This window comes from Onychostoma macrolepis, chromosome 04 (genome assembly GCF_012432095.1).
Source record: "Onychostoma macrolepis isolate SWU-2019 chromosome 04, ASM1243209v1, whole genome shotgun sequence".
Classification (NCBI taxonomy): domain Eukaryota; kingdom Metazoa; phylum Chordata; class Actinopteri; order Cypriniformes; family Cyprinidae; genus Onychostoma; species Onychostoma macrolepis.
In genome coordinates this window covers 7,040,052-7,112,140 of record NC_081158.1, presented here as the reverse complement: position 1 = coordinate 7,112,140, position 72,089 = coordinate 7,040,052, and the positions used below count along the sequence as shown (strand labels likewise).

Genomic DNA, 72,089 nt, shown 5'->3' with positions numbered 1-72,089 from the left:
AACCCGAAATACTGCCAAACTGCAGAAGTTGTGTTCTTTTTCGAGACCAGGTCACTTGGTGCGCGACTCGCCATCTTTCCCCCTCTCTCTCTTTCTCCTCCACGCTGTCACGTGAAGACAATCAAGCATACGCATTTTTAGGCATTAAATAAATTATATTTAATATATATCCTCGTCTCCTATATAAGTGCATTGTTTTTTATGACGGTATTGAAACTGATACCGTTGCTATTTTTAGATCCCGCGGTATACCATATTACCGTATTACCGCCCAAGCCTAGTGTATATATATGTGCATGTGTGCGTATGTGTATGCATATATATATATATATATATAGTACAAACTTAACTTCCTGTAAAGCTGCTTTGCAACGATTGTATCGTAAAAAGTGCTATACAAATAAACTTGAATTGAATTGAATTAATTTTAATAGGTTTAGCACAGGTATAATGATGCAAAATGACAAACAACGATAATGGAAAGGTATTTTTAAGCTGAACAGCAGTCGGAATAGAAACAAAATCAAAGCAAGTCAAAGTATTTTGGAAGTTTAACTGACAACACATTTGCCAAATTTGATTGTTTCATTTTCAGAAATCATGAGATTAATTATGATTATTTTATTGAGCCCTATTTTTCATGCATCCATCTATTCACTCTCCAAACCAAATCCTCTCTAGGGTCTTGGGGGCTGAAGCCTATCCCAGCATCTTGGACCACAAATCCATCCAATTAATGGTATTTAAGCAATATAGTAACAATTATACAGTAACTGTCAAGATTTTGGAAACATTACAGTGTTTTTGGGAAAAAAAATAGTAATATTGCAAAATATAATTACACGTTAAAAAGAACTGTTGTCTATTTTAATATATTGTAAATTGTAATTTATTCCAGTGATCAAAGCTGAATTTTCAGCATCATTACTCCAGTCTTCAGTGTCACATGATCCCTCAGAAATCATTCTAATATTCTGATTTGCTGCTCAAGAACATTTCTTATTATTAAAACAGTTGAAAATAGTTTTTGCTTCTTAACATTTTTGTGGAAACGGTGATACCTTTTTCAGGATTCTTTGATGAATAGAAAGTACAATTAACAACATTTATTAAATGTATTAAACAATTTAGTAAATAGAAATCTTTTCCAACATTATAAATGTCTTCACTGTTACTTCTGATAAATGTAATACACCCTTGATTAATAAAAGTATTAATTTCTTACCACAAATGTTTGAATGGTATTGTTTCCATAATAATGTTAAGCAGCAAATCAGCATCTTGGAATGATTTCTGAAGGATCATGTGACACTGAAGACTGGAGTAATGATGCTGAAAATTCAGCTTTGATCACAGCAAAAATTTTACAATATTTCTGTTCTTACTGTATTTTTAATCAAATAAATACAGTAGTGGTGAGCAGAAGACTTACTTAAAAAACACATTCAAAAAACATTTTAAAAAATCATTGAACAGTAGTGTCCTGTATGTTTGAGGTTTTACTTACTAGTCACATGGTACATAGCGACTTAGAGATGTTGTCCGACAGGAGACTCTGTGCTCCTCTGCTGCACGGCCATCAGCATATAATCTAGAAACATAATATGCAATTTATCACAGAGCCAACGATATTTAGCTTTATTTAAAAGAAGCAAGCTAGAGCAGAAGTGAAACGCAGAAAAGAAAACGGTACATGGACACACAAACAAACAATTTCTTTAAAAAAAATTATTAACATTCATGTATTTAGGTTTGTGTCACTACCTGTCAAAACCTTCCTTTAATGAACTGTAATATAACAGATGCATGGTGATATAAGAAAATATGTTGTGAAAAAAAAATGCATATGAACGCATATTTCTTCTATGCTCACCTGTGTTTTCTGCATTTCTGTCAGCAGCTCCCTTCCTTTGCAGCTTCTCTTCCTTTGTAGAAAGATTATATTATTACTCCTGAAACCACAGAACAATTTTAATTTATCAATATTTGTTTACCATGAAAGATCAAAGCACTTTTGAACTAATGTTAGATTCAGTTCATTCGTGCTTCCTGTAAGTGACGTCACCCATTAACAATACAGCGCATATTTTAGGTTAAATAAGTTAGACAACTTCCAATAAACCATTGACAAACTGACAGCAAACCCTTTACAAAGCTATCAAAACCTCTCATCTACACATAAAGATGTGATTAAAAACCCAAACTTTCATAAATAAGAGCTCAAGCTTCAGAGTTAGCCTAACATACCTCGTCTGAAAACAGATGCTAGCAGACTTTTTCGAAGACTGTAAAACATTTCTGTGAAGTAAATATTCAACAGAAACATGTCAGTTACATGTAAGAAAGTGTCTGGAACAGTTGTGTGTGATATTTGTGTGATTTTAGGGACTAAACTCACCTGAAAGCAGTGAAAACAGCAGCGAGAGACGGAGATTTACTGTTCGTCAGTTACAGTGTTGTGCACCGTTTCCATGGCAACTCCCTCCGCTCCAGTTTGAATGAGACTCCAGTATTCAGCGCGCGCGTCCATTTAAACACGTCACAGTCATGCAGCATTCATAAACCTCTTAAAATCTTTCTTTAAATCGCGAATTTGAAACTCATTTTGTAGTTCTATGATAGTGGGATAAATTTAAAAAAAAATTTAAAAAATATATATTTTAAGATTTGTATCAGCCTTTTTATTTCCTTTAAAACATGATTTTTATACTAAACTTTGCTTTTGCTAAATAAGCATAATACATTTTTTGAGTCATGCAAAACAGCATTAAAATAGGAGTAAAAAGTATAAAAGGACTGATGAACATACAAATAAATGTTGTGGAAAATGATCAAAAAGATCATGTGTCTTTTTTTTTTTAATGGCAGTTCTACTTGCATTTTTCTGTAGTTGTTGAATTTCCAGCTCCAACTTTCTCATCTTCAGTTTTTTAGACTGGATGTCAGTATCAGTTGCTTCCATTTGTTTAAGGAGGTAGCATTTATATACTCCTTTTGTTTTCTGGGTTCTGTAGCAACATATATTTAAGTTATTTCATTGAATGCTCTTGGCACATTGTTTTCATTTCTTAATACTCACTTTGTCACATGTGGTCCCAGACTGAGAGGGCTCTAGAACTGTGTCAGCATCCTGCAGGCAATAATATTTTAAAAAACACATATTATGATCACCTTATCAAACAAGTACACTTTTAAATATAGAATACAGTATCACATGGAACCTGTGACTACCTCAGGCATCCTTGAACATACAGACACTGTCTCCTCATCCTCCTCAACTTTGGATGGGCCTTCACCCTGTAACCGCTAATTAAACTCAGTTAAACTCATTTTACATGACTGTTTTTAAAAGCTGTCATACTCACAGGCAGCATGATGTCTGGTGGATCCATCAAGCACACAGAATCTTTTGTCACTATGAAACCAAACATGATAGAATAAAATATTTCTTACCAAAAAAGCATCATTAGCACAAGTACCTCTACATGAAATTACTGCTATGATCTACTTAGGCTTACAATGCCTATGGAAGGAAGGAATAATGATAATAATAACACACACACACACTTTTTATATAGTCACTCCTTATTGTAAGCCCTTCATTTAGGCAAGGGGAGGGGCGTCGGTGGTTGCGCCCGTAGTATCTACCTTACGTTGCATTAGGGGAAAGGGACAAACACCTGTTCTGCATTTCAATAATCAATAAAGGTATGAGGTCTGTTGTTTGGGGGGAATTTGTATGTGAGGGCTGCTGAGCTTCTTGCCAAGGCTGCCGCGATTGGGAGGTATAGTTTGCAGTTCTGGGGTTTCCCTAACTAAAGTTCGGCGGCCGCCGGTGGTTTTTCTCACGAACACTGTACCCCAAGTCCGGTGGCGGGTAAGAAGGCTAGCAGCCCTGTATCTATGATTAATTCATGTGTGGGTGTATTTAGTGTTTTAGTTGCTGGGGAGGCCTGGTTTAATGTGACCGATTAATTGTAGCCGGTCCCCCAGCGTTTGTATTTGTGTATATGTGTTTGTAGTTGAGTGTGTGTGCGCAGGGGGTATTAGTGTAGGTTGTCCTTCATATACATACTCTATTTTATCTTGACGATGGCTAAGTAGTTAGCCAGAGTGGTTTTGGCTTGTATTAAGTGACTTTTCTTAATTGGTGGGCACATGAATTAACTTTAATGGGTTGAAACCCTCTGCTGAATACCTTTCTGCATGTTGCCTAATTGTCCTGGGTAACTTGTTATTTGTCAAATACACTACAAATTGAAATGCATATGTGACAATCTTGAGGTTTTAATACTTGTCTTATTGTATAAGAATAAAAGTGTTTTGTATCCACTAACGTTGTGTGCTTGAGTCTTCTTGCTATTGCTGCCCAAATAAATTACCTTGTCCAGTCCGGACCCTTTTGGTCTCTCCTTTGATTTGTATTGGAGTGTTACATTATACTAGGTGGTATAATTTCAGATGACGTCCCCCCCTCTATTCCCTCAAGGACTGGCCTCCTTTTGTTAATTTCCAATGCCAGCTCCTCTGCAGGATGATTAGATTTACATACCATTCTGAACAATATTTTATATTTTATTTTCATCTACTGCCAGGTTCTTTTTTCTTCACTTAAGTTGCTGTTGTGTAAATGTTATAGCAATTACTGTTATTCACACACAAACTTTGCAATGTATTGTGACACACATTTAACGTTGATAAATAAAGTATTTTAAATACTGTACACCGCTACTTACACATTGAGACGATCAGAAATTTCCTGCCAACCTTTCTCTCTTGCTTTGTTTATTGCTGCTGTATTTCCTTTTTTGGTGATTACACCTTTAAATTCTTCATATGTCTCCAATAGCAAACGCTGTTCAGTCTCCGTGAACATCGCTGCGCTTTCTTTACCTTTCGTTGCCATGGTAGCCCACAGTAAATCGATGGATCCATGCTCGACCTTCAGAGCTTTTAAACAATAGCGTGCAAAGCACAATTATCTAGACTATTTAAACCTGATTCAAATTAGTAAGATCACATGATCTTCAACTTACTGTTATGGAACCAATTTAAGCGCGGATGTTTAGATCGGCTAATTCAAGTCAGGTTTTGGACTTTAATCCCCGCTTCTCTTAGCGTCTTTTATGGAACAGGCCCCAGGTCTGACAAATAATATGAGCTTTGTTTTATTATTATTTAAATGATAATAAATGCATTAAAAATGGTACAATTGCTGTAAAATAAAAAGTCAGTATTTTAATTCTACTACTACTACTAATAAATATTTAATTTTATTTCACATTAATGTAGTATCATTTCAATTATAACATGTTATTATCTTCTTATAATAATAAAATAAAATTCACATTTTGATTAACATTATTAATAAATACTGACTTTTTATTTAATATTATATATTGCATTATATAATAACAGTTTTGATGGATTTTTTAATTGTTGTAATTTAAATAATACAATTATAATTAATATAATATATTATTCTTGTTTTTATTACGATTATTAAAATCACAACATATTTCTTGGTTTCTTATAATATTTGTTATAATTTATATTATAGTAATAATCAGAATAATCATTTTTTATAATTAAAAACTATTGCAGTAATCATATTACACTGTAAAATAAGTGTCAGTGTTATACTATAATTATAATTAATAAAACAATATAATGAAATTATTATTTTGGTTATTATAACAATAAAGAAATGTTATAACTGCAGTAATCCTATCATACTGAAAAATAAAAAGTGAGTATTTAATAATAACAAAAATTTTAATATATATTTTATCATTTATTATTATTATTTCCTGTTCCACTGTAAAATTTAAAAGTCAGTATTTATTATTATTATTACATACAGACTTTTTATTGTTCAATAGGATTATTGCAATAGCAAGATTTTATTGATTTGTTTACTTGTTATAATTAAAACAAAGTAAAATTAATACTTTATTATTATTAACAAAATATCATTTTTACTTTATTTTAAATATACCAATTAAACAAATCAATAAAAATCTTACTATCGCAGTAATCATATTGCACTGTAAAATAAAATGTTAGTATTTTAATTGCAGTATTTCTATCATACTGTAAAATAAAAGTTAATATTTAATAATAACCAAAATATTAATTATATATTTTTATTATTTAAATTATAACAATTACTACTACAATAATCCTATTCCACTGTAAAATAAAAAGTCAGTATTTATTATTATTATTAAATAGAGACTTTTTATTTTCAGTACAATAGGATTGTTTCAATAATACGATTTTATTGATTTGTTTAATTGTAATAATTAAAAATAAAGTAAAATAAATATTTTATTATTATTATTACTATTATATACTGACCTATTTACAGTACAATGATTATTGTGACGGTAACCATTTTTAATTTGTTTAATTTATATAAATTAAACAAAGTAAAATTAATATTTTGTTAATAATAATAATAATAATAACAATAATAATGCTTCTCATTTGTTTTCAACAGATTTATAAACGCTTCTCATTACAAATGTGGGAAGATGTTTGATATGTGTTATGTTTTCAAATGTACGTTATAAGTGACTCAAACTCTGTTCATGCATGAAATAAATCTATTTTAAATGGATTTTGAGTACGCAGCATGTTATTCTTAGTTTTAACAAATGAAAGCTTATTATAAAGTGTTACTATGAAGGCATTTTTGGAGTAAATCAGCTGAGCGTCTGTGACAGTGTGATTTGTAGTTGTAGAGATTTTATCCACACGTTTATCAGCACATTTGAACTCACTGAGAAAACTTGTGGATTTACTTTTTCTCCCACAAACACAACAGTTTCAGCTTCTCAAACTCTTCACTGCAGGAGCTTAAATCAAGTTATGTGAATTACAAGTGAAGAAACACATTCACACACCGCAGTCAAATAATGTGAAGTCATGGACAGATTCTGCACATCCGCAAATCAGTATGTGAATTAATACACTGAGAGCTGCACACTTGCAGAATATTTTCTCACAAATACATTTTTTTTTTTTTCTAGATCAAAGTCAAATGTCTTGCAAATGAAAATTTTTTTTTTTTTTAATAACAATAAAGTTGTGTTTTGTCTCTTTCTGAAATCAGAATGAGAATGAGAATTTACTATGGTGGGATAGTAATGTTTACAGGAATACCATAGTACAGTCAAGGGATGTCAGAGTTTGCACTTCAGGATGTCATTTATAGTAGTTAATTGACCCAGTAATTATGGTCAGTGTTGGTAGTTTTGATAGTTCAATTTGAAATGAAATAAGCAAGTCTGTTTTTTTTGGTTCACGGGTAGAAAACGAATAAACAACTTCAAAATTCGTTTTCCACATGTGGGCGGTCTTGACACGCCCCTTTCCGCCGATTGGTTAACCAAATCTGAGCCCGTGACATCACCCTCAGTTCGTTCAACAAAATAATAGTCCTCTGCTGCAATATCAGTATACCGATTCTTAAACTGTACAGGGCAGGTCCTAGATCGGGCTTTCTTCTGTGCAACCCAACACGATTCACAGAAATATTTATCAGCAGCCAGGCTGTTTTAATCAGCTGTGCGTAGTTAAATCTGTATGGTAAAAAAATGTCATTATTATTTACAGTCATTCATGTGACTGAAGTCTGTTTTTAAGCTGGCATTGTGTTATTAAAATGTAAATGCCTCTACATCTGTACACACAGGGCCGGATTATCCATAGACGGGATTGGGCGATTGGGACCAGCCAATAGGGGGGCACCAAGTGATTACGATAATGACGAGACCTTTAAAATATTTTTTCATGTTTTGTATATATTATTTTGCTGGAAGAGATACAGATGCATAGAAAATGAACAGTTAATGATACAATATACAGAGAGAATATCAAATATATGCAAGCATATAAAGAATTGCGATTAGGTCAGGTCACAGTGTATTTGCCCCCTCCCCCCAGTCAGAGTCGAGCATATTTATTCTCAAATGGATAGGCAGCATTGACTTGGCGGTTGTGCGAAACATAAATAAAAAAAAAAAACATATCACGACACATAGCCAGGGCTATACAGTGCGACTGAAAAGTAGCTACTGTATGCGACTATCAAAAAATATTTAGGAGCACCTGTGCGACTAACCCGATCAGCATAGACTATTTGTGTTTGCGCTGAGAGGAGCTTCAAAGCTTTCTACTTGTGTATTTGTGCAGCGTTGAGTAATGTATTGCAGAAATGATTCCTTGAATGCAATGTTAATCAGAATCCACTCACTGCTCAAAATACTTTTGTTCATTGCTTAGTTATGCAAGCTCACAAATCCTCTCATTATAACAAACAAAGTGTAGACGGTGTAAATAAGAGATTCGTTGTGCAGTGTTGAGCGCTTCATTGATTATAATGGAGTTTTGTGAGATTGCGATGAACTGAAGTGAGTAACAGCTTTTAAAGATTATTAAAGGAGTTTGTAAATGTGATATTAAATTAATATAACAGCTCAATAAACAATAAGTTATATAAAGTGATGTACATTGTATGACTTTTAACAATATTGCCTGATTTTGCTCTATTTAGTCAAGGAACATAGTTTCAAACAGTCACAGCTGAGCCGCTGCGCATCTCCATTCAAACACAGCGGTGTTTCATTTATGAATGAACCTGTGTTTTTAAATGAATCTAGTGAGTCAGAGATTAAATTACCCATTCCTAAAGATAGTCACTTGCTTTGTTCCTGAATGAATCAGCTGTTCAAACGAATCGGTTGAATGAATGATTCAGTAAAAAAATCAGTGACTTACCGCCACCTGCTGGCAGTTTTATTTTTATGTTTAAAGTGTCCTTTCAGTTATTTAAATCATTTCAATCAAACAATAGTTCTATATTCAAAATTGTATATTTAAAACATTAATCTCACAACATTGTTATGAATTTAAAACATCCATGCCACCTCTGAGCCACTTCAAATGTGGTCACCCTAGGGCACTACACTGTATTATTCCGGGCCTGTGTAGACAACCAAGCGCATGACATTGTTTAGGCTACTGCTTGACTCAGGTCAAGCTAACTTGATTACTGCAAAGTCAACAGGCTCATGGCATCAAAACTACACAAAATGTTGAAAATGAATCAAAATGATTGTGCATGACATTCCTTAAAGTATACAGTATGCATTCATACAAACTCATTAGCGAAATCTCCACCGAGTGGCGCAAAGGGAAAACTGGCACCATTGCTCAGGGCCGGGTTTCCCAATAATGATGGATCTTAGCTCTTAAGAGTTCTCTCTTTTTCGCGTGCTCATGAGTCGCTGTCCGTTTGTCAAGTGCTGAAATATCACCTTATAAAATTGTATCCTTGAACATAATAGTCGTCACCTGATATGGATTAGAAATAAAATACCTTTCAAAAAGATTAAATTAATGTTCTTCTGGAGGAGGTGGAGCAAAACAAGATGTCATTTTCAGCAGATTTAAAGGACACCATACAAATTAGGAAAAACAAAACATATGGGAGGACTTTGCTACAAAATTAACTGCAACCAGGGGTGTTAAGGGATCAAGGAAGGAGGTCCCACAAGAAGTGGCAGGACTTTGCAAGCCTGGCAAAAATAAAGAGAGCACTGCAGAAGATGGCAATGAAAAAAAAAAACAGGTGATTGGGCCAATGACTCCCCCCTTCTCACAGCAGAGGAAGAAAAGGCCTTGTCAATACTTCAGATGGCATTTGTGGTGGTATTGACCTCCATGGAGGAGTAGGGATGTCTCAACCTGAGCCTGGTTCTTCATGCTCAGAGGAACTATCAGTTTCACCTACCATCTCCCAGCACCATCCATCTCCTGGTCCTCCAAACAACCCTCTCAGGCCTCAGCCTGCATCTTCAGTTGTGTAGACCGCAGCCACAACACCTCAGCAGTTTGAGAATGTCTGTAGTTGTAGTCAGGACTTAGTGCAGCTGGAGAGATGTTTGAAAGACATTGGATAATGTATTAAAGAGGCTAATAAGAAGAACAACAATTTTCAACAGCAGCTCATTGACTTCAAGAAGGCCAAGCTGGCTTTAGAGGAGAGGAGACTTGCACTGAATGAGATGAGGCTTGCAATCCCCTCCATTTCTGTGCCAATTATCTTGCCAGAACAGTCAGGTAATACGATTGTTTTATGGTGTTTAAATTAAGTTTCTATCATTACTTGTGCCATTTGAAATGTTTTCTATATGTAGTTATTTCTCATCCCATTGTGCAATGTCTCTTGCAGGTCCTGGGGAACTCAATCAATAACTCAAATCTATAAAACATGTTGATTCAAAGTTTTTGATGTCCATGTGTTTGTTGAACCACCCAAGGCCTAAGGCCCTATGAATGACTATAATTCTAAAGTGAATGACTAATGGTTGATGGTTATTTTCAAACAAAAACATGCAAGTTTAGATACATTAATATATTAAGGGTTATAGTAGCACAAATATATGTACTTCATGTAGCCAATACATTCCTACAGGTACAGACAAGGGATGTGCTCTACGACTAATTTGACTGTCGTTTAAACTGAAGTTTTGTATCCGACTAGTCGACTAGTCTAAAAGCTAGTAACCCCAAAAAAATGGCAAAAAAAAAAAAAAAAAGCCCCGGACTCTGCCTCGGCCCGTTGACCCGTCGGCTCCACCATGGCCCAGAAGTCCACTGGCTCCGCCGGGCTCCCTTGTTCCTCCGGCTCCGCCTCCGCCATCTACTTCACCTTGGTCCTCCGGATCCTCCCCGTTGCCCTGGCTCATCGGCTCTCTGTCTCCACCTCGGGCTCCACCACCACCTGCTCCACCGCCATTGGTCGGCCCCCTGGAGTTGTTAGGGGAGTGGCAATGGCCTTGAATATTAAGTGCTTCTCACCAAAGAGACAAAGGGCCCTCCCCTAATGGTCCCTAATGGCCCATCAGTGTGACTGTGACTTTGAGGCAGGTAAGACAGAATGTGAGGAGATTGAAAAATGGTTTTTTTTTTTTATTATTTGTATTTTATTTACAACACAGCATAATCAAAACATAATGAAGGTCAATGACATTATTGAGCACACTGATCTAACCACAGAGATGTGAACAGACTTTGAGTAATTCTGTTCAACAAGTGAAACAAGTAAATCATACCTGATATGTACATGTGTTATTTAAGTGTTTCTGCTTCTTTCCATGGATTCAAGAAGAAAAAAACATAATCAGTACGTTGTCAGTTGTTTTACCATAGAATATCAGTGTAGTTGAATATTTGATGTTGGTGCAGCGCTCTCAGAGGAAAACAGTTTGAAGAATGTCATCAGGATTCATCTGTGGTGCAGGTATCCGATTCAATAAAATACAAACAACCAAAGAAAAAAAACAAAAACAAGCATTTGTGAGCATGTTAATATCAGGAGCATCTGTATACTATATATATATAGGTTTTGTAGCCATAGACTCACGCATGCTTTGTACTATCGTAAAAAAAAATATATATATCTTTTATATCTGAGAAACTAATTATTATTATTTAGCACGTTATTAAAATCTATTTTTGAACAGAGTAAGCTATTAATAATAAACATGTTCTAAACATACTTAGACTCGTAGCATTCATCGTGTTACAGTGTACACTCATACATGACAACATCATCGCGCCATAAAAAATTTAAATACAATGAATTGACCATAATATTCAAAATGTTTTACTCGATTTCAAACATTGTAGTCAGGAATTATAGTTTTGGAAAAACCCAACTATGATTTTGTAGTCATACAGCCTAGTATGTATGATTTTATAGTAGCCTATGATATGATTCTATATGGACTATAAAAGGATGATAAATATATACTATAAAAGGATGTACTTTGTAGTATAAAAAAGGATATTTTATATCTGAGAAACTAATTATTATTGTTTAGCACACTATTAATATCTATTAGTGAACAGAGTATTAATAATAAACATGGTCTAAACATTCTTAGATGCGAAGTATTCATCATGTTTTAGTTTGGGAAAAACCCAACTAGTAAATGTGTTCAAGTTTATGTCACAGTAAAACATTAACTAATGCAAAAAAGAAACATTACTTACTCATCAGATTGATCTCTTCTACTGGATGAAATCTCGCTCTTCTTTTGAGGGAAATCCTGCGTGTCTTCTTCCAGAAACGAACAGTAGCAGCGATGAACGATCTCCTCACTCTTTGTTTGCGTTGGGCGTTTACATGTGCACGTGTCTCGCGTGGATATTTACATATGAAGGGCGCGAGTGGGATTGCATTAGAGATAATGAGTTAGACGGGAAAGACTGAACATCGTGTTGGTTTCATACAGATTACTTCATCACAGAATGTTTTTGATAAGAAAACTGAGTGTGCTGAGTATTTGCTGAGTTACCGTTCATTTTAGTGACGCGTTTCTAAAAGCAGTTCGCAGAGACAGAGAAGAGAGAGTGTACCCTGTTTGTTTTCTTTATTTTCCAAAAGCACAAAGTTTTGTTGTTATTGTGAGTGTACACAAATAAAAGGAGACACTTAACAGTTTCGATTGATGTATAACACTTATATGTGACCAAAATCAGCAGTTTTTTTAAGATCAGTGCAAAAGACACTAAAAATGCTCTGAGCTGGTCACGCCGGTGAGACCGTCGACCCCAGGGGGTTAACGTTTACGTTGCTGCTATTTTGGCCCACCACGGCCCCATAGAGGGGAGGTCGGTGGGGAAGCACGATCTGGTCATCAGGTTCCTTAGGGGGGCCAGGAGGTTAAATCCTCTTAGGTCTCCCTCCCTGCCCTCTTGGGATTTGGCATTTGTGCTAAGAGCCCTACAGACTGTTCCTTTCAAGCCTTTGGAGTCAGTTGAGTTGAAGTTTCTCTCCATCAAAACCCTAACTGCATTGGCCTCGATCAAGAAGGTGGGGGACCTGCAGGCATTTTCGGTCAACGAATCGTGCCTTGAGTTTGGGCCGGCTGACTCCAGTGCAACACTGAGACCCTGAGAAATTTTAAAACTAAAATAACTAGTGTAAATGTTTTTCTTTGTTTCATATCATGTGTGATCACATAATTTACTTATATTCGTTTCATTTAAAAGAAGAGAATAAGACTCGGACGATTGAATGTGTGTGTGTGTGTGTGTAAACCTGTTTTTCTATTCAGGTGGGGACTTAAACCTGAATACACACAGACTCATGGGGACTCGTGTCATGGTGGGGACCTAAATTGAGGTCCCCACGGGTAAACAAGCTAATAAATCAAGAGCTGCGGCAGGAGCCAGAAGAGAACAACACAGCCACACACTGGAGAGACTGCTGGAGGAGTATTGTGTATTGCGTTGTACACAATACAACAGCAGCAATGCTACCAACCCCACAGCAAACCCACAACCACAACTCAACACCAGAGGCATGTCAGCTCACAAACACCCAGCACCTCCACAAAATCAGCTCAACAGCAGCGGTGTGTCAGCACACCATCTCAGAGCTCCTTCACTCCTGCAAGCCGTCAGTCTCCTCAAGCCCATCAGAACCTCAAGAGGAAAGACAGCAGCTGCACTCAGATTCATCCACCGACTACAACATCATCATCCACGAGCAACGGCAGAGAACAGGAGAGAAAAGACAACATCGTCATCCTCTGCGACTCCAACGGCCACCATCTTGACCCCAGACGACTGTTTCCGGGGAGATCCGTGAAGAAGTTCTGGTGTCCCACCTCACACTCTGCTTTAAGACTGCTGCAAGAGGGTGCATTGGGTGCCCCGTCACACATTATTATTCACACCGGAACAAACGACCTCAGCACCAGAAGGGTGGACGTCACAAAAGCCCTGACCAGCGTGGTGAGAACAGCTAGCAGGATCTACCCCAGAGCCAAAGTCATCATCTCGAGCCTTCTACCTCGCAGAGACGTGCCACAAAGGATCATCAACATGGAGATAGCTAACATCTGTGCCCCAATACCAAATGTCCACATAGCCAACCATCAGCAAATCACACATCAGCATCTCTACGACCATATCCACATCTGAGGGCATGAGACTGTTTGCAAAAACCATCAAGGTATCAACCCTGAACAGCCCTCAGAAGACACATCCGAACCGGGAGGAGAGAGTTGGGCAGCTTCCTGGCAGCCAGACGGACAGCTACGCCGCAGTAGTGGCATGACGAGGTAAGATCAGACTCCACTGACCTTATCCAGATAAAAAACATGCTGAAAATTATATGTGATAATCTATTAAAGCTAGGGCTGGGCGGTATATAGAGTTTGTACAATATATTGATATATTCTTTATAATCGATACGTTATTTTGAAGCAATACAGTTAATATTGATATACAGTAGTTTGATACGAGCGCATCTGATAAAATATCTAGGGAGGACACAGACTGAACTGTTGCGGAGAAAGTGCATAATACAATTTGTTCTAAACATGTGACAAGCTTTATATGAAGGGCTATAAAAAAAAACCTCGTAAGATATAGCAGCCTATAGTTTATAGTTTCAGTTTAAAGTGGCTCGCGCTCTACCTGAAAGATGCTCTGACAGAAAGGCTGCGTGTGCTGCTGACAGAGATGCTTCTCGTGCTGTTTAATGTGTTTGCTGTTTTTCGTAATGCATAACTTACAATTCACAGGTATATTCTCCATCTGTAAATGTTAGAAAGCCATGGAAATATTTCCATTTTGCTGTCAGAAGTGCGTGAGTATTTACTTTGCGATTCTCTGCTAAACTTCACAGACTTCATTTAGAATGAGCGTGCGCATGTGCGCCAAACAGACGGCACGCAATGAAATAGGAGCGCAATAACTCTGACTAAATTGCTGAAATATTTGTTGGACAATAAATGTGACATATGTAGAATTTTAAACCTACAAGTGGGGCTGGACGATAATTCGATAATGATAATTATCACGATATACTTTTCCTCGATAAAATGATATGAAGTGTTCGATAAATGTTCGATATAATGTTTATGCGCCAAAAGCGGAATGAAACCGCATTTGAATCGCATCATACGGACCGTTTATCCGCTCGGATCACAGTCAAACTGCCGCGCGGCACGAGCTCACTACAGCAGATGTGTTTACTCGCGGATGAGACGGTCACGCGAGCACTAAACAGCGCTGTGAGATCGAAACGCTTGCATTCAGCGATGAACACAAATGACTCGGTGATTTAAACTAGTTTAGAGCCAAACAGGAGAAACACTGTGCAACAAGACAGTCAGAAGGCTTTCAAATCTACAATTCGCCATCATTTACCATGGATTTACTGTAGTAACACTCACTGCACCATGGTATTGTGGCAGAAATGTCAGATATTCACATTGAATGTTATTACAGGAGTATAGTACGTATTTATGATTAAGCTGTAGCATGAGTGCATTTATACTGAATGTTTTTAGACTACTGTTTTTCATACAAATAGGCTACCTAAAAATCATATAGTTATATTTTTTTACTATGGTATTGAGGTGTTATATGTGTGGTTTATAACTGTGTTTATCATGATTTAAATGTATGCTACTATGGGAGACCAATACTTAAAAAATAAAAACTTGGTCAGAATAAATGTAACCATATAAAACTGAGGTTGCTACAATTTTTACAGATGTTACTGATTTTGATAATGAACAAAAAATGTACCTCTGCATCCTAACTCAAGCTACTATCAAATTTGCATTTCTAAGAGACAAAAAAGTGATATTATTATTATTATTATTAATATTATCAAGCAACCCGAACCTGTTTCTTGATTTGAAACAATATCACTCATTAGAACATGCAGCAACTAAGAAATTAATTTTTCTAGTTAGATATTTATTTTGTTAAGGAAAATTAATGGTCTGGTTTCTACAACTTTCACCTTGGAGCAAAATTCTGGCTTTAAACTTGAAAGAAATAAATATTTGACATTTATCGTGATAATTATCGATATCGACTGATATGAAAAAAATTATTGTGATAATTTTTTTGGCCATATCGCCCAGCCCTACCTACAAGTTAGTGTATTTGTATGATAGCACTATAATGGAAGGCTACCTGCTGCCATCAGAGCAAGTGTAATGTCTGCATTCACACGCTCCTCGGATGCTCTCATTCCCAGAGTAGTGCTTTTAAGTGGGAATGTGAAAACAACACACTAGTGTTACTACAAACATTTGTTGGACTTGTATTATTAGAGCTTTCCGACTTGAGTTCACATGCATTTTCTCAGTCAGGAAATAATTTTTCACGTGCGGTGCCGGTGATGCTTCTTACGTTCGTTTCGGAGAAACAAAGAACAAATATTTTAATCGATCGCTCAGGCATGGCACCGAAATGAGGCACTAAAATCTGCATTCTGATTCGGTTCTAGTACATACCGGTTACATAGTTACTGGTGCCATATTGGTACCGGGTTTCGGTACCCAACCCTACCACATACTTCCTCTTCCTGTTAAAAATCTGTTAACCCTCTGGGGTCTGAGGGTGTTTTGGGGCCCCGGAGAAGTTTTGACATGCCCTGACATTTGTGCTTTGTTTTTAGACTTTAGCCATTTAAAATGTTTATAAGCAACTGAAAAACTGTAATCAGCACAAACTGGGCTACAATAATATGTGAGCAGCATGTACATACGTGATTGTGTTTTTGAGAAAACAACGTTTATGCGTGGTTAGAAAAAAACTAAAATTTTAAAGTAACTGAAATAAGTTACTTTAAAATTAAAGTAACTTTCAAATTAAAGTAAATTAAAGTAAATTTACCATAAAATTAATAAATTAGTGAGCATGTTGATAGGCTTATCAGGAGCAACTATATTATCACATTAGCAATCACGTGATTTTATAACATAGATGCACACATGCTTTGCATGTATTATCATACAATACAAAAACAACATTTTATAACTGAGAAACTAAATTATTGTTAAGCTTATTATAAACATGTTTGAGCAGGTATTTGCAAACAGAGTAGGCTACTTCACAGTAAAGATTGGTCTAAACTTTCTTAGACATTACTTTTATATCATTGTTTATAGAACATATAACTATCCTCATGTCGTGCAACATTTAAATGCAATGAAAGGTTGCCTATCATATTTCAAAATGTTGCACTCGATTTCACACATTTTATTCTGGAGTTATAGTTTGGGAAAAGTTCACCTAGTAAATGCGTTCAACTTTGTCACAGCAACACATTATCGAATGCCAATAAGAACATTACTTACTCGGTATAAAGTATCTCCTCCTCCGCCGGCTCCAGCTGCGCTCGCGTTCTGTTTGTGAGGTAAACAAAGCTTTTTCCTCTCAGCGCATCTTCTGAGGTAAATACAAGGCTTATTCCTCACAGCGTGTTCTTCCAAAACTGAAAAGTATCCGAGATGAACGCGTTGCTGCTTTGTTTATGGTGGTGTGGGCATTTACATGCCGTGTGGCTCGCGTGGAGGTTTGTAATAACAATAGCGCGAGCAGCGCGTGGGCGTGACCTAATTACAGATAATGAGACCAGACGGAAAAACTGGACTTGTCCTTGGTTTCATACGGATTACTTTATCACAGAATATTTGTTTTCGGTAAGACTTACTTCATTTAACAGTAGACATGTCAAGCTTTCTATAGATATATTTCTCATGTCTCTGTGTTGAGTATTTGCTGAGTTACAGTTAATTTTAGTGACGTGTTTCAAAAAGCAGTTCGCAGCGACGGAGAAGACAGAGAGCGCACCCTGTTTGTTTTCTTTATTCTTCAAAAGCACAAAGTTTAGTTGTTATTATGAGTGTATACAAATAAAAGTAGACCCCTTACAGATTCGAATGGTGTATTGCTCTTATCTGTACGATCAAAAATGGCAGAGTAATTCAAGCTCATTTCGGCCTTATAAGGAAAATCTGCCTCAAAACGCGTATACGCGTTTGTCGACCCCAGAGGGTTAAGATTCTTGGCAGTTGTGTACCAAATTGTGTGAGTGCTAAAAGTACTTTTTGAGTAAGTGTTAAATTCTCTCATTCAGTATTCAGGAAGTGACGTCACTGAGACAGACTACAGCGATGTTGACTACATACCCAAAATTGGCTCAGATGAGTCAGATGGTAGTTCTTCTGCATACAACATAGCTGAAAGCAGCTCAGATGAATCACATGATAGTGCTTCTGGACATGACAAGGCCAAAAGTTCATTGATGCATCCAACATCACCCTTTTCAAAAGAGACTAAAAAAGTGTCACTGCACCATCACCAAAAAGGCCAAAATGCCAAACCAAAGAGACAGACACCTTGCCTGGTGATAGGACTTTTATTGAGTCAGTTCCATCTTCAAGGCAGGAACGCAAGACATACAACAAGCAATATTGTCTTTGCTGCTCTAAGCCTTACTCAAAAATGGCAAGACACCTCGAGTTTGTCCATCACAATGAAATAGAAGTCGCAAAGGCAGTCGCGTTTCCAAAACATTCCAAAGAAAGGCGAGTGCAATTAAACCTCCTTAGAAAACAGGGCAACTTTGCCCACAACACAGATGTGGTTAGACAGGGGCATGGGGAGATGATTGCCTGCTACGGTCCAAAAAAGAGAAAAGGAGCCATAGAATTTATTCACTGCATCTACTGCCAAGGCCTTTACAACAAGCGTAGCCTTTGGAAACATGTTAAGAACTGTCCACTGAAACCTAAAGATGGTGAACCTCAGGGCAGGAAAAGAGTTAGATCCCTGTGCGCTCTGAAAACACCAGTCGGCTTAGAGGTGAGCAAAAGTTTCAAGAAAAAACTCTCCTTCATGAACTACGACGAGGTTTCCCGTGTAGTTCATTCTGACAGATGCATCATGCAGCCGGGGGAGTACATGATCAACAGAATGGGGTCTGATGTGACCAAACATGACTACATCAGACAGAAAATGAGAGAAGTTGGTAGGTTGCTTCTTGAAGCAAGGAGGATTACGCCACTGAGAACAATGGTCGACTTCTTCATACCAGCAAACTTCAAGCATATCATATCAGCTGTTAAAGTTGTCTCTGGCTATGATGAAGAGAAGAATTCTTACCGCATTCCCTCTTTAGCTCTCAAACTTGGCCATTCATTAAACAAGATCTGTAGCATTGTTGAGAGCAACGCCATGATGTACAGTGATCATGAGCGTGCTGAGTGTGCTCGAGACTTCAGGAAAATACATCAGGCAAGGTGGAATGAATACATTTCCGCTGGTGCTATAACTACACTGAAAGAAGCCAAGTGGAATGCTCCACAGATCATTCCTTTCACTCAGGATGTCAAAGTCCTGCATGCTCATCTGGAGAAGAAACACGGTGATTTGCTCAGTAAGCTCAGAAGTTGCCCAAGTTCTGCAGACAGCTATGCTGCTCTTGCCAAGGTCACATTGTCCCAAGTCATCCTGTTTAACAGGCAAGGAGAAGGTGAGGTCTCAAGGATGCTTTTGTCAGCTTTTAAAAGCAGGGATTCTTCTGAGCTGCACGAAGACATCGCCATCTGTCTTTCTGAATGTGAGAGAAAGCTGTGTGTGCACTTTACCAGAGTTGAGATCCGTGGTAAACGAGGGAGAAAGGTTCCTGTGCTCTTCAAGCCTTCTATGGTTTCTGCCATGGAGCTGCTCACCAAAATGCGAGAGGCTTGTGGCGTTCCAGCTGAGAATCCCTTTATGTTTGCCAGACCTGGAGCAATGTCTGTCTATATTAAAAATGATTGTCATTGTATTTTTAGAGCAACTTGAGGCCCAAGGTGATGAAATGTCAAGTGATGAGGAGGAGCCCAGAGACCTGCCTGAAAAAACTACACCAGCAGACATACATCAACCATCTTTTTGCCAGCTGCAGTGTCCACCAAAGGAACAAGGTAGGAAAAATCCTCGGGCCTTAATTATTATTAAAGTGACTTAAATTCATCTTTCAAACATCTTATACACTGAAACAATATGAATTTTGCCATGTCACAAGGGCAAAGGTATGTCAAATAAATTGACTTCAGAGAAATGAACACAACAATATTGTAAAAATATGGATTTAATACATTTTTGTTAAACATTATGCAAGAAATAATGTGCTTTCCAGCTGTGCACAAACAAGCCACTGTTGTTCATAAGTTTACATGTCCCTTACCTAGAATATGCATTTACATTTACATTTAGTAATTTTGCATACGCTTTTATCCAAAGCGACTTACAATTGGGGAATACATAAAGCGATTCATCTTGAAGAGGCAATCAGACAGAGGAAGTGCTCGTAACACCAAGTCTCAGTCATTGTTCAAATAAGTACAAGCTAGCAAGAGAGAGAAAGATAAAAAAAAAAAAAATTATTTATTTTTTATAAAGTTTAGGATGAAGTCAAGTAGCGCTGAAAGAGATGAGTTTTCAGTTGTTGCTTGAAGATTGACAGGGATTCAGAATTCCGGATAGGGGTGGGAAGATCATTCCACCAGCCAGGAATGGTGAACGAGAATGTTCTGGAGAGGGAAGTAGATTCGTAATAGTGAGTGGAAGTAGGCGGGTGCTGAGCCTGTGGTTGTTCTGTATGCAAGCAGTGCAAACTGGTAGCCAGTGCAAGGAGATAAAGAGAGGCGTAACATGGGCTTTTTTGGGCTCGTTGAAGACCAGTCGTGCCACTGCATTCTGAATCATTTGTAGAGGTTTGACTGTGTTTGATTGAAGTCCAGCCAGAAGAGCATTGCAGTAGTCCAGCCTAGAAATGACAAGGGCCTGGACAAGAAGTTGTGCAGCATGCTCCGTCAGAAAGGGCCTGATCTTTCTGATGTTATATAGTGCAAACCTGCAAGATCGAGCAGTCTTTGCAATGTGCTCTTTGAAGGTCAGCTGGTCATCAAAGATTACACCAAGATTTCTGACCGAAGTTGATGGGGTAATTGTTGATGAACCTAGCTGGATGGTGAAATCATGCTGTAGAGTTGGAGTGGCAGGGAAGACAAGAAGCTCAGTCTTTGCGAGGTTGAGCTGTAGGTGATGTTCTTTAATCCATGCATATATGCAAAATGTAATCTTAAAAAAATAAGAGGGAACGTGAAAATTGCATATTATTTTTTATTTAGTACAGTCCTGAATTAGCTATTTCACATAACTGATGTTTATATATACTTCACAAGAAAAATAATACCTGTATTTATAAAAATTACACTGTTCAAAAATTTTACATATTCTTGAATCTTGAATCTTAAAGGGATAGTTCACCCAAAAAGGAAAATTCTGTCATCATTCACTCACCCTCAAGTAGTTCCAAGCCTGTATGAATGTGTTTGTTCTGCCGAACACAAAGGAAGATATTTTGAAGAAAGTTTGTAACCAGGTTGTTTTGGGGCACCATTGACTTCCATAGTTGAAAAAAAAAAATACTATGGAAGTCAATGGTGCCCCAGAAATGCTCTGTTTCCCACATTCTTCAGAATATCTTCCTTTGTGTTCAGCAGAACAAAGACATTCATACAGGTTTGGAACTACTTGAGGGTGAGTGAATGATGACAGAATTTTCATTTTTAGGTGAACTATCCCTTTAAACCAGTGATCTCAAACTGAATTCCTGGAGGGCCACAGCTCTGCACAGTTTAGCTCCAAATCACACCTGCTTGAAGGTTTCTAGTAATCCTGAAGAGCTTGATTAGCTGGATAAGGTGTGTTTGATTAGGGTTGGAGCGAAACTGTGCAGAGCTGTGGCCCTTCAGGAATTGAGTTTGAGACCAATGCTTTAAACTATTTGACACATAAGATTCAGCATACAAAATATTTGATATACTTGCTTTATGTAAAGGTTACAAACTGTAAAGTTGGTTTTATATTCCCACATTCACACATTTCCGCGTTCAATAACTTTCTAATTATATGTGCAATAAAGTTATTTTTTTGCAAATTGTAATCCGCGACATCATTGTCAACCTACTACATTTATTTCATAATCGATCAAATTGGGAAAGTATTGTTTTAATGTCATACTGACTTGCGAATGTCCGCTGAATGTCCAATGTAGTAGTGTGGTTAACAAAGTAATTGAATGCAATAGTCCGAATGTGCCAATATAAAACCAACTTTACCCAAGTAGCGTCAGCTACATGCAATGTCAGTTTATACCATTGTAAACTATTATAGATTGATGTTTTCTAACAAATTCTTCCCAAACTAAGTATTCAGTTACATTTTTTGCTAACATTTTTACATATTCAACGAAGCTAAGTTTAGAGGCATACTAAATCTTTACGGTTACATAAATGTCAAATTTGCATGCCATATTAATCATACAACACTATTATGCATAACTTAACAAGAATCAACAATGAAATTTTATTAGATTTTTAACCTTGTGGACATTTTGGTCTGGTGTGCCTGCTGATTTTTCAGATGTACGCCGCCATCTTGAAATTTCTATGTGATGTAATTCCTCTGACACCACCAGATGGCAGTGTAACGCCAGGTCAAAGAAGGTTAATATCTTAATGATTTTTGCCATAAAAAAATTCGATACTTTTGACCCATATTGTTGTTATATTGTATTGTTGGCTATTGCTACAAATATACCCGTTTTACTGGTTTTGTGGTCCAGGGTCACATGGCAATACGACCTGAGTTTGAATCCACCTTCTTCAAACTCATTCTTCTCCTTTTTTTTATACATTGAATATCAGCTTGGAAATTTATTTTAAATAAACATTAAGAAAAAATTTAAAAGTGGAAATATATTATACTTAATTTATATTCATTTTAAGTATGTATAAATAATTAAATAAAAAAGTAATACTTTCTATAACTATTTGCAATTAGTGCAAAGAAAACAAATTTTTTTGTGCAAATAGCTGCTATTCAAACATGATAAGTTAGATGTACGCTCCAGATTTCATGACTCAATTCAATTCACAATAGTGATGCGTGGATGGCGCAGGCACTGCGGATGATCTGTGGGTCGGGTGGGTTGGGTAATACAAAAATACATTCTGATTAATTGCGGGTGGGTCGCGGGTGAATGACTTCAGTCATTAATGATGTAAATATTAACTACATTTACATTGTAGTTAACAAACATTAACTACATTAACATTAACTACATTTCTCTAAAATACGAATGTGTTTTTAAATGCATTTTTCATCAGGCAGACGCTTAATTTGCACTCATTTAAAAAAATATGCCCGTGGCGGCGGGAGAGGGGGGTCCATTTCTTAAAGCAGAAATGGAGGCGAAACAGATCCGAGAGAAAATTAAAAAGGGAGAATTAAAAACAAAACAAAAGGAAGGAAAGAAAAGTGCAGTGTGGGAGCGTTTTAGCGAAGTGGTTAACGAGGATGAATCCAGTGCTGGGTATGTAATATGCAACGATTGTGAGGCACTGTATGTATATGAAAGCCACAAGACTGGTACCTCGAATATGGTACATCATGCGTGTGCTAAATCAAAAGGCCAGTCAAGTCAGACAAACACTTTAAGTTCTTACGTTCGTCGGGACAGCAAAAAAATACCACTGGAAGTTAAGTCTTGTCTCGTGGATGCATGCGTGGACCTGTGCTGCCTAGATATACGCCCTTCGATGTTGTCTCTGGCAAAGGATTCCTCCAAGTAGCCCAAACACTAATAAATATCGGTGCCAAGTATGGTGCAGTTGACGCTGATGCTATCATACCCCATCGCCAAACTGTTTGTGACAGGACAAAGCAAAAGTCTGCCGCTGGTAAAGAAAAACTTTCAGAGGCCATCCAAAAAGTTTTGAAATACAGTGGGATTGCTGTTACCACAGATATGTGGACAGGCGAATTTAACAAGAGGGCATATACTGTTCTTACATGTCACTATATCGACGAGAAGTGGCATCTGGAAAGTCGCATTCTGGCAACAGAGGAATTTGACAGTCATCTAAAAAAAACAGCTAAAATATCCATGATCAAATAACCACTGTGTTAATGAGTTATGGAATAACAGCAGACAAAATTGTTTTTGTCAGTGACCAGGGCCCAAACATTAAGGCTGCACTTCGGACCTATCACTGGGTTCCGTGCTCCGCACACACGCTGAACACGGTGTTAAGACACACGTTCAGTGAGAGGAATGCACCAGAAGGCATCAAAGACGTGCTGGAAATGATAGATAAGTGCAAAAGCCTGGTGACATTTCTGAAGAGAACAGGTGCTGTTGCAAGTTTAGTGCACACTGTCATTCAAGAATGTGAAGTTCAATGGAACAGTAAAGTCGACATGATGGAATCTATACTAAAACAGTATAGTGACATCAGACAGCTCCTGGAAGACAAAGGCCAGCTGCATCGGATGGAGGGCATCTTTCAAGACCAGCTCATGCACTTGATTGAATTCCTCACTCTCTTCAAATAGAGCTTGGCAACCGACGTCACTGCGCAGTGCATTCTGGGACGTAAACAAGAGGGCGCCGCCATATTGTGAGGCCACATCGGGCGAAAACAACCACACGAAAAACAATGTTGACAAGTCGATTAAAAGAACGTAATGTACTATACAGAGACAAACTTCTACCGGACGCAAGAAAGCGGTACCTGGAAAAAATGGCCAACCACCGCACCTATATTTTTGTCTGATTTAGATAACCGCACCCGATCATCACATTCAGGGTTCATATATGGTCATGAAAAACCTGGAAATGTCATGCAAACAGCAATTTCCAGGCCTGTAAAGTTTTGGAAAAATAAATAAACCCACAAAGTTTTGGAAAAGTCATGTTTCACAATTCTATGTACAGTAGAATTATGCTTAATCAGGTCCTGAATTTCGGTGTGGGATTGCGCATATATGAAATGAGGGAAATTCCTGCAAAACATTTATTCAATATAGCGTGTAGGTTAGATGAGTAAATAAATTCACACAACCAGTCATTTGAAAACAGCGTGAGTGATTCAGCTGCACTGCGTCTTCTCTCTTTGACCTTCTCTTCACATCGGCGCATCTAGTGCTGCTGCACGCTGAGATACAAGACTTTAGCTCGAGTTTTGGTACAGTTGACAGAATTGTCAATTGCCTAATCGGTCATTGTTGCATCGTCACAGAAATGTATTATTTGAATGTCTTTTTAAGTCTTTCGGTACTCGTGCGCTCCAGAGGCGCTTTTCTGTGCGCTGCAGTCACATCCAAAGCGCGCGCTGCTAACAAACAAACAAAGCTTGTTACGCTTAAGTGGACAAATACACACAAAATAACGTCAAAATGGTCGTCCTAACGAGTAACGTTATCTGCATAAGCATTGTCGGTGTATTGTATTGGATCGGATAAGTATTGGATCCGTGAAACAGGTCTTGTGACAGCAGCCTAATAAAGCTGTGCCGTCTGTCATTAATGTTAATCAAACAACAAAAGAAAGTAAATCCCTCACTGCTCTTGACTAAATAATGTTTTGTAAAATAACTTTAATATGTTGATTTACAATTTATTCAATTTCTGTATCCTATTTAAAACACGTTCAACTTCCTCGGCGCGTCGCAACAAGTGGCCTCACAAAATGGCGATTTTTCCCATCAGCCACCGCGGCGCTAGAGCAGTGACATCATGCCCCCATCCCCTATTAGCCATTAACGAGCTTGAAGGAGAAAAATACCCAACAATTCACATGGTGTTACTCTGGTTTTTCAAACTTAAGAGACACTGTGAGCCCAAGTTTGGAGATCCATCATACATAGTCCTTCTCCGTGCTCGCGCATCCAGCCTGCTTGATGAGAAGATGCTCCTAACTTCCACACACAAGGTCGGCACTTTTCTCTGTCCCAGATTTAAATCACTGAAAATGTTGACTCCAGACGACAGACAGGAGATGAAGTGCGGGAGCTTATAAGTGAAGAACCCAGTGTCAGCCAGAACGCAGAAGGCACCTTTCTCTCCTCACCAGTGGCAGAACAAGGTAGTCAAAATTGTATTAAAAATTGTAAATAATAAATTAATTATTAAATTTTAAAATTATTTTACAATAAATAAATGATAAAATCAATTTATTATTTTATATTGTCCCGCATTACCCAAGCACGTACACCACTGAAACTGTTGGTCGGTGTGCGCTAACAAGTTTAATATCCCTGTTGCAGCGGAACATGGCAGAAGCCATGGAGGCAAGAAGCAGAAGGTGGACTTCGCAGAATGGGAAGAAAAGACACCCAGAATGATGGATGAGTAGGAAGAGTACAAGATCGCTTATTCCCACGACTGCAGCGCCTTGCTAGGAGAATCTTGTGCATTCCTGCAACAAGCGGTGCAAGCGAACGCTCATATAGTGCAGCAGGCCGCGTTTTAGAGGCGAGGCGGAACCGTCTGAATCCTGGCACAGTAGATGCCATTCTGTTTTTACACAGTGCAAAGGAAAAGGCCAAGTAGATAATCCTACAACATCGCGTTTAGGCTGAATTGGCACCGTTTTGTTATCTATAAGCCTTTGTTCTATATCTGTTTTTTGGAGAAAAAAAAAAGTTCTTAATTGTTACTTTGTATATCTGTTTGGAAAGTTGCAGTAATATTCCAATTTATTTGAACAGATAGGGCTAGAAAATTTACCGTTATCCAGCCATTTGTGTGTTGCGTGTTGCAGTTACAGAAACGGCGATATTCAAAGTCTGAAGGGAGTAAAGCCTGTGTTTATTTTATTAAGAAAATGTAGGCTAATATATCTTGATAATGCAGGCTGAGTAATCTTGCGGTGTTGACCGCACCATTAGTGTGGCATGATTTAAGTCCCTAGGGTGGGGAGGGAGGTAAGGGGTTGTTTTGTTTTGTTCCATACGTTTGTTGTGCTTGTATGTTTAGTTTTTTACATGTTATTTAGTTTTGTTTTTCTTTCTATTTTTGTTCTATTTTATTTTGTTTTATGTATACATATAACTGAAATCATGGTATGTAACAATAACTATTGGATTGTTTCATTGAATACCTTAATAAAAAGATTTAAATATGAGAAAATGTAGGCTAATCTGGCTAAAGACAAACTTTTGTTTTATAAATAAATGTTCTTTTAAAAAGCATCTTGCGATCAGTGTATTATTTTACTATCAGAGATTGGCAGATTAGTTCTAACGTCACTGAATCTGATAACATCATGCTTAAAACAAAAATTTGAGTAATTAAAGTGACGATTGGGTGCGGGTCGGGTGCGGATATCTATATCAGAGAAAATTATACATGCGGGCGGGCGGGTGGCGGGTGGATAATTCATTTGAAGCAGCGGATGCGGGTGACATTTTAGCTCATCCGCGCATCTCTAATTCACAAACTCTCAAATGATTTCCAATTTAAATGTGATTCAATATTGATTCAATTTTAATTATTGCACAGTTCAAGATGTTATCCTTTTATGCATTTATCTCAGCCATCTATGATAACAATGACACCCACATACTTGCCTAAACAATAAATAAATAAAAATCCAATCTAGCCCTGATTCTGTACCACCATTTCAAGTTGAACATGTCTGCAACATGTTGATTCAGCAATAAGTTTTCTTTAATGACTTTTGAAAATTCTTTTGCACATCTTTACAGACATATGCAATATTTGATTTTGAAATATTTAAAGACATTTCCTCTTCCCCCTTTTGTTAGTCTGCAGACAGATCATTGACAACCTTAGGTATAAGATATTTTTCCCCCTCACCAATATTCTTAGTATTTAATTTTACATTTATCTTAGATATTCATATTAGCATAATTTGCAACATGCATGCAACATTTTAAGGAACATTACTGTAATGTTGTGTACTGTTATGCTAGCAATTGTGAGTAACATAGTAGTCATGTATTCCTTTAAGCTTCTGCAGTAAGGACATCAGTTTGACAGTCACCTCTGACAGCTGATTACTCTTCATTGTGACTGTATCCTCAGTACTCACAACTTGATGTGTCTTTTTTATAACCGATGTCAGATGCATTGAAGCTATTCTAGCTAAACGGTAAATGATGATTTCCTGAAATCAATGGATATCTGTGCTCTGATTGTCTCTGACAGGCAGACTACATCCCAGTATTTGGACCTTGAATACCTTGGGTTCCATGGAGGACACAACATACCATCCATCTCCAGTGTCATCTGAAGCATCCTCAATGTCCTCTGAAGCATCCTGCCCTTTGGAAGAAAATGACTGGGAGGATAACTTAGAGGAAGTCATGGACCTGGGAGAAAATAAGGATGACACATCTGACCAGGAAGACAGCAAGTCTAGCTCATCCTGGGCTTCTCAGTTCCAAGTAAAGAGCAATGCCGTTGACCATCTGTTGAAAACTCTTCAAAGACATGGACATACTCATCTTCCATCTTCAGCCCGTACTCTGCTCAAAACACCCAGGCAAGTAACCACAATGCAGAAATGTGGCAAGGAGTATTTGCATTACCCACTGCGTCAGCAATTGCTGGACAACCTGGAGAAGTACGCTGTTGAGGAGATTCTGAACAATGCCACAGTTAATCTGTCATTCAGCATTGATGGCCTGCCATTGTTCAAGAGCTCAGTGAAAGTTGTATGGCCTGTCCTGTGTGCTGTTCACCTCAAGCCCATCATAATTTTTCCAACAACATTAACTTGTGAAAACAAGAAACCCACCGATCTGACCTTCCTAGACGATGTTATAGCAGACCTTAAAGATTTGCTGTCTAGTGGCCTTCAGTACAGGGAGAGAAATTTCACCATCAATGTTCTCTGTATTGTGTGTGATGCTCCGGCAAAAGCCTTCACACGAGGCACAAAGCTGTGCTCCGGATACTATGGCTGTGATAAATGTGACCAGAAAGGTGAATGGTTTGGCAAAGTAACATATCCAGTCACAGAAAACCTCACCTTGCGCACAGATGCTTCATTTAGGAGACAAGTTCAGCCTGAGTATCACAATAGCAATACTCCATTCATCCAGCTGCCCATTGACCTGATCAAAAGCTTCCCAATTGACTACATGCATCAGGCATGCTTGGGGGTGATGAAGAGGCTTCTTGTCAGTTGGACCTGTGGAGAAAGAAGAGTCAGGCTTTCCACCTTGCAAAAACAGCAAGTCAGCTCCAGGTTGCTTCAACTGCGAAATCAAATACCTTCCATATCTCAAGCTCATCCAGGCCTCGAGGGGTGCAAGAAAAAATGGAAGGCAACAGAATTCTGTCAATTCATGCTTTATACAGGCAAGCTTGTGTTGAAAGGAATTCTTGGGCATGACATGTACCTTCATTTCTTGGCATTCAGTGTGGCAATGTGCTTTCTAGTTTCCCCAACACTGATCGAAAAACACTCAGCATACGCTAGAAGCCTGCTAAGCGACTTTGTCAGCAGAGGACAAGAGCTCTATGGGAATGAGTTTATAGTGTACAACATCCACTCAATGCTCCACATCACTGATGATGCTGTACAATTCAATGGTCTGGACAACTGCAGTGCATTTAAATTTGAAACGTACCTGCATTCAATAAAGAAGATGGTACGAAGTGGAACACACCCTCTTAGCCAGATTGCCAACAGGATTGAGGAAAGATGTACATCCACAATTGAAAACAACAAAGACAGACAAACAAAGAAGAGTAAGGATAGAGCATTCATCCTAGACGATGACAATGGCTGCGAGATCACCAATGTTGAGGAGAAAAATGGGCATGTTCTTTGCAGGATATATCATAATCCTGCACCATTGTTCATGGAGCCCTGTCACTCATTTCTTGTGGGGTGTATATCTACAACAAAAAACAAACAACAATGAGGTGGATCCCAAAAAAAACTCATGGGAAAGAGAGCAATCAAGATTGAAAAAGAAGACACTGTGACATTTATGGCCATATTACATCAGCAGTAAATCTTTCATAATGTAAGAGAACATTAACAAATGTGCATATTCTTTGAGATGCAATAAGCAATGGTTTTAGTAAATTACTGACCTTCCTCATGTATTTCATCGTTGAATTCACGGAGGAGTCAACAGTTGGCATTATAGCCCAGTGCTGGACATACCAGAAAAATGGGGTGCAAAACATTTTTCAAACCTTCCGCATCAACAATATAATCCTGATCAAAACATTAAAATCAAGAAATTATATAATATTTTAAAAATGTCTCTTACTACTGTAGCGAATTTCATGTGATGAACTCTGCTAATAAAAGAGGCTTTCCCCTTTAAATGTTCCTTATCGGGATGTGACGTCATTTGTTAGCACGGAAAGAAAAATGTCCGGTGTCATGAGAGACATTCGCGTTTCACATTGTAGTTTGACGTTCTTTAAGTCCTGTTCTGTTTTCCTGTTGAATCCGAATTATGAGTGTCTGAATCTTCCGCTGAATCTACTATTGAAGTTTTCGGAGTGCTTGGTTCTCCTGCTGATGATGTGTCAGGAGTTTATTGGGTTCCTTTGGGACGTTTAATTTTAATTATTAAAAATTGTCTGGATTAGTTACCAGGCTGGCACCTCAAAAGAAAATCGTCACACTACACATGCTAGCAACAATACAGGTACTGGCCACCTTCAAACCAAACTAAAAGAGCAAAAAAGGAAGAAATTCCAGATGAAGACAACTGGATTTCCAGGAAAATCTGTGTATTTGCAAATACTGGTAATGTTTAATTTGAGGATACATTTAATTATCTGATCGTACATTATGGTTATGTTTTTGCTTTACCAATGGCTTTATATTTTCAGACAATTTTGAGAAGGCCCTCAAGTGGTGCAAAGCAGCAGAAGAGTGAGGCTGACATCAACGTAAAAAGGTCAACAAAAACACCTGTCAGATATGATGACAGCAGCGATGGTATGCAATGCGTTACATTCAGCCTTGAGTATTGTGTAGTCCATTAAGATCTTCTGAAAGTGAAACAGAAAAATTCAGATCATTATCAACTTTCAAAGAATACATTGCTAATTGTACATTGATAATGTGTGATCTATTTAGATGAGACACCAATGAGGGCACCCCCAATCAAAAGAAAGCATCAAGGTACCATTGTAAATTCCATTCAACAAAAGACTAATTTTGCTGTTACAGCAATTTTGTAATTCAAGGCAAATGCAGCTGAAAGTAAATTAACATTTTGCATGCTATTTAGATGGAACATTTCCTAAAAAAAAGCAACAATTGGTGAGAAAAGGCCAAACAAAGGTATCAATTATATTTGTATTCGATAAATAACAACTAAACAAATTCTTTAAAATGAATGTTTAAAATAAAAATTTCCCTCACTAAAACAAAACTGTTATTTTACATTTCTTTGATACAACACCAGAGGCAAAACTTCCAACCCCCCCCCCCCCCAACATAAACCAAGTACATTAGTAGAAACATTTCAAACATTATAGTACTGTGCCATGAATAAAAGTAATTTTTTCTCTCTTTTTGTCTTTGTATGCTTCCCAAAATCCAACCTGTGACCATTCAGTTCCGACTCCATCACATGATTTACCTAAAGGTAGAATTTAATAAATGATTTAATCAAACACTGAGGTGAATTCTCTAAGAATAAATGGGCCCACTGATAGTAGGGCCGGGCGATATATCGAATATTAGCGATAATAGCGCAATAATTATGATGACAATGTCGAATTTGAAAATATCGTGAATAATAAATATTTCAAATTCAAGCATACTTTCCCAAAAGAACGCGTGGAATGTCCAATATAACGTCTGCACAATAGATAAAAGGATACATTTTCTGCCCGGTGTTTTGTTTATCTTAAGCAATCTGGCAACCATGTGCACGTGCTCGCTCCTCATTGCGGAAGCGCCACCGACGATGATCTGAAATCACCGACAAACAAGCTGGGGTTTAGTGATCAAAATGAAAGTGTCACTCAACCAGTCTGTGTTCTGTCATGAGAACTCGACTGTCTTGTTTGCAATTGTGATCGCTGAATAAATCCACTTACTCAACCGCTGTTGTTTGAATAGAGAAACATAGGCTATTGCAATTTGGAATTACTATTAGGAATTTCACTGTCATAATATTTTTCATTTGTTTTACCAGTTTTCATAATATAGACAGAGAGAGTGCATAAGTCTTTGGTTTTAATTATACATACATACATACACACATACAGTCAGGTCCATAAATATTGGGACATCGACACAATTCTAACATTTTTGGCTCTATACACCACCACAATGGATTTCAAATGAAACAAACAAAATGTGCTTTAACTGCAAACTGTCAGCTTTAATTTGAGGGTATTTACATCCAAATCAGGTGAACGGTGTAGGAATTACAACAGTTTGCATATGTGCCTCCCACTTGTTAAGGGACCAAACGTAATGGGACAATTGACTTCTCAGCTGTTCCATGGCCAGGTGTGTGTTATTCCCTCATTATCCCAATTACAATGAGCAGATAAAAGGTCCAGAGTTCATTTCAAGTGTGCTATTTGCATTTGGAATCTGTTGCTGTCAACTGTCAAGATGAGATCCAAAGAGCTGTCACTATCAGTGAAGCAAGCCATCATTAGGCTGAAAAAACAAAACAAACCCATCAGAGAGATAGCAAAAACATTAGGCGTGGCCAAAACAACTGTTTGGAACATTCTTAAAAAGAAGGAGCTCAGCAACACCAAAAGACCCGGAAAACAACTGTGGTGGATGAGAGGGTTTTTAGTGCCTGTGGAAACATAATTTCATGCTACAGAGCTTCTCTTAAACCAGAGACAGTTGACAGATTTGTGTTCTTAGCTAAAAACTTGGGGAAAAAAATACGTATCCCAGTTTAATTATTTCCCCCAGTTGCACAGTGTAAACTGTCAATTGCATGCACTAAAAAAGTTGACAGAATGCACATTCTGTACTTGTTTTGCATTACTTCAGTTACATATTACATGTGTTCATTTAATAAAAAGCAATAAAAAGCAAGTGATCACTTGGTCTAGATAGTTTTTTTTAAATGCTTAAATTTGCACTAAACATTTTGTATTTACTTTGTAACAATAGCTGTTCTATCTAAATTGCTTTTGTTGTTGTTGTTTTTCAATGGGGGCAAAAGAAAATCATGTTTTTTTCATTATTTAAAAGCAAATGCAAACATAGAGATATATATCGAATATCGTAAAAAGTTTGAAAATATTCAGATATCAATTTTTTTTATATATCGCCCAGCCCTAACTGATAGCGACATCTTTGGTGTTCATAACCACCACAATTTAATAGCCAAATTGACAAAAATAATAGCGCAAATAAGGCAAAATATGAAATGCCACATGCAAAGTGGCGCAACTCTTTTGTGAACATGTCCCATTATTAGATTTTCCAAGGTTAAAGTTGACAACTGTGTTTTTATCATGCTTGCAGATGCTGATGAATCTCCGATATGCCATTCTGTCCCTGTGGCAGAGTGTATAAACGATGGTAAAATTTCTAGTTTGCATTCAATATCTGTAAACTATATTTAGAATGACTTTAGGGTGATCACAAAACACAGTATAGACTGTGAGAGATTAAATATGCGCTTGCCTGAAGTGAGTGACAATACTCTTTGATAATGTAAATGTTCTTTGCTCTCTTTTTGTATATAATTTATTTGCTTTTTGAATATCTGTGCAAATGAAAATATTATAAATAGTAGCATACAATGTTTTTATTAAATTCTGATTGTTAAATAATAGATTACACTTACACTGGAGTTGGTTCACCCTACCCCTATGCTGAGATGTGTAAACTGGTGCTCTTTGATTGCAGTAACACTGCAGGTTCTGCTTCGAAAAGTAGACAGCCTGGCAGCCACCCAGAGAGTAATACTTCTCCTACTGAGGAAACGCCAGGGTCATCAAAGAGAGGAAGACATACTCGAGCTCAATATAGCTCAGACCAAAGATGAGTTGACTTGACCACCGCTTTAAAGACTCTGATTTCAGAAAGAGAGTGGTAAGTATTTGGTTATTTCAGGGGGGCATGACACTTCCTTGATCTTTTTTAAATAGAGTTTAAAATGGAGATTAACAAAATCACACAACAAGATTGTTGTTAGACGAGTAATTTTTAAATCCTGGTCCCAGGGTCCCACCCAGGGTCCCAGTGGGTCTTTAAAAGGTCTTAAAATTTAATGTCATAAGTCTTTGCCCTAGACTACCACTAATTAAACCTTAATACAGCCAGTCTTACAGTGCTCTGCAGTGCAACCATTTCAATCATATTTGCACTCACTGCTCAAACCAATGTGATCAGCTAAAAAAAAAAGAGTAAAAGAGTAAAAAAAAGGGGGGGGAAAAAAGGGAAAATCTGACCAAGCCCCCGGCATTTATTATTTAAATAATATATATTTATGACATTAACAGATATCTTAACTTTTAATAATAATAATATTGTCCTGTAAAAATAAAAAGCAGCATTTAATAATCATGATGATAATAATACATATAATATAATACTGTATAATACAATAAAAGTATTAATAGAATTGTTATTATTAAAGTACCTGTCAAAGGTTTGGAAACATTACATTTATTAATGATTTTGAAATAAATCTCTAATGCTCACCAAGGCTGCATTTATTTGATCAAAAGTAATGTAAAAACAAAATACTCATAAATCCAAGGCACTCGAGTAGTGTGAAAAAATAAAAAGCCTTTATTCACATGGCTTTAAAATTTAAAAACAACACATTTGTTTATTTTAATAGGTTATCCGCCAGACGTTGCACCTTAATTATTGGGCAAAACCCAATATCAGTAATTCCTCCTAATTCCTAGTAAATAAAACCTATAAATTCCTCATAATTCCATCTCTGTGCACTTTTACATATACATTTAAATAAATTGGTTTAAATTAATGCTAAAATTCTGTACCATGTACTTTTTTAGTAAATATGTAAAATTTCTGTATTATGTACGATTATGTAAGTTTCTACTTTTACATATTCAACGACTAAATTGTGAAAATGAGAAATGAACAATGACAATGACTTTGTTGACTGTAATTACCTGCATGCCAAAACGTGGTTTTTCACAGATTCACCATCTCAGCCTTATTGGTGGGACTTGTGTCAGGAGAGTGATGCGGACAGTGGCGAAAACATTGTGTGGAGCCACTTCAGTCTGAAGGGCAAAAGGGAGAAGTTGCCTCTGACTGACACATCTGTGTGCAAAGTCATCAAATGTGAGTCTGAAAAAAACACCATGCCAGAAAACATTTCACTGAACATGTAAATGATAAATCTGGATTAATCCGTTCTTCAAAAAAAAAAAAAAAAATCATCATCATTTACTTGCCCTCATGCCATTCAAAACTACTGTCTTGCATAAAACTGTCTTTAGCCATGTAAATCAATGTGCTTTTTTTTTTGTCAGAAAAGACAAAACATGTTTGTTTCAAGTACACGGAGTCAAGTAAATAATAACATTTGTAAGTGAAATACCTCTACCAAAATTAGAATGAAAGTATTATGGACATTGATGACGTAAATTTGAGCTCATAAATAAATGGTACTCACATAATATTCGTTTTTTTTTTCTGTTTTGTTCCAGATGCCGTCAAGTCCGAACTTGGAGAGAAAGACGTCGAGTGCTACATTGCCGAGACACTGAAACATGTGCCAGCCCAACTGAAAAAGCATGTTCAGGTATTGATATTGAATTGAGAAATGTTAAGGGTAATGTTTTCTAAATATCTCATATTGCTCAGACAATGGTTCGATTTGATTGAGGTTTCTCCCCACAATTCAAAGCACAATAAAAAAAACCCTGATTGCCACAAGATCTCATGTCATGATAGTTGCATCTTTTTCTCAAGACCACAACTTTTTCCTCCACAAACGATTAGGATCGCCTGTTTTTAATTAGAACTTAAGAGCTGTCAAGTCCAAACGCAATTCCTATGTTTGTCCACGTTTTCGTGCTTATGAGACAAGTTTTTGCAACACTGGCGAAAGTTAAAGTTATGAAATGCTTTCATCACCTTTCGCCTGGACAGCTCCCATAAATACGCTACTCATGTGCAGGCTTGAATATCAATAAACCTAATATTATCCTATCGCTTTAATTTGCTAAATCTTTGTCACTTAGGTCACCTAAAGCCTATAGTTTCCTCACAATATGCAGCATTTAATCAGAAACCATCGTATATCATCACTGCAGTTAGCCTACCCACAAGAGATACAAGGTCAGATCAAAATCAAACTTAGCTTTATCTTTGAGAGGATAAAAATTGGTCTGTTATTCCTGAATAAAGAAACCGTTTCCCTGCGGGGGAAAAACACTTCATGGGAAAAAGGACAAAGTCAGTCGTTAGAATGAAACGTTATTTGATACTTGGCGGCAAATAACATAACCAATCAGCAGTCGCTCCCTTGGAGCCATTTATGACTTGTTTCGCTGTTTCTGCGGGGTTAAATCAGAGTTATGTACTATCAGACAAATTCAGGTTGTGTTCCATTCAGACGTTATCATCCCTATATGTTTGTGCTTAATATAACAAAACATTAGCTTTCCTGCTATGTTGGTGTTACTAAATGTCACAGCAATGTGTCTTGAATACGTTTTGCATTAAGATGCTTCTCTTTCTTTTTGGAATTGCATGAGTAGACATTTCATTAGTATGTCTGTTTAATTCCTTTAACTATAACATTTCTAGCATTGTTTTTAAACGTTTAGTCAAGCAACAATATTTAAATTATCTTGTGAAGGCTTGTCTTAAATCAGGGATTTAAAAATGAATTGATTCTAAATAAAAACGGTAGGCTTTTTTCTTGTTACATTTCCAGAGTTAGAATGAAACGAACGAAATAAAACAAATTCAAGGCACTGTAATTTCCTCATCCATTTGATATAAAACTATTATATATATATATATAATTATACAATTATTTTATTTCATCATATGCGTGATTTATTAATTTATTTATGAAAACTTCATTTTGAAGTATAGCTAGGCCAGTGCTTCCCAAACCTGTCCTGGAGGACCCCTAGCCCTGCACATTCTGTATGTATCCCATATCTAACACACCTGATTCAACTCATCAGCTCGTTAGTAGAGACTGCAAGACACGAATTGGGTGTCTGATAAGGGAGACATACAAAATGTGCAGAGCTGTGGCCCTCCAGAAATTGAGTTTGAGACCAATGACCTAGCCTAAAGTTGATTTAATTTTCTTAATTTTTTTTTTTTTTTTACTTTTATTAGACTACAGATCAAAATAAAATAATTCTTGATAATTTTAAAATGAGAGAATCACTGACATAATTTAGGCTACTTTCTTCGACTGCAGAAAAACGAAACTATTAAAATTTGTTAAGTGCCCTTGAAAGGTATCATTACACCGTTTGGAACCAGTTTATGAATTGGAGGTAAAGATAATTTGCAACATAACTTAATATAGACTTTCAAACTGATCATCACCAGTAGGCTACTATACAATCTCGTGACTTTGAACAGTTATAAAATTATTTAGGACAACACTGTATGAAGACCAAACTTTCGTCATAGCAAGGTAATTGCGACTTATTTACGTTGCCACTAAGTTAACCATAATACGTAACTGCAACGTAATTTGACGACTAAACTAGTTACGTTGTGACAACAGGAAAAGTTAAATTCCTGGATACGTTGCTACAACGTAACTTTGTGACGTTATCAGTTAGTAATAAGGATGTTCTGACAGCGTTGAGGATCACTGGTTATCTTACGTGGCACATTTTCAGTAGATTCTTATGCCTTCGTTTCTCTTTTTTTAAGAATTGCCTTGTAACACTTAACTCTTTTTTAAAAGTTACAATGAAAACGACTAACCTGTTCTTTTGTTGTTTCTTTAGGATCGCCTGCCAGTAGGCCTGCCTGTAGAAATGGAGTAGTTCTTGCCTGGACAGTTCTACGTTCCTAGGAAGTGTTCCATTTCTTTCTTCGTTCAAACAAAATAATATTAATATATACAAAATAATAATAATATAATATAAGTTTTCAAAAACAAAATAAATTTGCTGGATTTGCCTAATTTTGAATATGCGTCCATCATTCATAAAATATTTTGTCTTTATTGGGCAAATGAGGACACAAACTGTCCGCCCTGAAAATGACCAACTTTGTACCAGCACACGACGTTGTCACAACATCGTGATTACTAACTGGCAACGTCACGAAGTTACATTGTAGCAACGTATAAGGGAATTTCACTTTTATTACAGGAAATTACAGTGCCTTGAATTTATTTATCTAGTTATGTTGTCACAACGAAAGTTTGGTCGTCAAATTACGTTGCAGTTACGTAACAATCACGTATTATGGTTAGCTGGGATACGCCTAAATGCTTATTAAAATATGGTTTAGTAGGTTATTATATTAATCTATTTAATATAAACGTTCGACTAGTTTACTAGAAAAATCCATAGTCGGGGGCTGGCCTAGCCTACTTGGCACAAGGAACCGATCCATTTTTTAAATAAAATGCTGTGACATTACGAAATGTGCGACTGCAAATCACGTCACATAGTATTCCATTGCACGAGTTATGCATGTGTAAGTAGACAAATGTTTTTGTATTATTTAATCTTTCTTAAACTATGGGGGTGCTTTGGTCTTTTTAGGGATGCTGGAGCACCTGCTAGCCCCTCCTTAGCGCCACCCATTACAATCATTTGAAGCATAACATCAGTTCCAAAGGTCAATTTCTCATTTCTTTATGTCTATATCCGGACTATAAACTTTTATCCCAATACTTTCATTATTATTTAATGTTTGCAACACAGAAATGTAGCCTACTGTGTAGACTGTTTGTAAAGCTGTTTCAAACATAAAGTTTATGATGAGTGCTGCTCTCTGGATCAGCGGCTGCGTGAAAGCAGGTTTAAATATTCCGATGTGATTGTGATTTTTTTTAATGGTTTAATAGACATGGTCTCATCGACATAGCAATAAGATTGAGTGCGTTTGAATCGAGATCGCAATCTTTTAATGAGCCTGTAGCCTATTTATTTTTGTATGTCATAATTTGTACCAGACCTCAAAAGTTACCCTGGCCCAGGGTTTAAATTTGTTTGCTCATAATAATCCCCACCACAGTAAAATAAGTATTAATCATATCATACGGCATATACGCTTCAAAAGTTCTCATTTACTCTAAAAACTGAACCTGCTCAAGTGCAGCAGACAGATTAGGCCTCCATTCAAGCACAAAAGATGACGCACTAACATTTTACGGCTTTCTCTTACGTATCTATAATGTTTTTCTCTGTCAGAGCTTCCCACACTGAAGTGTTACCACAAAATAAATATTATTATTAAATTCAGATTGCACATATTGAATTGTCTTAGCAGGTGTAAAAACAACAGCGTGCTCAGTTTGATTCACAAACAAATGACTCATTTGAATGGTTAAGTGAATCGAATCAGAGAGTCACTCGTATAGATGTTTATGGTGCCACCAGTGCAGTCCGGCTCCTATGATTCAATAGCAATCACTCATTGAAAAAGACGAATCGAATGAATTCTAGCAAACAAAATAGAATTGAACTCATTAAAATTTAATTAGCTAACATTATCGTGCAATGGATTCAGCTCATAGTTTTTATATAATATTGTGTATATGTAACTTATATAGTTTTATTGTACATTACAAAAAAATAATTTTAAACCAATGTTACTCACCTATTGAGAAGAAGCAAAGCAACCTCGGCGTCCAATCACAGGCCTTCCCTCTCCTTGAGTTCTCTCCAGCGCTGGAAAGCTGATCCGATATTTACACGGGACCTACGTGTCTACATCAGACGCGAGCAGCGCGACAAAATACTATAGAACTTATTATAATCAGTGAAGCTGTCTACACTGGATACCGTGCCGCGACACGACAAATCCCAGACAGAAAACTGCTACAAAAATAATAATGCCAAGTAATGTCATTGTAGTAAAATGTAATACACATTAATGCAGAATTAAAACTCAACCAAAATTATCAGATATAATACACTGTTATTTTAGGAGAATGTATACTTTGTTACTTTAAGTAAATATTGCTGACAATACACACATTGTATACTTTACTCGGCAGGGTTTTGAATATAGTCTTTATTCCCATTTTAACCCCTTAGAATTCCTGTAAAATTTGCCTAAAAAAAGGCATACCTAAAGTAAACTGCATGCTGTTCTTGAACCATTTGGATTATATGCATGGTTTTGGTCTCTTTTGAAAGTGACACTCTGAGGTTTGTTTCTCAACAGTCAGAATCACTATTGATTACAGATATTGAGTAATAGCACTTTAAACACACTGAAAAAGAAAAAGAAGAAGAAAAAAATTCAGCCTACAATTTTTTTTGTAAATAGAAGCCTGCAGATGACTATAGCTGGGAGCTATTAGCTGGAAAATACAATGGGATCACAGAATTAAGCCTTACCAAGCCAAATCTCAAATTTGATAACAATACCTTAGAAAATTAGTGTTTTACACACGTTCATCTAAGTTTATGTCTAGGCGTTTCCCAAAAAAGGACAATTGGAGACTCCAAATGACTCTTTGTAACCAATGACACATAAAATGCTGTAATTCTTGAATGCTTTAATGTACAGTCATAATTTTGGGCTCCAATGAAAGGTTACACTTAAAGCTGTTCAATTTCAGATTCACAGTCAATAATTGCTGACACATAGTAACTGAAGCATAAACACATTACAGTGTTTTTTCAATTCTTGAAACTAAACTTTGTGAAAATGAGACAAAACAAGTGCTATAGTATTCATTTTTTTTCTAAATTAAAACACATTATATATCTCACACTTTATAACCATTTACAAATTTACTATTTATTTTTTTTAGCGGTTATTGGCAACATGCCACTCATTATAACAATCCCAACTTGGCAAAAAGCACAACGGCACATCACAGGAAGAGCACTTCACTGGTGTCTTTCCATGACCGTGTCTGCACCTCAGACGACCTGTGGTGCTGTCTCCACTGATATGCACAGGCTTGTGATGTGCTCTGTGTGGAGTGGGCAATGGAGCAGGTCTGTCAGCTCCCGCTGCCAGCTCATCAACAAGTGTCTCCCTGAATGCCTTCTGGTGCATGGGTACCTCTCCTTTACCTTATGTGATATCCTTGTACAGCAGGAAGGCATTCACCATGGCAATGTCCACAAAGTGATAAAAAATGTCTTGTACCAATTATGGGTCTGGTGGATGACTTTATAGTAGCTGATATGCACCTGTATGGACAGAAAAAAAACAACATTGAGCCACATATTTGATTTAATTTCAAATAGCATAAAAGATTGTTGATTATGTAACACATACCGGTTGTACTCCTTCACTGCTGGTGGAATAGAGATGTCCTTCAACACCCAGTGTCCATCTGCATCTCTGACTCTCCTCTGAACAGTATCCCATGCATGTGCTGTGTGGAGTATTGAACACATGAACACATCCCTTGTGTCTCGCCACTGGACAAAGAGGAGGGAGTTCTTCCTAATCCATCGGATGCTGCCACGGGGAGATTTAGAGTCCAGACTATTTATTTTGGTTTTTGGAAAACCAATTCTGTTTGTGCGTATGGTTCCACACGCCCAGATCCTCTTCTGAAAGAGATCGCAGAAAAAGGAGGGACTTGTGTAGAAATTGTCTACAAACAACTTGTAGCCTGTGCCAAGCAACCGTGTGTCAATCAGTTCCATCACTGACTCATAACAGAGTCCCTTGCCACTGTTTCCCCGCAGCTTTCCTTCATATACAAAAAAGTCCCATGTGTACCCATTGCTTGAGTCTGCCAGAACAAAAAGTTTATATCCCCAGCGAACAGGCTTATTTTTCATGTACTGTTTTAGCCCGATACATGCTTTTGAGGCAACCATCCGCTCATCTTTTGAAATTTCCTGGCCAGGGTGATAGTTTGTTTTGCAAGCATCCCTCATCTCAATGTACAGTGGTTTTATTTTGCAGAAACTATCAAATCCAGCTGTACCTCTTCTCTGCTCGTTAGCAGCATCGTCCACGAAGCTACTGAGGTGAAGGGAGTGGCAGATCCTAAGAAACTTCTTCCCGGTGATAAGCTTCTTAGGGAATGGCAAATTGTACAGATTACCTCCTTGCCAGTAATCGGTTATTGCAGGGAGTTCTACTAGACCCATATAAATCACCATGGCTATGAATGAAAACGTCTTGTAATGTCACGTCAATCCACGGGTTGGAGGGCTTTGAGTGGTGAGTTGATCCATAGTCATTGGTGTTTTGAATTATTGTCTGTAACAAGGAGGCTGTAAAACTGTGTAGGTGGCTGTACGTATAAGCTTAGGTCCTGGTGAATTGGTGGGTCTGAAGGTGGGCTGTGGTGGTGTCACGACTGGAACATCAACACCATTCCATCTCTCTTCAGATGTGCTGGGGTGCGTTTCCCAAAAGCATCGTTAGCTAACTATGGTCGTTAGTTCCATTGAACTCTATTGGTAACGACGGAACTTGCGACCATAGTTGTTTTTGGGAAACGCACCCCTGGTTGGCACCTCAGCTTGACTGCTGCTGCAAGTTCTCCCCCCTTCAGTCCACTCCTTGTGAAGCTCTCCCAAGTGTTTGAATCAGCTTTGCTTGACAGTATTCTCAAGCTTGCGGTCATCCATATTGCTTGTGCACCTTTTCCTACCCAAATTCTTCCTTCCAGTCAACTTTGCATTTAATATGCTTTGATACAGCACTCTGTAAACAGCCACACCTTTCAGTAATGACCCTCTGTGACTTACCCTCTTTATGGAGGGTGTCAATGTTCGTCTTCTGGGTCATTGCCAAGTCAGCAGTCTTCCCCATTATTGTGGTTTCAAAGAACAAGAGATACCCGGAATGTATACTGTAGGGATGGCCATTAATTGAAACTCAAATGTAAATATTCTAATATTTTGAGATACTGATTTTTGACTTTCATGAGCTATAAGCGCTAATCCTCAAAATTAAAACAATTTTTTTTGTTCATTTTTACTTTACATGTAATGAATCTAAAATACATAAGTTACAAGAAAAAACGAACTTTTTCACAACATTCTAATTTATTGAGATGCACCTGTATGTACATGAAAGAAAATGAAGTGAAATGAAACTCACCATCAAATCCTATTTGATCTGCAATTCCTCTCCATAACAACCTTGAAAATAGGCCAGTTCACCTTCAACTCCATCACCCTGAACGTAGGAGCCCCACAGGGCTGTGTCCTGAGTCCCCTACTTTACTCTCTACACACTACAGCGTGTCTTCCCACATCTCCACATCTATTATCAAATTTGCTGATGATACTGTGGTTCTGTGCCTAATTTTCAATAATGATGAGACCACACATTTGGATGACGTAGAGAAACTTACATCATGGTGCCAGGACAATTGTATCTCACCGACAATCTGTCATGCACATTTTATTTATATTTTATTCTTTACTTTTTATTTCATTTTCTCTATACCTATATTTATGTTTCCTCTGTGTTTGTATTCTGTAATATTTGCACTGTCCATGGAGCGGACCTGACTCACATTTCACTGCTGGTTATATATTCTCTATATAATAGTGTATGTGACAAACTAAAATTTTTAATCTTGAACTCCCTCTTATCGAGATTTTTGTAGGAGCTGTTGCGTTTGTCAAAGTTCTCTGTGTTCGAACACCAATGAGACCAGCAGCTCTACATTCATCTTGCCTCTGCATCTTCTTCGTCTACTTACTTAGGTATCAATGTGCGCTCGGCCAGACCGTTTTGTGCTTGAGCGCCACCGAGTCGTGTTTTACTGTAACGTCAGCAGCTCCAGGCACGTGAACAAAAGCGCCAATCTCATTGGTCGGCCAGTTTTTTAACACGGCGCGTCAAACCAAAAAAAAATTACGCTTTTATGCCTGGCGTTTTGCGTGTCGGTGGGCATACTCACATTGGCACCCTTGTTTAGTCACAAGGCGTTAAACTCTGCGTTAATCATCCCTGTGTGCATGTGGTTTCAGTTGCTCCTATATTTTTTGGTGAATTTAGAATTAATTTTAGTTTTTAAATAAATTTTATATATGTACGAGATTTTATTGGACATACAGTATCTGGGTCATTCCACGAAAAATGAAATAAGTTTGATCAACATTTTTTAAATAGCCTGAGATGGGACAAAACAGTTTCTTATTTTAAGGTGTCTTCATTTCATGGATATGTAATTTATTATTTTATTATAATATTTTCTACCTCATGTTTTGGTATTTTTGTCAACCCTTTAACCGACAAACGTTACTAGGTACTATAATTTAATTAGAACTATGTGATAAATTCTACTCATATATATATATATATATATATATATATATGAAAACTTAGTCCCTCTTTCCACTGGGATTGTTTCAAATTTGGGATTTTAAAATATTTTTATATTTGTCATTCAGATGACCAAGAACATCCTAATTTTGGAGGGTGACCATGTCAATTAAGAGAGATATTTAAAAAAGGGCTTTGTCCAAAGTAAAATATAGTTAAAGTTACAATGGAAAAACCTGGAAGGCTGTATCAAATATGATTTTTACAATTTTTTTTAAATTAACGACAGTAACAGGATTGACATCATAGACTACGTTTACATGTGCACGAATAATGCAATTATTTCCTATAATCAGAGTAAGGAGTTATTCGCATTATATTACATGTCATGTTCACTCCCGTTTACATGCAATTTACATTATTCTTATTCGCCAAGTTTTTACTTCCATTATTCACACACCCTACTGCACAGCACAAATAATGGACTCAGAACGAGCAAGTGTGTTACTGGCCGCTGTTTTAATTTATTTACATCTAATGCAAAACACTTTTGTATGGTTGTATTCAATGCTTTTTCAGCGCCACAGAAATGTGATGGCAATTCGTTTGTCTACGCTGCCTTCATTTTCTAATAAGTCTAATAATTAATCCAGCTGAGGTAAATCTTGGTTTATTGATGTGAATGCAATGTGTGGCGAAAGCAACTTTCCCTATGAGGCGTGGAATTTTTTAAAACGTTACAATACTGCACTCTTAAACTCTTAATAGCCTCGGAAGCTGTTAAAATGAACAAAATCCCTTCTTCCAAATATCCCTGAAACTGATTCAAATATAGAATCTTATGAATTGAACAACTCGACCATTTCAGAGCATTTTTAGCACCCAGACAGGTATGTTCTATGCAACTGTTTTAATAGAAGGAAACAAGGTACAATTCTAATTTCAACATACTTTATTCTTCAGACATTTTTCTTTAAATAAAGTATGGGCTGTATACAAAGTGACCAACATTTGGTTTTCAACCACTGAAAATGGGTAAAATTGAACAATCTGGACATAGAGTCTCACTGAGGTCCTTTGGAGTACTTGGAAAAATTATATTTTTGGCAGTCAGACAGATATTTTCCATACAATTTTGACAGGAAGAAAAATAGATACATGTCTAGTTTCAACATTATTTGTTCTTCAGACATTCCTCTTAAAAAAAAAAAAGAAAAAAAGTGTGAAGTCCCACGAACGGGACTACGCAAGTCCAGTAATTCTGCAAACAGCAGTCAGATAACGTCAGTCAACTTGACTTGTTTACTGAAATTTTCCTTACAATAACACGAAATATGATATCAAACACCACTGCCTCTTTTCGTTTTCATTTAAACATATTAATAGAATGTAGTTCAGGGAACGAACATATTACAACAAAATGAAATGCATCATCTAACAGCATTGCCTCTTTTTATTTTTTGCTGTGTGCTGATCAAATTATTTCAGGTCTACTCTCCCCTTCAATCCAGTAAAAATTGCATTTGGATCGAGCTTAGTCAAACTGATTGATGTGTTTACATGACGACTTTTCAGATTACTAATTTATTATTTCAGGTCTACGTAGCTAGTGATGGCACACTTCTCTCCAGTTATTACATGATGCATAAGGTTTTTCCCGGTCTGTGAATACTGACATCTAAAACAGTTCTCTCTTGACGTGAATCTTCACATGTTGATTAAGGTTTACTTCACGTCTGAAACTCTTTCCACACTGATCACATGTGAACGGCTTCTCTCCGGTGTGAACGTCCATGTGAAGCTTAAGGTCTCTTTTTCGTGAGAAACTCTTTCCACACTGTTGACATGTGTAGGGTTTCTCTCGAGTGTGAATTCTCAAGTGGAAATCAAGGGATTGTTTATGTCCAAAACTCTTTCCACACTGAGAGCATGTGTAAGGCTTCTCTCCAGTGTGAACTCTCATGTGAGTATTGAAGCTTTCTTTATATCCGAAACTCTTTCCACACTGAGAGCATGTGTAAGGCTTCTCTCCAGTGTGAACTCTCATGTGAATATTGAAGATTCTTTTATGACTGAAACTCTTTCCACACTGCTGACATATATAGCTTTTCTCTCCTAAGTGATCCTTTATGTGAGAATTTAGGCTTTCTTTTAGTGCAAACCTCTTTCCACACTGATCACATGTGAATGGTTTTTCTCCAGTGTGAATTCTCATGTGTTTTATAAGGCTCCACTTTTTAGTGAAACGTTTTCCACACTGTTGGCAGGTGAAAGGCTTTTCTCCGGTGTGAACTCTCATGTGGGCCTCAAGAGATTGTTTATGTATAAAACTCCTTTCACACTGAGAGCAGGTGAATGGCTTTTCTCCAGTATGAATTCTCATGTGGGTCTTAAGAGATTGTTTATGTATAAAACTCTTGTCACACTGAGAGCAGGTGAAAGGTTTCTCTCCAGTGTGAACTCTCATATGGGTCATGAGTCTCTTGCTTTGACCGAAACTCTTTCCACACTGTTGGCAGGTGAAAGGGTTTTCTCCAGTGTGAACTCTCATGTGGGCTTTAAGAGATTGTTTATGTATAAAACTCCTGTCACACTGAGAGCAGGTGAAGGGTTTCTCTCCAGTGTGAACTTTCATATGGCTCATGAGTCTCTTGCTTTGACTGAAACTCTTTCCACACTGTTGGCAGGTGAAAGGCTTTTCTCCAGTGTGAACTCTCATGTGGGCCTCAAGAGATTGTTTATGTATAAAACTCCTGTCACACTGAGGGCAGGTGTTAGATTTGGTCTTATGATCTCTTTTTCGTGAGGAAGTCTTTGCAGTCGTTATGGTTCTTTTTCCAGTTATAAAATTACTAAGTTCCACACACTGATCCTTGTCTTCCATTTCATTCAATTTTTGTCTCTCCTCTTTTAGTGACATCAGGTCTACAGTGGAAAAAAAAATTAATACGTTAACTTCACATTGTAAAAAGTGACAGTAACATACTGTTTTCAATTAAAATTGTACTATACTGTATAAAAAATAATAAAAAAAAGCATTCTGGGAAATCTTTGCCGTAAGGGAAACCGGTAAAATTATTATAATAAAATTATTATTATAAAATTAAGGGAATTAATTATTATATTTATAGTGAATTTTGACACAAACATTGGATCTCGTTCACAGTTCTCATTCTCATTCATAGTTGCATAGATTGTTTTGTATTTGTATGCACAGGTGAACTTCTCACAAAAAAAACTCCTAATTCACAACACATTTGTATGTACATTGATTTGTTCTTAACATTGTTGATTATTCTAAATGAGTGGCCGAGTGCACAAGATTAGTTTGCATAAAACACCAACATCAGAACAATGTTAAGAACAAATTGTTTTTCCCAGAATTATTTCCATACTCGCCCGATCCTCAAGCAATGCCAAGTGTGTCATTCTCACCAGCTCAATGAAGATTTCAATCGAAGTGCACACATCCATCAGGCAAAAAGCTTAATGTGGGTGCTCAACCACTAAAACAATTTCAAACAATAAAAACAAAGTTGGCACACCACTGCTCCAAAAGAATTAAGAGCTTCTGATGAAGAGCTTTTAGGCTCGAAATGTCACCTGTGGTGATAAAAAATAAATAGTTTCTACTTTTGGAGCTGTGGTGTGCCAATTTTGTTTTTCTTGTTTGAAATTCTCACAATAAACTCCTTAGACCCAGCTTACAGACCTCTCATTAGCCAGCTGTACATGCAGGTATATTTGCGTTATTCAGAGAAACTTAACAGCTGAAGCTATGATGTAGCTTTTCTCACTCGTCCACTGTATATGATGGAATGTATTTAAGATAAAATTAAATAATATTACTTAATCATTTTATTATATATATATATATAAAATCCAATGAATGTTACATACGTCATTAATTATTAATCGGCGCCGATAGTTTTTTGTGTTGCGTCTGTTGCTGGAGTGGCTGAGAATGGTCTGCTGTCATTATACAGTACGAGAGCAGCCTCTAGAGGCGGAAATCACTGACAGCACATGTTGTTTGTTTTGGCATGTGACACTTCATATAGAGAGCTGTAATACAGATTGCACATTCTCTTTCCGTTTGCTTTGTTTTTTTAAACACCGAACTTCAAACTCATTTATGCCACATGAAGCAAACTTATGTCCGTTTGGTGATTAAATAAACAGTTTTAGACCGCTGCTTGAATTGAATGTAACGTGTCTGTTGTGTGTGACACCTGTGATTTCTTCAAGACGCAGCGCTGTGCTTTTCAAGTCAAGTCGCACTTTATTGTCATTTCGCTACATGCGGGGGCATACAGTGGAACGAAATGTCGTGCCTCACAGGACCACGGTGCTACATAAATACAGGCATACAGCAATGAAGTAAAACAATATAAACCTATACACAACAAAGTTTCAGATGGTCCATGTTTCAGGAGGTAGGGAGTTTGTATGGGGGTTCAGAGAGGGGCGGGGTGATTTGAGTTCAGGGCTCTCACAGCCTGGGGGAAAAAGCTGTTGAGCAGTCTGGCAGAGCGGGATCTGATGCTCCGGTACCGTCTTCCTGATGGTAGGAGCTGGAAGAGACTGTGGGAGGGGTGTGTGGAGTCCTCCACGATACTGTTGGCTTTGCTGGAGCATCGTGTGAGGAAAATGTCCAGGATGGAGGGGAGAGGGGCACCGACGATCCTTGCAGCTGTTTTGCACAGTGGGTTACTTGCATATTTTTTAAAAATATTTTGATTAGATAATCATGCAGCAAATAAAACATGAGTGTGCATGTAATTTCAAGATGGCTATCTTTCAGCATGACTATTGAAATGAAATGGTAATACTTAACAATAAGAGTCCATTTATAACATTAATGAAAACTGCAGAAGTATTGTTCCTTGTTAGAGTGTGTTCATTTCATTTAAACATTTACTATTACTAATAGGCTTCATCTTTACATTTCTTCTTTTAACATTAGTAAACTATGAAATAACTTTAATGATCAATATAATAATTAATATTAATACTAAATTTTTATTCATTTACAAAGTATGGTTCAGTACTGTTCCTGCTTTTTTTTTTTTAAATGGTAAAGCTCCATTTCAGTTTTCGTTCAGTATCCATTTTAAAAAAACTATTGGTTGATTAATCGGTATAATCCACTATCAGTCAACCTCTAGTCAATATAGACTAATTATGTTAGGATGAAATAGAACTTCTTAACACGATACAGAGTAAGTACTTTTTGCGTACGGTTTCAATTGTTCCTATATTTTTTCGTAAATTTAGAATAAATTATTACGAAATTCTTGGTGATTCGTGATTTGTTCTTAAAAATACTTCATATTTGTGTAGGCATGCTTACTGAATGAGACCCAAATTTTTTACGGCTGATCAAATGAACCAGCCAGCGGTCAACTGAACTGCTGTAACTATCAACTCTGCAACAGATATTAATATCCAAAGTATAGTGAAAACACTATTTTAAGCATGGTAACATACGGTGGCCGGGAAGTGCAAAACAACATTACAAAGTGTGAAACACTTTTACGAAGCTCGAGACAAATTTACATTTTGGAAAACATTTTTACCTATCAATTACATGGGAAAAACACTTTTACCAAGGACGAAACAGATTTACATTTTAGAAAACAAATTAACAAGACGCAAAACACTTTTACCAGTCCCGAAACAAATTTACAACAAATTTTTTCACGGAAAGGGAATGTACCACACACCGGAAGTGACGCGGTGAAAGGTGTTGTTGTTGGTGAGCGCGGTAAATTCGTGTTGTGGTGTAATGCATAGCCGCAGGAACATATTTTATCTGGGTGGTGCTGGGGGGCGGGGCCATGGTGGGGGATTTTTGGCAAAATCCTATAAACAGCCCAAATTCTTATAGATTAACATACAAATGAAGATGTAGCCTATATGCGAACCAATAACCTATATATTTGTGCTTTTGTGATTTTTAATTCAATAATTTTTTTCTTTAATATTTCTATTATTTAAGGGGATTTTATTAAATATTAACATCGCTGATACGCAAAAGTTTTGGTCAATGCACTTTATCGAATTCTCTCATCAGAAACATAAAGGCTACAGATTAGACTAGGTTTGAGCGCTTTTGACCAGAGACTAGAGCGCAATTAAAGAGCAGTGCTTATTGATGGTGGCAGTCTTGAGAAGCGAAAGCGTCGCAAAACAGCTCATTAAAAAGGACGAGGACGTGAATGGTTTTTACAAGTCAGAATGTAAAATAATGGTAACATCGCGTGAACATTCACGTGAAATTTTGTCAGTGTGAGGGGGAGATGTAGAGACGCGCACCGCAAGGCGCGCAAGAGAAATACAACTGCACTAGGATATAGATTTCTGGTCAGTTTAATAAATAAATCACAAAAATTAAGTATCTTGGGGATGATCAAGGGGCAAAAGGAAAATCTCAGACCCTGCCCTGCGGTGGGGGGTGCTGCATCACCCTCAGCACCCCTAGTTCCAGCGGCCATGGGTGTAAATAAAGTTTATGGTGACCGAACATGGACTACGGCCGAGGGATGTTTTGTCCGTTTTGTGGCAAACACATGAACAGCTTAACGCGGTTTTGCTTTAACGTTACGTGTGGTCAGTGTTTGGAGTTTCTAAAGGACGGAAACACAGGGGACGTCTCGACAGCCGGACAGTGTTAAGCTGCTCATGTGTTTGCCGCAAAACATCCCTCGGCCGCAGTCCATGAGTCACCATAAACTTTATTTACGCCATTTACTCCACAACCACAACACGAATTTACCGCGTTCACCAACAACACCACCTTTCACCGCGTCACTTCCGGTGTGTGGTACATTCCCTTTCCGTGAAGAATCTGTCATTGTAAATTTGTTTCGGGACTGGTAAAAGTGTTTTGCGTCGTTAATTTGTTTTCTAAAATGTAAAAGTGTTTTTCCCATGTAATTATGTTTTATGATAGGTAAAAATGTTTTCCAAAATGTAAATTTGTCTCGAGCTTCGTAAAAGTGTTTTGCACTTCCCGGCCACCGTAGTAACAAGATCAGAAGTTTAAGACATTATCTTGTAAGCACAAAACACTAGATACTTCTCTTTTAATACTTACAAGACTTTATTACCATACAGTATCTAAAGACTTGTCTCCTCATGATGGTTGAGGAGCAGCAGATATGTAGTATGCAAACGCATTGAATGAATGGTCAAATAACACAAAAAGCAAGCAAATTTAGTTTTTGTCACGAGTTTTTAACTTGGCAGTTAAACACATCCCTACTGGTGTCCTGACCAATTAGACATTGTTTTTGCTCGGGGTGTGACTACATTTCTCCCCCATTACATAAATCAACATATTAGGGAGCGGTCATTTTGTCAGCTATTTTCAATTTTACACTGTGTCCTAACTAAACGCAACAAGATTCCAGCGACAAGCAATATGTCGTGTCCACACCAGACGCGACGCGACACCGTGACACAACAGAATCAATCAAATATCACAGCCAGTCAGAAGCAAGTGTGGGTGGGCTCTCTCTTGAAGCGCACTGCTCTGGCAACAAAATGGATACATTTATCATCTAATTCATAAATATTAAACCTTTTTAACATTGTTAAACGTACATACTGAGTAACTGATAACATCTTCGTCATGGGATACACTTGTTGGTTTTAACGGTCATCTTTGCTTTAATTTATTTTCAAGATCTGAGGTAAACTATCTGTTGTTGCTTTCACTATGGCTGTAAGGTCACATAATATGACATTTAAACTCATTAGACACGTTTAACTTTGAATAAAGCACACAATCACCTGAGATTATCTACTGTCATATTAGTTTGTATGTTGTTGTTTCAGCTGCGACGTCACGGAAAAAGAAAGCGTTTCTAAAACTGATTAACATGGAAAAGATACCTTTTATCGCGTGTCGCGTTACGTGTTGTTAGGACACGGTGTTAGTCTTAGTCCCGTGTTGATCATATTTAGTCAACCTTATCCTATTTTGTTTTAGTCGACTAAGCCCTTAAGGCTTAAAGGTGCTGTATGTAGGATTTTGACTCTACTAAAGCATAAAAATACCATAATACGTTTGCAGATATTTAAGAAACATGCTAAGTTAACATACTTGTTTATCTGAAAAACTATGCTACAGTCAGTTATTCTTCTTTGAAAATGTGCATTCCGGCCCGGAATGTCTGTGTTTGTTATGGTTTGTGAAACCCGCCCACTGCCAGTTTACCCAATTGTATTTCGGCACCCCGGGTTTCCAGTTGGCAGAAAACACAGTGTATTTAATTTCATTCATCGGCATGTGCGCTCATTCCTGTTGGTGTCGTTTATCTGGCAACCTGCGTGTGCGTCAAGTCTGAGGAGGAGGGATCGGGTGAAAAAAAAACGTCTCCAATATTTTGAATTTGGACTGCGATACCTAGTTCAACCGCTAGGTGTCAATCCTACATACAGCACCTTTAAGCTTTGTCCCAGACTAAAATGCATGTCTAGGCTATTTCAACCGTAGACTGTAAAAAAAAGATGGACGACACTTCTTTTCATTATAGAAAAGTGAAGACAAAGCATCTCAGTATGACCGCTATTAAGGTATTCATAATATCCATTTCTAAATATCCAAGGTTGCTGATGTATCATTTAATTGATTGACATATTTCTGCCTTCAAAATTTAAAACATTAATTTCATAACATTTTATGCATTTGTAGGCTAACTGCAGTGTAAATGCATTCAGTAATGATGGCTCTGATTGACACTGATTGGATTTTTACTAGTAACAGCCCTTTATTGTTTTAACTGAATTTAAAAGTGAAAGTGACGTGACATACGGCCAAGTATGGTGACCCATACTCGGAATTTGTGCTCTGCAAATAACCCATCCAAAGTGCACACACACAGCAATGAACAGACACATACATTGTGAACACGCACCCGGAGCAGTTGGGGGTTCGGTGCCTTGCTCAAGGGTCTCACCTCAGTCTGCTGGTATTCAGTCCAAAATCAAAATGGCTGTTTAGGTTTTTGGGGGATTAAAAAAAGGAGTGATTTTTTTTTTTTTTTAACATTGTAGGGTGGTTGTGTCCACACACTGCTAAGACACATTTATATGCAAATAAAGATATTTTGCATCCAATGTCTCCTATAATATTAAAATATTATAATCTTAATTCAAGTGACGAAAGATTTCGAAAGTCTGACAGTAATCAGTGTTGAGCACTACTGTAAGGTTAACCCTGTCTGCTTTACGTATTTGAAAATGATTAACAGTTGAAAACATTATTAATGTAACTAGAAATTTAGAAAAGTAATCAAAGTAATTGAAATTAATGTGCAAATGAATCCAAGATGGCGGCGTTCTCAGACACAGCGGCTTCTCCGGGTCCCAAAGACGGTGCTTTTATGTTTTTAATGTCGTCTGTTCACCGCTAATTCATCGGGAGATCACTCCGGGATACATCTATGATCGCCAAAGCCTTTTGGATATCAACAACACATACAAACACAAACTCTCGCCGGCGGCTACTGAGAAGCTACGAGGCCTTTGTTTACTGCTGGAGCCGGACCTCGAGACCGCGGCCTCGCCTACTGACGCTACCCGCACAAGGCGGCGTCGAAAGCGGTGTGAGAGAGGACGGAAGCGCGGTAAGTGCGGAGGTATACGAGCTAGGCTAAGGGCTAACCCCACAAGACCAGCTCTTCCAACACTCATGCTCTCAAACGTTCGCTCTCTGGAAAACAAACTGGACTTAATTCAACTCAGTCGGTCTACACAGCAGGAGGCAAGGGATTGTTGTGTGTCTGTTTTCACTGAAACATGGCTAAACAACAACATCCCGGACTCCGCCATTCAGCTGCACGGGCTAAACTGCTACCGAGCGGACAGAGACTCATCACTGTCTGGTAAGACTCGCGGCGGTGGCTTGTGTGTGTATATCAACAAAGAATGATGTAACAATGCTGCGTTAGTATCAAAACACTGTTCGTCGCTGGTTGAGTTTATGGTTGTGAAGTGTCGACCGTACTATCTGCCGCGGGAGTTCACGCCCATGGTTATTGTCGCGGTTTACATTCCCCCGTGTGCAAACGCTAAGGACGCGCTTCGCGAACTGTACAGCGCCATCAGCGAACAACAAACAAATAACCCCGACGGCTTTTTCATCATAGCCGGTGACTTCAACCACGCAAACTTAAAGACAGTTTTGCCAAAGTTCTACCAACATGTGAACTTTGCAACAAGGGGAAATAACACACTGGACTTTGTTTACACAACAGAAAAGAACGCATACAAAGCTGAACCCCGCCCCCACCTCGGGTACTCGGACCACATCTCTGTTATGCTAATCCCAGCATACAGACCACTTCTCAAACTCACCAAACCAGTTCAAAAACAGATCACGGTATGGCCAGAAAATGCTACCTCAGCACTGCAGGACTGCTTCCAGGACACAGACTGGAACATGTTTAAAGAGGCGGCCACCTACAACAACCACACAGACCTGCAGGAGTACACTGAAACTGTGACTGCTTACATCCAAAAGTGCACTGATGATGTGACAGTCACCAAGACCATCACCACACGCGCCAACCAGAAGCCATGGATGACAGCAGAGGTTCATGGGCTGCTAAAGACCAGAGATGAAGTTTTCAGATCAGGAGATAAAGCAGCCCTCAAAACAGCAAGAGCCAATCTGTCCCGCAGCATCAAAAATGGAAAACGGTCATATGCTCAAAAAATCAATAATCACTTCACAGACAGCAGAGACACACGGAGCCTGTGGCAAGCTATTCAGACCATCACAGACTACAAGCCCCCGCCACAGACCTGTGATGACGACACATCCCTCCCAGATACACTCAACCACTTTTATCCACGGTTTGAAATGCAGAATGACACACCTGCACAAAAACTGCCCACACCTCCCAACGACCAGGCGCTCTGTCTGTCTCCAGCCGACGTAAGGAAGACCCTATCTAGGATCAACCCACGCAAGGCTGCGGGTCCCGACAACATACCTGGCCGTGTACTGAAAGACTGTGCTGCACAGCTGACAGATGTCCTAACAGATATCTTCAACACCTCGCTGAGCCAGGCAGTCGTCCCCACATGTCTCAAATCCACAACAATCATACCGGTATCAAAGAAATCACCTGTGTCCTGTCTAAATGACTACCGTCCCATAGCACTGACTCCAATCATAATTAAGTGCTTTGAGAGGTTAGTCATGCACAACATCAAAACCAGCCTCCCCAACACACTCGACCCGCTCCAGTTTGCATACCGTCCGAACCGCTCTACGAACGATGCAATTTCCTCCACCCTTCACCTGGCTCTTACCCACCTAGAAAACAAAGAGTCTTATGTTAGAATGCTGTTCATTGACTTCAGCTCAGCATTCAACACAATAATTCCACAACAGCTCATAAATAAACTAAACCTACTGGGCCTTAACAATTCCCTCTGTAATTGGATTCTGGACTTTCTAACCGGAAGACCTCAGTCAGTCAGTTTCCTCACACGATGCTCCAGCAAAGCAAATAGTATCGTGAAGGACTCCACACAGCCCTCCCAGCTCCTACCATCAGGAAGACGGTACCGGAGCATCAGAGCCCGCTCTGCCAGACTGCTCAACAGCTTTTTCCCCCAGGCTGTGAGAGCCCTGAACTCAAATCACCCGCCCCTCTCTGAAACCCCATACAAACCCCCTACCTCCTGAAACATGGCCCATCTGAAACTTATGGAACTTTTGTTGTGCAATCGAAGTGTGCTACACACAGGTGAGTGGGCCTGTACAAACCACCTGTAGTAGCACACTCTCCTCCTCTATGCGCACTAGTCACTTTTCACACACACTGCTGTGTGTGTATACATATCCCACAAAAAGACTCAGTAATATACATATGTTTACATGCTCATGCACTAAAAATCATCCTGCACTGTTCCCCAGCCAGCTGCTGACTCGCAATGTTTCTCTTCGCACATGTACAGTATTTATCTGAAGCACTCGTATGGTTTGTATTTTTTAGTTTATGTATAGGTAAAAAATTATTTTATATATAGCATATTTATAGTCAAATCTATCAGTAGGATAGTTGTGTATAGGTTTATATTGTTTTACTTCACTGCTGTATTCCTGTATTTATGTAGCACCGTGGTCCTGTGAGGCACGACATTTCGTTCCACTGTATGCCCCCACATGTAGCGGAATGACAATAAAGCTCAACTTGACTTGACTTGAAAAGTTACACTAAAGTACTTATTACATTTTAAGTAGGGTAACTTGTAATCTGTAACCTATTACATTTCCAAAGTAACCTTCCCAACACTGATTATTTTAAGTAGGCTAACGTGAATGAAATATTTTGGTTTGGCAAGCAATAAGTCATTGAGAAAAATAGGAAAATTATGTCAGTTGAACAAATTTTGATCATGTAGGACCGATGTACACATTAAAATTAAGTAAATTCAAAGGACTTTTTTTCAGTGTAATACAATTATGAAGTAATTATATCTTTCAATGAGTAAACCTGGCTGTGTCTATTAACCTATAGACTATACAACATTATTCTATTATTTTCAAATTCATTTTTAAATTATTATTATTTTAAATTATTGTCTCTGGATCAGTAGGATACTCTAATAAAGCAGCGGTGGCTGGGCAGATTTTAAGTATGAGTTCTGCTTAAAAAGGTGCGATCTAATCCTGTTTATATGAAATAAGCTGCTCCCGAGCAGGTTTAAGCTTACGAACCTGTTGCTATGACAGCAACTCCGTTGTGAGCTTCAAACAGTGTGTCTACAGATATGAAGGTAAATTTAAGACCTTTTTAATACCACCTTATGTAAAATTTAAGACCAAACCTGTGAAGGAAATACACATTATATTATATACGTAGATGTAATATTTAATGTGTTTTTAAATTTTAAAAGAAAACAAAATATCATCGCTGTCAAAAATGCAATTTATTATTAAGATATACAGAGAACTTTTCATATCTGCAGACAGTATCCCATACAACATATCCCCTCAAAAGCTCCGCATCAGCAATATTTTTGGTGGTGTAAATGAAGCAATATTTTCATCAGCTTTCACATATTTAAATCTGCATGTTTTTAATATTTACCCCAGGTTGTTATTTACCTCCATAACAGGGGTGGACTGGTGCCAAAAAATGGCCCTGGACTTTTTAGCACAGAGCGGCCCACCAAACCACAACACACCATAAATGAGTGGCACACTTCTTTACATTATAATTTGTCTTTTCTGGTGTATGGAAAATAGTAAAGAATTTTAAAGAATTTTTATGAGGGACAGTTTAATATAACTAAAGTTAAATACCTATATAATCAGTCCATATGATGCATTGTCTGGAAGACTTGAATAGTGCAGAATGCAGACTGTTTTTATGGTGCCTTTCATATTGGTCATATACAGTATTTGTCCTTTTGCAGGAGCTTGACATCTATCATTTTAAGGAATAGCGCTCCAATTGTGGAAGAGAGTATTCACATTATTTCAATAATGAAAAATACAGTAAACATTACTGTGAAACACGTTACAATTTAAAATAGCTGTTTTCTGTTTGAATATCTGTTAAACTGTAATTGATTGCTGTGATCAAAGCTGAATTTTCAGTATCATTACTCCAGTCTTCAGTGTCACATGATCCTTCAGAAATCATTCTAATATGCTGATTTGAAGAAACATTTCTGATTATTATGAATGTTGAAACTGTAGTGCTGCTTCATATTTTTGTGGAAAATGTGATACCATTCAGTCTTGGGTAAGATTAAAAAGTAAAAGATATTTACACTTATTAAGAAGTACTTATATTTCAAATAAATGCTGTTCTTTAACTGAGAACAATTTTACCAATACTAAGAATTGATCACATATAATAACTGATAATAATTAAGCAGCATTAGAATGAATTCTGAAGGGACACTGAAGACTGGAGTAATGATGCTGAAAATTGATCACAGAAATAAATTACATTATAAGAGATCCTAAATAAACCACTATTTTAAGTGTAATATTTCAGAATATTGTTTTTACTCTATTTATTATTTAGTTTCAAATAAATTAATAAATAAAAAGCCTTAATTATTTCAAAATGTTAACCACCTATATAAAATAATGCATGTGAATTAATAAGCAAATTGTATTATTATTAGGTCTACAATATAAATCACTTTCCAATGCACAGCACTCGAAAGCAAAAGATGAATCGCTTTATGTATTCCCCAATTGTAAGTCTCTTTGGATAAAAGCGTCTGCAAAATGACTAAATGTAAATGTCTTCAGATTTACAATGTTCTAGAGTAAGACCGAGAATGATTTTTATAGATTTTTAAAAATTTTCTTAGACGTGAAATCACAGAAGAAAACCTATAGAGATATACATTAACTCTTATCTCATGTCTGCTGAAAACTGCTGTATTATGTAGGCTACATTGTGACAAATAACGTAAATGACATTAAAATTGAGAAATTTAAAAAGGCCTGTAGTAGTTTGCATTCCTGAAAATTGGCTTTTGTTTAACTTTTTTATTTATTTTAATTTATTTATTTTTTAATCGTAAACGGTTAGCAAATATTGCTGTCTCGTTATGTTTAGCTGCTAACATCTTACTCGTAAATCCCGCCTTCTACAATTAATAAACCTGATATTAATTAGAATTTTTGAATCATGTGGGCCGCACGGGCCATTCGTCTGGGCCGATGGAAGGATAGCCTTTACGTACATTTACTACAATTCATTTTTTATATATATTTATGCAAATGGCCAGCCCACCGGGAAAACTCCCGGTGCCCCAGATGGCCAGTCCACCACTGATGTTCACTAAAATTAAAAGGATGCAAGACATACTTAGCCTATTGTTTTTACATCGAACTGAATTAAAATAGCTTAACCTATAAGAACGACTTGTGGACTGATGTGAAGGCCAGCAGGGATAATGCTCCGAATGATTGTGAATTAAACATCTCCGATGGCATTCATTGCAATGGATTTTGTTGATTTACAAGAAAAGGAAGGAAACGGATTTAATTGCGGACAGTTACTGATTTTATGTGTGATACGCAGTCACTCATGTACAGAAGTGTGCAGCCCCAGACTGACAGATGGCACTGAGTGTATAATCTGCATTATAGATATATATAAATACACACTTTAAAGATTATTTATTTATGATTGATTAATTATTGTTGCCGAGTTATCTAATCATTATTACTTACAGTGCTTTGTTATATGGAGCAGTTTGTTAGATCGCGATCTCTCTAATTTTTTGTCTAATGAAGTGTCGACAGATAGAAGTAGCCTACACAAGTCACACCGTAATTTAAACGCGGCAGACTTTAATGGACAGTAAAACAAAGGCAGAATACCGTATAACTCCAGGCTGGCACAGTATTGACGAATGAATGCAGAGCACCGTAACTTAATCTGAGCTTTCCAAAACAAAAATCAAAGAGCGGTAACTGATGTTATACTGTGTTCTGCCTTGGTTTCTCCGGGGCTTTTCTCCATGATACTTAAACACATGATAAAGGAGGTCATTAATGTCCCAAAATGATCAATAACTCATTTTCGACCAAAATTATGGTGTTTTGTCTTTGCACGGCAGCACTGCTGTCACTATAGACGGTCGTGGTTTCAGCTAAGCTTCACCCACGTCGCACCTTTTTGCCCAGGGAGTGACGCGCGGTAATGTGCTTCCAAGATTGCGGCGGTCGGATCCACCCACTTTAGGCTTCAAAAATGCTCTTCAGAAACCTACGAGTGATGTCACGGTCACTACGTCCATTTTTTTTTTTTTACAGTCTATGGTGTGGACAGAGGCGTAAGCAGGGTTTTGCGTAGCTTAGAGTGACAAATCATACCAACGTACTTTGAGGTCAAAATGCATACCCGCTACGCAAAATGCGTACAGGTTGGGAGGTCTGCGACCTGATGGCCGCCTCTTTACTCCGGTGGCAGGCTGGTGTAGTTCATCTCGAACAAGCCTGTTATCTTGTTAGTCACATGGTCCGAATTTTCCCACTCTTAAAGAGTATAATTTTGACAATTTCTATAATCAAGTAATAGACATTGGGTTTTAAATTTACACAAATTCTGTATTATTTTCCTAATTTAATATAAACCCGTTTCCACCGCAGAAACTTTCCCCAGGAACTAGGGACTTTGGGCCGGTACTCTGTGTGTTTCCACCGCAGGAACCAGGATCTAAATAAAGTTCCTCAGGAAGTCCCTGCTCGTGAGGTAGTACTTTTTCTGAAGGTCCAGACCTTTCAGGGGTAGGACTTGCACGCTGATTGGTTGAGTTCACGCAGCATTATTTCAACCATTTATTCACATAATTTTTAAAATATTATTCTTATTGTGTCATGAAATGTAGTTTTAAGAGCATTTCAGTGGAGAATGTAGTTGTTTAAAACTCAAATCTGCGGTTTATTTATAAAGACAGTTTAATTATAAAGAAAATGTTCTTTGCTGATTCCACGCGATCACCAGGCGCTCAATGCTCATGTTTCCTGATGAGAGGATCATAACCTTGGCTAGTCCTTCTGACATTTGCCGCTGGCTCTGATGTCTCTGTAGTGGTTAAACATGAGAATTCATTTTGGGTAAATCTAACAGGTAATCTTTAGTCTATATTCTATTAATCGAGTAGTATGTTAAAATGAAAATTGGTAAAGCTGTTTGATATAATATTTCGTTCCATTGTAAAGTATGTTGCCTGAACTACATTTCCGCAGCCATTAATAGCCTGTGTTTAAATGAAAACGAAAGAGGCAGTGATGTTAATATCATATTTCGTCTTACTGTAAATACAGTGAAGAATATTGCAGTAGCCGAGGCGAGCTGACTGATGTACGCTGCTAGGTATTGAGAAACAGCCCTGGACTGGGAGGAGCAGTCCTGCGCGCGTACATCACCAGACTATTTGCCTAATTTACACAGTACTTTAGGCCGCGATGGAAATGCAGACAGCATCAAGTCTGGGGAAAAAAGTTCCAGGGACAAATTGTTCCAGGTAGTTTCGGTGGATAAGCGGCTTATGTGTCGAGCCGTTATAACAAATGTCCAGCTTGTAACCAGGATCTTCTCAACTGCACTCGAAAGCAGCATTAGTATTTGTCTGGTCATGAGATCTCAACATGTCTGTTCACATCAGGGGTGTATTACAGAAAGCACAGTTAATTTACCGTCAGCTAAACCCTGAACTCTCGGTTGATTAACCCCAAACCTTGCAGTTCCAAAAAACACGTCCGGGAGTAAGTTTATTCAACTCAGAGTATATTCCTGGTTAAGACTCGAGACATTCAACAGAGCGAAGAATCACTATGGAAACGGATGCTAAGAAAAAGCGCGCCAAAATGTTTCTTTCTTTCTTTTATTCAGTGGTCGTTTACATGCTTAGTGCATATCGCCACCTAATTTATGGTTGTGCTATCTTTTTTATTTTTTCCGTTTAATCTTTAATCCTTGAGAATTACTTTTTTTTTTATATGAATTTTTAGTTTGATGGTAATTATATATTAAGTCATATCAGATATATATTTTTATTATAGAAATACATTACAGAAAATGCTGATCCATGTGTGAGATGACAATATAAAATGAAATAAACACATAATAAAATTAAACATTACCTTGTCATAGTGTTTTATAATTTATACAGATAACGGTTATATATGCCAATAAAATAAATATAACCACGTTATAATAATGTTGCCTTATTTATTACTTATAGTAGCACTTTATATCTATATATATCTAACTTGGCTATATTACAAAATGTAATATTATATAGGCCTAATGTTGTGCGCTATGTTACGCCCACTGAAGGCTCGTCAGTAGATCACGCATGTGCTGATAGCGCTGAAGTGAACTAACCCTGGAACATAACTAGCTCCGGAGCAGGTTATCTTCAGAGAGCAAGTTGCTATGGTTACTTACATACCCTGAAAGTAACCTCCGATCTTGGAACCGAAAGCTGAGGTTATCCGCTCGCTTATCCTCAAATTTACCCGTGTATGTCACATAACCTGCTTTCTGGAATACACCCCAGGCGACCCACTCCATGACAAATAAATCTGCTTTAATTACACTCTTCAAAAATATCATTCAAATCTGTAGAGCCAGACATTTTAGTAAAGATAAAATGAGTGAGTTCAGCTTTGAGAATGAGAACCAACCTGCTTGTTCCTCAGTATCTTCATGTTTGACTCTGAATGTTTCTTCACTCTCCTCTTTAATAAACGCCATCTTTGTTTGTTCCTCAGTATCTTCATGTTTGACTCTGAATGTTTCTTCAATCTTCATGTCTTCCCTCTCCTCTTTAATAAACAGCATCTTTATAACAGGGTGTCACGTGGATCTCAGTTGATTCAGCGGGAGTTTTTCTGCAAGTTTCTTTCTGTTCAAGAGAAGAATAATTAACAGAAAGCAAAATAAATCTAAACTGAATCTCTGGGTGCGTCTCAATCAGCTCCCTGGTTCAGGGGGGTATTCCAGAAAGCAGGTTATGTGAATTTGAGGATAAGAGAGTGGATAACCTCAGCTTTCGTTCCAAGATCGGAGGTTACTTTCAGGGTATGTAAGTAACCATAGCAACTTGCTTTCTGAAGATAACCTGCTCCCGAGCTAGTTATGTTCCAGGGTTAGTTCACTTCAGCGCTGTTAATGATAAAGCGCTAATATAAGAAATAAGGTAATATATTATGTATATTTTATATTGTCATCTCACACACGGATCGGCATTTTCTATAATGTATTTCTATAACAAAAATACATATCTGATATGACAACATATAATTAGCAAACAAACAATATAAGTCATATTCTCAAGGACTAAAGATTAAACGGGGGAAAAAAGTGAATATCGCCACCTAATTGATGGTTGTGCTAAGCATGTAAACGACCACTGAACAAAATAACAGTTTAGCGCGCTTTTTCACTATGCATCCGTTTCCATAGTGATTCGTCGCTCTGTTGAGAATGTCTCGAGTCTTAACCAGAAACATACTCGGAGTTGAATAAACTTACTCCCGGACGCGTTTTTTGAACCACATACCTCGTAAGTTAACCGTGCTTTCTGGAATAGCCCCCAGTAGTCATCACATGTTTGTTGTTTTGAGCAGCTGTGTCATCTGTGTCTGAATCGAGTCACTGAATCATTTCGAGAATCGTCTGTTCGACTGAGGAAAGTTTGGAAAAGCTCCGTTTCTCCATCGTCTCTTCATCAGTGACTGAATTCATCTTTATTATCGACTGATTCACGAGATGTGCAGCGAAATGAGACACTCGTGAGTGGATGCAAAACAACTAATTCATTTATTGTGAAAATAACAAGATAGACTGAACCCTTTAAATGCTTAAAAACACAAACCTGTCTTCATCCGAAACACAACAGATGCAGGAGCGCAGCCCTATGACGTCATGCCACGAAACCAAAATAAAAGTCCCGTTTACACGCTGCTCTCTAAAATCACTAACCTGGGGGCTGTTTCATAAAGCAAGTTTACCATATAAGCCTGGTTTATTTTGTAAACTTGTTTTATGGAACAGGCCCCTGCAGAGAAAATTACGCTCAAATAATAGAACAGACGAAAGCAGAGTTTATTTCTTGATAAACCTGAAATATTTAAATGTTGCCCAATGTCCCACAACAAAACAAGACTGGGAAAACAAATACAAATGAGAGCATAATACATATACATTAACACCCCCACTTACTCTCACATTGTTATTCTATTATTTCCACATAATTATACAAAGTTCATTCTCCGAACATAAACACGTCAAAATTTCATTAACTTAAGTTTTGTTGCTGGCTTCGTTAATACATCTGCAACCATATTATCAGTTGGACAGTACTCCAGACTAATTCTGCCCACGTTTATTACGAACCTCACAAAATGGTATTTAATGTCCACATGTTTACATCAGTTTTTGTTCACGGGGTAGCTCTTGACTTACAATTTTGCATGTCAAATCTCTCCTGAATTTTCTCAACATACAGTACCTGTGTTGTGACATCCTAACACAATCAACACCTTGCTCAAAATCAATGCCAAGAAAATGTGTGTCAGCTTCCACAAATCCTTCATTCTACATTTTGACATGAGCATCTCTTTCACACCATTAAGCACATTCATATCGCTGGCTGCAATAGTCAAGTCATCAACCCATATGATTATAAAAACGTTCTCGGTTTCTGTAACCTTTGTGTAAACACAATGATCAGCTGGATTCTGAACAAACTTGATTTCACATAAATGCTCATGCAACATTCTATTCCTGCCTGACTGTTTCAGTCAATACAGTGATTTTTCCAGTTTTTCATTGCTTTTGAGATTTTACTTCGTAACCCTCTGGCTGTTCAATATAAATTTCACATTCTATTGGTGCATGTAAATATGCTGTTTTCTAGGGGTGGCACGGTACACAGATGTCACGGTTCGGAGGTCACAGTTCGATACGATTTCAGTACAACAGGGGAAAAAATAAATCTACTATGCTCAGTTTCTTTTCGTTTATTTTGAAGAGACAGTAGTGCAAATTAAAAAAAATTGTATGTGAAAATACTAAATATTATTACGTTATATATATATAAAATCTGTTTTGAGAGTGTACACAAATAAAAGCAGACCTTTTATACAGTGATTATTAATAAGACAATAAGTGTTTAAAGTTGATTCTGCTGGTATAAGGAAACAGTTGAAGTGATCGCACCGGAGCGCGTGCACACACACACACACACACACACACACACACACACAAAACACATCAGTTCCAGCATTGCTAACTTGACAGCGCAGTTGGTACTTTATCAAAATACAGTGAACCAAACATCAGCGCGCGCCTCTGTGTCACCGTTGGAACGCGACTGAAGTACAAAGCCTATCATTTACATAATAAATAATAGTTTAGCATTCAGATATGTTACATCGCAAATATGGAAATATTATGGAATATTTGGATTTGTGCCGAATGAAAGAGGTAGGATACACGAGCTCCATTTCACAAACAGTTGAGTGCGCAAGCCTTTAAAGTATACTCCCTTGTCAGTCTATGTGAGAGACGCGTTCAGAATCAGCACATGGTCACTGTCTAGGGGTCTTTGTTTTCAAGTGCGCAACTCATGGCATTCTCTGTTGTTCTGCTGACGGTTATCAAACAGCGCTGCATTACTGTGGGCGCCCCCTTCTGGATTTAGGGTGAATTGCCTGTATTCATCGTAAGGCCTCATGCACCGAACCGAGACTCCCGTACCGTGACGGTTCGGTACGAATACATGTACCGTGCCACCCCTACTGTTTTCACATCCATCTTATGAACAATTAAATATTCCTGTACTGCTTTTTGAATTACCACTCTGATACTAGTCATACTGCTAAATCTGTGTGTATCATTTCTAGAGCTGCTTTGGATCTTGCATCTGGCCCTCTGTTCCTAGTCTGAATAAACTTTCCCTATATACGGACTTCACAACGAGGGATAGGTTTATCTTTTCTACTCTTAATCTCCATACCATCAACAACATCCTGCAGTTTAATTATGTCTTCATAAATGCAATGACCTAATATTTCATGCCAAGTCTGCAAGTCATTACATTTCTTACATTGGTCAACACATTCATTGTCTTTTTTGTGCAAATAGGACAGTTTGTTGTCCACGTTGTAGCAAATTAGCTTAAAAAGGGAATTATTTATAATTAATTTATAACTGGTTATAATTAACAATAAATATTTAGATTAGATCTTAGAATTAACTGTAGCAGAATTGACAATACAATTATTTGATCTGTCCGTCCACTGAGCAGACAATATAATTATTTATAAATTCTAGGAAGATTATTCTCCTGGCCAAGGAACAATAGCCTTCCTACTTACAGTGCTAGCAGTAGTTTAGCATGTAGCGAGGAGCAATATTCAGTGACTTTGACTTGTGAGCGGAACACAGAGACATTTATAAATGAAACTATTACTAACACACAAACAAACTAAGCAAAACATATATATATATATATATATATATATATATATATAGAATGAAGGAAAGTAAGGAAAAGAGAGAGAAGAGCAGAGAATGGCAGTATTTCACCTCAATTAACCACAACCTAAATGAGAATCATCAGAGACACAATTCACCTTAAAAGGGGTTCAAACTTAAACACGCATCTAATTAGTTGTAAATGGTTACTTGCATTGGTTTGTTGCTGAATAAGAGTCTTGATGCAGTAGATGAGGTTCTTGACGATTTCTTTAGGAGGGAGTTGAAGTTTTCCCCCCTGGTTCTTCTGAAGATAGGAAAGTCCGCAGCAAGTCCACAAAGTTACTTGAAGGTAAACACTGCCAGAAGGTTAAACTCAAGAGGAGAGTTTTGGAGTGTGTTCATCTCAAGAAGAAATGTTTTTAGGGATGATTAGTCTGCGTTCGGAACGTTTGATAGTTCATTGCCGCACCCATTTTGTGGGTGGAGTGGCCAATCAGAGGCTTGCATTTTGAGCGGGAGAAGCTTCCTTTGTCTCTGTTTATGGTCCATTTACATTTTATTGCTGATCTGGAACGCTAGTGCAGCTTTTAATTCAAAACATAGTAAGAATTGTTTGATGCATTTCACGATCACATAGTGTACATCATTGTGCGAGAAATAAAGAGGAGATCATTTTGATACCAAGAAAGTAACCTCCAGACGATATTAAAGAAGAGGTACACTCATACACTGGAATATAGGCATTTAACGTCTAACTAATACAAGTAAAGAGTTTTAACTAAGTTAATATAATAGGGGAATATACATACAACACAAGCATATAGCAGATACATTTATAACTGCTTAATTATGGCCTAAAAAGAGAAAATGTCTTTAGGTGTGTGTGTGACGTGTATTGGAAATTGTGGAGACAGACAACTGGTCTGGTCATCCCCCCTTCTGTGGAATGTGTTTGAAGCTTGATAAAGGCGAAGAAAGCCATAAAGTGAAGAAAACCATCTGCAATTTAGCACCCATATAAATGTAAATGATGAGGCCAGGTCTGTAATTTATATGCAAATGTCAAAAGGCTAAAAGGTTTTTTTTAAACAAAGTGTAATCAGCCATCACTGATCCTACACAGATGTTACAACGTGTATGGGGAATTTGGTACAGTCTCTATGTAGCAGAACGTCCTTCCCCTCTCTGAAGATCACTGTTGCTCCTTTGGAAGTGGCTGCTTTCACCGAGAAGATATCCTGTGGATATGTTGGGATGTATAGTGCATTTCTCAACATTGTTTTGAAACGCCGTCCTCTGCTGTCAACCAAACATACTAATGTGTCCCCTCTGTTCTTGGCGACCCCGTTGCAGCTGTTACCATCAGCCAATTCCACGCAGTGACTCCCGGCCTGAAAACTGCTGTCAAACCTCGAACTTTGCATTATATCCGTGATGATGTGTGAAGTTGCACCCGCATCCACCATTAGGCCTCTCCTCTTGGTGTTATGCTGCCGCATCTCAGCGTCGCTTGCCCGAAAAACATATTCCTTGTCATCCGTCTCTTCGGACACTTTTTGTGCGTTATCTCGCTACTTTCTCCGCCTGCATTTTGCATCGCGGTGAGTGGTACTTTTACATTGATTGCACCACTGTTTACGCTGACATGTCCTTGCTCTTTGGCCTTTTGTACCACACCTGTAACAAACAATGTCAATACTTCCAGCCCCACAATCAGCTGAATCAGCTAAAGCGGATTTCATGCCAAGCTGAGCTCTTGCTTTCATTACATTGTCCTCGGATGCAGTTGCTCGCATATTTTCAATGTCCTCATAACTTCTGAGCTTTGTTTTAAATTCAGAAAAAGTAATTTTATCCACGCACTGAGTAACATGAATTGCAAAAGGTTTAAATGTCTCTGGAAGTCCTTTCAAAACCATTGCTATTAAAAGTCCAACACTCAGATTCTCACCTGCATTTCTCAAAGCAGTGATTGCAGTCTCAGCTCTGATGACATATTCAGTAACACTCTCTGGGCGTCTTCTGCAGTGAAGTTAGCTCTGTGTACAAGCTAATAACCCTGGGCTTCCCTTTGCCAGCATAATATTCTCGCAGAATCTCCAGTGCTGCTCGTCCGTCATCTGCTGCTTCCCTCATGACCAGCGACAGACTTTTGTCATCCAGGAATTGAATCAACTCTGCATAAGCTTAGGCGTTTTTCACCGTATCTTCCTCATCCTCGTCAGAAGGCTCATTTAAAATAGTCTCTTTCAGTTCCTGCAAATAAAGGTGGCCCAAAAATCATAATTGTTTTCATCTCCATCGAAAACTAGTCTCGACCAGCGGCTTGTTGTTACCGCTTCCTTTGGCCTTCTACTCATGTTTTCGGTAGGTCTCATCTCACTCGACTTTCACCCAGTATCTCAACAACACACAAACTATATGATACGTTAGCTGGGCCCATAACCTGTTAGCAGAGCACACCAATAACACACGAAATACGTAGTGCTTTTCTCATTCCCCAGTCGCTCTGACTGGCACACTTTATTAAACAAAAGACCCGTGCATTCATTCAGTTACTGATTAGGTCACATGACATACACTCTGTGGTTGCCTGTCCCACAACAAAACAAGACTGGGAAAACAAATACAAATGAGAGCATAATACATATACATAAACAACTACCCAACAAACACAGAACGGTCCCTGCAGGTTATTTTTATTTGTCATGCAGATTTTTCTGTTTATGCTCATGCTGAAATGTGTATTTTTTTTAAAACAAACTATTTTTTAAAAATCTAATGTCTGAAATAAGCTTTTAATAAAGTGTAGACATCAAAGTAGTCAAATCGCATTATAACGATAATATAATTCCAATTTTATAGCTGAAATTAAGCCGAGGTTAAGCATAGTCTGAAAAGCATACACACTGGGTTTGTTTGTTTCTTTACAGCACGCCTCTGATTCATACATAGCCCACAAAGGACAACTTAATGTTTTTGTGAATTGAAAAATTTATAATAAACATAGTTGGACCAGATGGACAATGTAATGATGTGATCAACTGTAACCTTGTTACCGTAGGTTTTCATATAGAGAGATTATGTGATAGTTACATTCAGATAATAACCAAATTTGTCCCATCAGACACACAGTGTAATGATACGGACCATTGATAAGATATCCGTTGTATTCACTAGTAGTTGTCATACAGCTACATATGTTTATGAAGACAAACATAATTCACTCCTTTCTAAAATTCCATTTAGCCATCTGAGAAGAAAGAGACAACTTTTATGAACAACAATTTTTTATTAACAACCTGGAGCTCAACACGCTCAAAATACTGGAGATGATCATGGACTTCAGGAGAAACCCCCCTGCACTCCCTCCACTCACCATCATGAACAGCACTGTGACTGCAGTGGAGTCATTCAGATTCCTGGGCACCACCATCTCTCAGGACCTGAAGTGAGACACTCACATTGAGTCCATTGTGAAAAAGGCTCAGCTGAGGAAGTTCATTCTGCCACAGGAGCTGCTGAAACAGTTCTACTCCGCCATCATTGATTCCGTCCTCTGCACTTCAATAACTGTCTGGTTCAGCTCAGCTACCAAATCTGACCTCAGAAGACTACAGAGGGTAGTCCGGACTGCTGAGCGAATCATTGGTACAACCCTCCCCACTCTCCAAGAACTGTACTCATCCAGAGTGAGCAAAAGGACATGTACATTGGCAATGCACGTAGTGTTGGTGGTGTCTTCTTCAGAGAGTTGCATGCCTCTCTTGGTGAATGCTGGAATTACAAGTTTCACCTTCCTGTCATAGAAGAGATCAGAAATGGTGAAGCCTCTGTCTGCCATTACTACTTCGCTTGGACAAAGGTATTCTAGGAACCCTGAATATGCAGTTATTTGATGGTGTTCTGGCCGTAATAATGGCTGTAGGCATGGAACGATAACCGGTTTCAAGGTATACCGTGGTTCTGAAAAGTCACGGTTTTAAAACCACTAAAATTTTCTGTTATACCGTTCCTACGGTATGCACAGTTTTTTTACGTGTCATCAAAGACGGAAACTGCAGGACTCCCTCAGTTGTGAGCAGTGAAGAGCGTAACGAGTCACGTGGCCCCTCCCCCTCTGGTTGGTGCGAGCCGTCGGTGAGAGTCACCTGTGTGTAGGATGATGGCCGAAGGAGGTGAATCACTGGAACTTTTTCCCCTGTCGAAAAATGCAAAGTCTGCTGTATGGGAATTTTTCGGGTAATGAAAACATACAAGTTGGATGTCCTTCCTCCAAGCCGTGGCCGTCTGTAAGACGTGTTTAAAAAGAGTGGCTGCTAGAGGAGGCAATACGTCAAATATGATATCCCATCTACAGGAGCACCACCCATCACTCTTCGCTAAATTCAAGGTAAGTTAACGCTGTCTTGAAATGAACATTTGCAAACATCTAAGAGAGTTAGCGTGTTTCACACTGTTTAAATAAATACTATTTGGCTTGCTACCGAGGCAGATAACATGGCTAATTAACTAGTTTACTCCCTCACGTTACTTCACAAAGCAGGGAATAGCAGACTAAAGTACTACGTTTCTGCAATTTAGTAATGTACAATAATTCAATTTAGCTGGTATCACGTCTTTACTTTTAAGCCTCCTGCCATTGTCAACATCTGTTCAACAATCACGACATTTAAAAAAAAAACATACAAACTGCTGGCTCTCAGGTGTCTTTGCCACTGTTTGAGTGTTGTATGGTCAGAGAGAGACTGTGTGTGTGTGTGTGTGTGTAACACACTCGCGCTCTCTCTCTCCTAATGTGCATCAACACTGAAATAACAAATCGATTTTAGAGCATTATTTTGATGATGTTCTTAGCGGTAGTATATGTAATTCATGGTCTTACTTTTGCAAAACAAAAACAACACACATTTTGTAGGAGTACAGTAATTAAAAGATTAAGTAAATAACTGTAATTATAGATTTAGGTTAAAATTAACACTTCAGTCTTTATTTTTCTTCTCTTTAGGGCAGCAGTATCTCCAGCAGCAAAGGACCATCCACATCAAAAGCTGCAGGTCAACCCACAATTCAGCAAACGTTTGAGAATCAAAGCGCTTATGCACCCACATCTAAGCATGCTAAGGACCTGAACAGTGCAGTGGCTTACTTTATTGCCAAAGATATGATGCCTTTTCAAGTTGTGGAGAAACCTGGGTTTTGAAACTAATGAAGATAGCAGCGCCTCTTTACAAAGTGCCGTCAAGAAAATTATTTTCGAAGAATGAAATCCCCAAGATGTAGACAGAAGTCAGGGCTCACGTGCAGAAACAAGTGTCAGAAGAGGTGTTGTTTTCTACAACTACTGATATTTGGACCAGCAGTGGTGGTAGTGGAGAACCATACCTCAGCTTCACAGTGCATTTCCTCTCTCCAGATTGAGAATTGAAGTTGTCCTGCCTCGAAGCTGTTTTCTTTCCAGATGACCACACAGCTGACAACATCTTGGAATTCTTTGAAAACATGCTGCAGGAGTGGAGCATCACAAGGGACCATTTGTCTAGCATCACAACAGACAATGCAACCAACATGAAAAAAGCATTTCAAGGGTTACCCTGTGTTTGGCTTGGCTGTTTTGGCCATAACCTAAATCTAGCTATAGCCAAAGTGCTCAAAATTCAAAGAGTTGACTCAGTTGTACGAGCATGCAGGCATCTTGTACAGGGATTCTCTCGCAGCTGGCGAAGAAAGAGAGAATTAAAGAAGAATCAGGCACTCCTACACATTCCTGAAAAATCACTCATTCATGATGTAGTGACGAGATGGGGGTCCACTTTCAAAATGATTGAGAGATTTCTGGAACAGCAGCAGGCTTGTTGTGCAGTGCTCGCAGCAGACAGAAGCTCATGGCATCTAATGCCAAAAGACAGTGACGTGCACACTTTGGAAACGGTCTGCCAACTTCTGGGGCCTCTAAATGACTTCACAGATCTACTGGGTTCTGAAACAAAGACCACCCTGTCATCTTTGAAGCCTGTTAT

The 72,089-nt window shown here is 37.9% G+C and overlaps 2 protein-coding genes and 1 long non-coding RNA gene across 12 annotated transcripts in view; all 3 read right to left on the bottom strand.

Moving 5' to 3' along the window:
• LOC131538627 (uncharacterized) overlaps positions 1-2,631 on the bottom strand; it is a 5,094-nt gene extending 2,463 nt beyond the window's left edge. Inside the window, exons 1-4 of one of the 5 annotated variants that reach the window (XR_009270614.1) lie at positions 2,399-2,631; positions 2,248-2,298; positions 1,874-1,952; positions 1,508-1,591 (exon numbers count right to left, since the gene is read on the bottom strand). This is a non-coding gene — a long non-coding RNA (uncharacterized LOC131538627). Of the gene's footprint in view, positions 1-1,507; positions 1,592-1,873; positions 1,953-2,247 lie in introns of all 5 variants that reach the window. The other 4 variants (XR_009270617.1, XR_009270613.1, XR_009270615.1 and 1 more) reach the window with 4 other exon arrangements.
• A 37,772-nt stretch (positions 2,632-40,403) lies between these two features.
• LOC131538604 (piggyBac transposable element-derived protein 4-like) lies at positions 40,404-42,744 on the bottom strand. Its single transcript, XM_058772534.1, has 2 exons — positions 41,108-42,744; positions 40,404-41,019 (listed from the first exon to the last, which is right to left on the bottom strand). The coding sequence occupies exons 1-2, from the start codon at positions 41,947-41,949 to the stop codon at positions 40,896-40,898; spliced, it is 966 nt and encodes a 321-aa protein (XP_058628517.1). The 5' UTR covers positions 41,950-42,744; the 3' UTR covers positions 40,404-40,895.
• A 1,453-nt stretch (positions 42,745-44,197) lies between these two features.
• Positions 44,198-63,787, bottom strand: LOC131538594 (gastrula zinc finger protein XlCGF57.1-like). 6 transcript variants are annotated; one of them, XM_058772513.1, is made up of 4 exons: positions 63,461-63,786; positions 63,146-63,342; positions 62,268-62,488; positions 44,201-46,999 (listed from the first exon to the last, which is right to left on the bottom strand). In XM_058772513.1, the coding sequence occupies exons 3-4, from the start codon at positions 62,422-62,424 to the stop codon at positions 45,753-45,755; spliced, it is 1,404 nt and encodes a 467-aa protein (XP_058628496.1). In that variant the 5' UTR covers positions 62,425-62,488; positions 63,146-63,342; positions 63,461-63,786; the 3' UTR covers positions 44,201-45,752. The 6 variants fall into 6 exon arrangements, with proteins under 6 accessions (XP_058628500.1, XP_058628498.1, XP_058628501.1 ...); XM_058772517.1 differs by lacking the exons at positions 63,146-63,342; positions 63,461-63,786 and adding an exon at positions 55,347-55,406 and having other exon boundaries at positions 44,198-46,999; positions 62,268-62,293; XM_058772514.1 differs by lacking the exons at positions 63,146-63,342; positions 63,461-63,786 and adding an exon at positions 62,628-62,649 and having other exon boundaries at positions 44,200-46,999.
• Positions 63,788-72,089: the final 8,302 nt, after the last annotated feature.

Excerpts from the sequence above, each read along its gene's own strand:
- LOC131538604 (XM_058772534.1), bottom strand. The coding sequence starts at position 41,949 with ATGGTGATTTATATGGGTCTAGTAGAACTCCCTGCAATAACCGATTAC. Across the intron at positions 41,020-41,107 it reads GCAGTGAAGGAGTACAACCG|GTGCATATCAGCTACTATAA; the intron begins GTATGTGTTACA and ends CTGTCCATACAG.
- LOC131538594 (XM_058772513.1), bottom strand. The coding sequence starts at position 62,424 with ATGCTGTTTATTAAAGAGGAGAGGGAAGACATGAAGATTGAAGAAACA. Across the intron at positions 47,000-62,267 it reads AGATACTGAGGAACAAGCAG|ACCTGATGTCACTAAAAGAG; the intron begins GTTGGTTCTCAT and ends TTTCCACTGTAG.